This window comes from Erpetoichthys calabaricus, chromosome 9 (assembly GCF_900747795.2).
Source record: "Erpetoichthys calabaricus chromosome 9, fErpCal1.3, whole genome shotgun sequence".
Classification (NCBI taxonomy): domain Eukaryota; kingdom Metazoa; phylum Chordata; class Cladistia; order Polypteriformes; family Polypteridae; genus Erpetoichthys; species Erpetoichthys calabaricus.
Genome location: NC_041402.2, coordinates 22449915 through 22522003, shown reverse-complemented (window position 1 = coordinate 22522003; position 72089 = coordinate 22449915).

Genomic DNA, 72089 nt, shown 5'->3' with positions numbered 1-72089 from the left:
AGGAGAGGAGTGGAGGTGGACCAAAAGAAGGCAGAGTGAAGGAAGGGCTGGACTTTGGGGAAGTACTGGGGTTGTGTGTACACTAATTGTAAATAGAATGTATAATAAACGTGTGTTGGGTGAACTATCGGTGTCTGCCTGTCTGTGTCCGGGCCATGCTCCACAAGACAAACTGAAGACCAAATCAAAATCAGTTGAAATCCTTACAACACCATGAAAAAGACTACACAAACAGAATTTAATATTCAACCATAATGCATGGATGAAAGCATGGTGTGAACAAAAAGGTTTTACTTTTCTCAGCAACTGGAATGTCTTTTATCATAAACATTACCTTTATAGGCAAGATGGAGTACATCTACAAGAGAAAGGGACAAAAATCTAGGAGCGTGAATCTTCAGGGAAGTAGCAGACATTTAAGCTAAATTATGTGTGGGGGGAAAACAGAAAGACAACAAAAAAAAGTAAACCCACCCTAAACAAAACAGCTGAAAGCACAAACAGTAACTTTCCTCATTTAAAATGTTTACTCCTTAATGCGAGAAGCATTAAAAATAAAATTATGAACTAGAGGCAACATTTGTGACTTGTAACTATGATATTGTAGGAACTACAAAGGCTAAATGAGGGAGATGGAGAAAGTGGCTACACATGTTTGAGGAGAGACAGGCAAGGAAGGAATGGAGGGGATGTGTGTGCTATATGTGAAAAAGAATCTTCAGACCCCCATCTTCATGATCAAAGGAGGAAACAGGTCAGAATCACTGGGGTTTAAGCTAGTAACAAAGAAAGGCAGAGATCTGGCTATTGGAGTTTGCTACAATACTCAAATTCTGATATGTTAAATAATATATTATTTATTTAAAGAAAACAGATGAGCATCAAAGAGGATGTAGTGGTCATGGTCGGATTTTAACTTTGCACACATTGATTGGGATAACCCATACTGGTTAAACAAAAGAGGAAACTGAAATGGTGCAGATGGCAAATGATTGCTTTTTCACCCAGTATTGTCTGAAGCCCAATGTATGGTACCACCTGACTAGATCTCATATTTTCAAACAATAAAGACAGAGTGTTCTGCCCCACATTCTGTTAACTAGTCCTATTATTTATTGAACTGTGCTCACCGTTGTCTTGTCATTTACTAACACACCTGTCAGTCACGTCCCACACTCAGAGGGCACCCCTTTATCTCTTGTTTTGGTCACATTCGAAACATATCTCTAAGGTATATAAACCCCTGGGTCTGGTTAGTTGTGGTACACAGCAATTTGGACCTCTGTCTACACACTTCTCTTTGGCTCGTTCCGACCGTGGAAATCACTCGCCTTGTAAGTGTCTTTTAAAGCTTAATTGTTTATTGTATACTGTCTGTTATGTATTGCTTTGTAAATCATTATTTAATGTCTTACCTGTATGTTTCTTTTGTATATATTTCAGTTAACAATGAGGTATGCCCAGTAAAAGCCTTCAAGAAAGCTCACCCTTTTAGTTTTTATGTGAATGTGCTGAGTTGTTTAAGCCTTCTGTGGCCGCATTGCACAGAGAGCGCGGAGTGAGGCAGAAAACAAAGTAACAAGAACACTGATACTTTAAGCAACAGTGATCACAACATGGTAAAATTTGAGATAAGCTTTGAAAACCCACAGATGTACACAGGGCCGGATTTTCCTATAGGCTAACTAGGCTTCAGCCTAGGGCCTACATTCAAATTGTTAGCAAAATTAAAATTACACTATTCTAAAAACAGTGAACACTAAAACACTGAACCGAAAATAAGGAGAAATTCTACGCATATGACTAATAAACAAACATAAAAATGTATTGGTTAAGATCAACGCGTATTACGTATTTTATTATCTCTCATGTAATTGACAAACTTAAAAATGGAAGGTGAAAGGGCCTCATAAGTGGAATAGCCTAGGGCCTCTTTTCATATAAATCCGGCCCTGGATGTACACCAAAACGAAGACTGATAACCTGAGGAAACCAGCCATTATGGGGATGAGGAAGTATCTTCAAAACAACAAATGGGAAAGCAAAAACTCAGCAACTGTAAAAGACAGTTGGTGTCACTTCAGAGGTCTGATCCAGGCTTATAATAAGCTTATTCCAAAAAGCGATAAAACAAAAAGACTAAAAAATTTGCCAAAATGGATAAATACAGGTATTATTAAAAAAGTCAAACTGAAAAAGATCACTGTACAAGATAATTCTCACACAGAGAAGAAATGGAAACTACAGCAAGAGATTAAAAAAAAAAAGTATTCGGTAAGTCAAAAGAGAATCCAAAATAAAAATTGCTAGAGAAGCCAAAATGAACAGCAAGCAGTAGAAAGATGATAAAAGAGAATTTAAGAAACCTTAGGAACACAAATAGAGAAATCACTGAAAACGAGAAGGACATAGCAAATGAAATGAACAAATATTTTACCCAAGTATTTATAAAGGAAGAAACAAGTAGAATGCCTCATGCAGAAGTAAAAACAAACTCGGAGTTCATAGATTTTAAAATAGAAGACTAACAAAACCCCCAGACCGATAAGGATCTTACCAATTGTATTGAAAGAAATGAAAGAGGAGTATTTCAGCAGTCACTCCAGAAAGGAGAAACACCTGAGCATTGGAAAGTTGCCAAAGTAACTCCAGTCTTCAAGAAGGGAAACAAAATGGATCTTAGTCATGATAGACTTACTTCTGTCTTTAGTCTTCCCTCTGTTCCATGCAAAATTATGGAAACTATAATAAGAAAAAAATTTAAAAATTACTAAAACAAAAATAATATGCTAAATAATGGTTAACGTAGGTTAAAGAGAAGAAGGTCCTGCCAAAGGTCCATCTTTTTGACTTTTTTTTGAAGAAGCAAATGGAAAAATTGATCAAACAAAGCATAAGACATAGCTTACCTAGATTTTCAATATGTTTTTGATACACTTAAGCACCAAAGATTAATTCTGAAAAGTGAGACAAAGTTCTGTATAAATGTAAAGAAGTATTATAATGTTATTGACTAGAAGCTGTAGGCACCAGAGGATCTCTAGTTGGTTAAGGGTCAGGAGACAAAGAATAAAGGTAAGAGGAGAACGCTCCACATGGAGCAAGGTAATCAGTGGAGTACCTCAGGGATCTGTCCCTGGATCATTACATTTTCTGATATATATTCATAACGTTGATTCTGGTATAGTTAGTAAACTTGTCAAATTCACAGATGACACTAAAATTGGAGGGATAAAGACACTGAGGAGGCAGCAAAAAGAATTCAAAAATGACCTGGACAACCTCCAGAACTGGGCAAACTCTTGGAAAATGCAGTTTAAGGCAGAAAAGTGCTACACATGGGCAAAAGGAACCTCAATTATAAATACAAGATGAGGGACACTGCCATACAGGAAGCAGCCCCTGAAAAGAATAAGGGGTTTATGTTGACAACATGTTCATCGACTAGGCAATGCACAGAAGTGATTAAAAAGGTAAATAAATGTTAGGATATATCATAAAAACTGTTGAATTTAAGCCAATGAATGTTATGCTCAAACTATATAATGCACTGGTAAGACCACCTCTGGAGTATTGTGTGCAGTTCTGGTCACCACAGTACAAGAAAGACATAGCAGCACTTGAAGCTGTGCAGAGGACAGCAACCAAGTGCATCCTGGGACTTAAGGACCTGTCCAACTGTGACAGACTCAGAGAGTTAAACCTGTTTAGTCTCAAGCAGAGTAGACAGCGTGGGAAACTAATCCAGGCATTTAAAATCCTCAAAAGCATTAATAAAAAAGATTCAGCAACAAAGATCTAAGGGAGAATCAACTACTCAAGGACATCAGTGGAAATTAACAGAAAGTACATTTAGGACTGAAGCCAGGAAACACTTCTGTACACAAAGATTTGGAGGATTCTGGAACAAACTACCAAGACATGGAGTTGAAGCAGAAGACTTGACAACCTTTAAGAAGAATCTGAATGAGATATTGGGACAGCTTAGCTATTAGCTAAACAAACAGGCTTTATGGACTGAATGGCCTTCTCTAGTTTGTCAAATTCTTTATGTTTGAATTTAACAAGTATAACTTATTTTTTGCTGCTTTTAAAATGTATTGGTTATTAAAGTGATTGCTTGCTAATGATAATATGAGCAACAATAGCAGGAAAGTGGCTGTTCCTGTCATTTGTACCTGTGGTTGCTCGTTGTTAATTGACACCAGTTGAATGCGATTAATGATTGCGGCTTCTAATTAAACTCCTTTTGTAATTAGCTGGCCTTTTCTTCCTTTCATTCCACAGTCTGGAAGACAATGCAAAGTGAAATATGCATTTTGTCACAGATTTCAATGGACAGGCGTCTCTTTTTCATTTTCTTCTATTTGCTTTTATTTGCAGCCCATAATTACATCCAAATAATGGCATACCAAAGTAAAGACACAGGCTGTACATGCTAAAGGGAAGAAGCTATTTTAGTAACATTTCCATCAGTGAAATCATCAAAAGGCAACGGCATAAATAGCCATGAGAGTTCAATATAAATAAAACAGAAAAATCTCTAGATATGGAAAATGTAACCATACATAAAACCTTTTTGGTGATTCTGCAGTGACACCATAAAGCTTTAAATTAGTAAAAAAAAAATAGCATCCTTAAAATAGAACTTTTTAGTTAAAAGCAAGTCTTGAATAAAAACACAGCATCCACTGCAAGTCGTTGATTGATCTGAGTAGCCAGGCTTTAAACACATTTAGTCTTTAAACACATTTATCTCTTTGTGCAATGTTTTTGTCATTTTCTGTCCATTATATTTAGAGGCCATCTGTATTTTATCTGCTGCCATTCTTTATTGATAAAGTCATATAGAAAAGCAATTTTTAACAATGAGACATCAGATGAGTAGGTTTATACTTTATTTGTTACTATGCACTAGCTGAAGGACCTGACGTTGCCCGGGTCTATTTGTAAAACTGATTAAGGAAAGAAAGCAAAGGTTTATGTGCTTTTAAAATGGTGACCTTGTTGTTATTGGTAGCTGTCCCATCTGTCATCCACATGGCCTCTCTATCAATGTCTCTGTTCTCATGAGTTGAAAATCTGTTCTTTTTGGGTCCAATTATATTCCAGAATCGTGGTAACTACTTACTGGGCTGTAACCATGAATGCTGTACATTTCTGACCAATCTCCTTAGTTCAAGGTGGGTAGTTCATACTATTTAAATTATGAAGAAAAGCTGAAAAAGCAGGAGTTAAACAGTAACCCTTTGAGGTGCTGCACTTCCACTTTCAATTAGGCCTCATCCTACACAAACTGGTGAGGCCTTGTGTTGTAGCGGGTCCGTGGCTCGAAATGAATGGTGGTTTTTAAATAATGCATTTGGCCGTGTCAGTCTCCATGAGCGCCCATCGTGCAGCCGCAGAGATTTGATGAGGTAATCGGGGTGAGACGCACCTGCACGTGAGGGTGTGATCTTTCTCAATTTCTTCAATGGCTTCCTGCGGTGTGTGATTGAGCCGCTGTGCCCACAGAGCCGTATAAGTATGAGCCGGCACAAGAGGAAGAAAATGAAAGGAGGAAAAAAAAAGGATGAAAGGCTTGGAGAGTGAGAGTGGACAAGCAAGTCAGCCAGCTTAAAAACAGAGGTTAGCGTGGTGTGGATCCTCTGATCCCGTATGGAGAGAAGATTTGGCACTCGAGGGATGGATCACGCCCACTGAATGGGAGGAGTGGGTTCGATCGAGGTGGAGTCCTCCGTAGGGATCTGAGGGACGACTACGAGTGCGAGAAAGAAGAAGGGAAGACAACCGACCCCGAGCGGTCTGGTAGACGCTGGTGGAGGCAGCCAAGACGGGGATGGGGATCTGTAGTGTGAGGACCGCGGTGGCTAAAGTTTCACCAGCTGAGCAAGCCTTGGGTGAGCTGGAGAGACTGGGAAGGAGCTGTGATTGGCTGGTGTGGCCCCAATGACTGCTGAAGGTTTTTAATTCTCGTGTTTTTAGCCTTGTTTGAGGCTAAGGATCTGCACTGGCAATTGGAAGGTTGCCGGTTCGAATCCCGTAAATGCCAAAAGTGACTCTACTTCATTAGGCCCTTGAGTAAGGCCCTTAACCTGCAATTTCTCTGTCCTGGATATGACGTCAATCTGCATCCAGCCCTGCATGTAGGCCCTCCAACCTGCAGGGAAAAACCTGAGGGCTGGTGGCAGAATTGGCACTCCAGCCACCGTAAAAAAACCTTACACTGTTCCATTCCATCTGAACTAGTCTGGTGCTGGGGTGTCACCTGCTGCATGGCACTCTTTAAACATTTTGATTTTTTTTACCTATTTATGGATTATTTAATTCAAACACTTTGGAGATCTGCAATATGGACACTGTTTTGATTTTGTTTTGGTTTATTGTCTTTAATAAAACCACTTGCACCTTTTGCACCTTGCTCTTAGTGTAAATTGTTTTCATTTGCCAGTTCATCCAGTTACATTACCAACAGTGTTGGGTTGGAGAGGCTCCCAAAAGGGAAGTGGGAGCATCAAGCAGGACCCGCACTGTCACAGGCCTCATGTGGAGTACTATGTGCAGCTTTTGTCTTCATCTATAGAAAGGACATAGCAGTGCTGGAAGCATTCCACAGAAGAGTGGCTAGGCTGATTCCATGGCTAAAGGAGATGAATTATGAGGAAAGATTTAAAGACCTGAGCCTTTTCAGTTTAAGGAAAAGATGATTAACAGGAAACAAAATTATGAAGGGAATTAGTTCAGTTGATTGACATTGTTATTTTAAAATGAGTTAATCAAGAACACTGGGACATAGTTGGAAATTTATTAACTCGGTGTTATGATGCATGATACTGAAAATGCAGTACAGGCAAGATCGAAAAAAAACATGTTCAAATGACAACTCATGTTCAAATGGCATAGCGTTTTCAAATAGTGTCATTTTCACGTGTGTGTGTGTGCGAAAGAGGCAGAGACAGATTCAAACTCAGTCAAGTGGTTACCAGAATATAAAATAAACACTTTTGCAAAAGTATAACGAAACAAGTGTGCTTTTATTCAAGAATAAAACTGAATAAGATAGATAGATAGATAGATAGATAGATAGATACTTTATTAATCCCCAAGGGGAAATTCACATACTCCAGCAGCAGCATACTGATAAAGAACAATATTAAATTAAAGAGTGATAAAAATGCAGGTATAACAAAAAATTCAAGTGACAACAAGATACCAAGAAGTCATGATTCACCAGTGTTTGTGTGTCTGCTGATATGCCTTCAGCGATATCTTTTACAAGTAGCAAAACTTTACACCGGCTGTTACAGACTGAAATCAAAGGCTTCTTCTCTTTGGGCGCATACACCATTAGCATGGCACTGCCGGATCTAAACACTAACGTGATGAATTGCTCACATACTAAAGTGACTTTAGCTGCAGGTGGAAGTCCCATTTTACTTCTGGGTGCCAAGCAGTTTTGCGTTGCGTTGCGGTGCAGCAGTCTATTAGCCAGAGAAAGCGCTGTGAAGAAGCTGTCTGTTGTTACGATTCTGCCTTCGTTCAGAAACGGCTCCATAAGCTTTATGATCACAGATTTGGAAAGTCTTTGCCCTGAGTTGTAACTCAAAACATAGTTCTCAAAAAAACTTTGCCAGATGTCCGTTGTTTTTTCCCATGTTCTGCATGGGTGTCTTTGTTGTCAAAGCGCAAATGCCACATGGTATTCTGATAGCAGTCACAGGATTTTGATTGCCGGTACAAATAGTTTTGAGCAGGCGTCAGCTACAGCACCAACTGTGTTCATCACTGCTCTTGTGAAAAGAATGGCGATAAATGCCATCAACTGCAGAGGTGGAAGCTCCTGTCACACCCTATGCAACTGTGTTTGATCTTATTCAGAAAAAGATCCCAGTCACCCCACGGGAGAAAGACTTTCCGAGACTAAGGTCATAAAGCTTATGAAACAATTTCTAGATAAAGGCAGAACCGTAACAACCGTTGTGTGGAGCTTCCACCTGCAGCTGAACTCACTTCAGTACACATGTACTGTGTCAGCATGCCCGTGTCGATCAAACAGAGGAAGCTCTACAGTTTACTTGTGAATTTATGCTGTAGGAAGATACATAAATAAATCAAGGTAAATAACATTCGATCTGCCTTTTATATAAGTAACATATAAATGATTTTATATAAAGACCATCACAAAACATAATCACAAACTGGGCTTTGCATGATACCTTGGCGAGCTCTGTAAGCCGTGCTGTTTCGTTGAAGGACAGATGTGTGGCAAACTGACTGGCAGGATGACGCCGGACCTCTTGCTGCATCCAAACGGTGCCATATTTTGCCTTTATTCCTGGTGCAGCTGTGTTGTTCTTATATGTGATGTTTCTTGCGGGGAAGGCTTCTGTTCTCTTTCTCCGATGTAGAACCCTCATCCTCATCTGAGTTCACCTCTGTTATAGCACGTCTTTATTTGAAAACAGCAGTGTCAGATCAGGGGGAACATGAACGCAACTGAGAGAAGAAAACTGAATAAAAAAAATGCTAACCTTTACAAGTACCATAAATTTACAGCTGTTACAGATTCAAATTAAATGTATGTTTTTATTGTATAATAGTAACAATAAGAGCAGCTCACTACTCAAAATGTTTTTTTTTTGGATACGGCAAGGCTCGAACCCGCAACCTGTTAATTATGAGTCAGCAGTTCTTATCACTGTACTACCAAAGAAGTCATGACAACGAAGTACACTAACCCGATTTCTTTTTCTTCGGTTATAGTCTTATTCTGTTATATTTGTACCTTTTGTGAAAGTGCTTAGGCTATTTGATATTTGGACTTCAGTCGTCACACATTATACAACTTCATGTCAAAATTTTGTTGTTGTACTAAAACATGAAAACAGTTTGTCTTTTAGGTATGTGTGCAACATTTCTTGCATTTCCTGTCATCCTACACTTACATAGATCTTTGTAGACACGGAACACACATGAAATGCAGCTCCTATACAGCCCCAGGTATCTCACTCCCAGATAAACAAGGCTTGAACTGGGAGAGCTATTTACCCTTCCTGAAGCAGTGGGGGGATGTGATAGCAGGCTGCTTGTGTTGATTGACACATTTACAACACAAAAGATGCTGACAGAGAGGTGCGAGTGGATTTAAGGTGGGCTGGGATTATGAGTTTTTTCGTAGGCTTTGGTAATTCTAGTGTTAAATTCATTTTCCCCTCATCAAGTAACACTCAGTAGTCCAGAATGACAAAGCGAAAACAGAATCTTTGTAAATTTTATTAAAAATGAAAAAAAAAAAAAAAATCACATTGACTCAGATATTTAGACTCTTTGCTCAGAAGCACATTTGGCTGAGATTACAGTCTGGAGTCTTTCTGAGGGTGACGCACAGCATGCAGACCTGGATATGGGCATTTTCTCCCTTTATTCTTTTCATATTTCCTCAAGCTGTATCAGGTTGAGCGGTGACTATTGTGGGAAAACGGGTCTCTCCAGAGACTTTTGAAGCTGAATCAGTCAAGGACATTCCCCATGTTGTCTCTGATCCACTAATGTGTTGTGTTTGCTTGGTGCTTAGGATCATTGTCCTGTTAGAAATTGAACCTCTGGCTTAGTTGGAGGTCCAGTGCACTCTAGGGCAGATTTCCATTAAGGGTACTTCTGTACTTTCCTCTGTTCAGCCTCCATCAACCCAATCTAGTCTTCCAGTCACTGCTACTAAAAAACAACCCCACAGCATGACGCTGTGACCACCATGCTTCACCACTGGAATAGTATTGTACAGGTGATGAGTGCTGCCTCATTTCCTACAGACATGACGCTAATCCTGGTATCATCAGAGCGGAGAATCTTGGTTCTCACAATTTGAGAGTTCATTAGGTCCTTTTTTCATCCTTGTCAGTTATTTTCAAGAATTCAATGAGGTCAGTAAAATCATGGTTGAGGATCTTTGTTGCTGAACAGTGTGTGATAAGGATGAGACAAAGACATCGTAAAGGTTTTGGACAGCCACCCGTATATTGTTTCACGGCTGCAAAATAGGACTGAAGTTGAACAGAGATGTTCACTGATCTGGGTTTAAGACAATACTGATTGTTTGGAGGCAAGATGGCGGCTTTAAAGGCCAGTATAGGAAGTGACATCATCATTGGGGCCGGAACCGGACATGATGTCATTGAAACCAGAAGTGACGTCATCATTGACCCAGAACCGGAAGTGGCGTCATCATTGGGCGCGGAATGGAAAGTGCTGTAATCAGGATCGGAAGTGATGTCATCAGAGGCGCAGGAACCTGGCGGGATTTCCCGAGAATAGTCTTCAAGAAACTGAGACAGCGCACTCTGCCACCCCCTGGTGTGTTGAGGAATTACAATTAATCAGACCCTTTAGCTGCCTCCTACTCATACATATGTGACAAGTGTCATTGGCTCCTATATGAATAACAGTCTTTTAGACAATGAAATATTTAGTCAACAAGTTTGGGAGATCGAACATAATGTCACATACATTACTGCCATGATAACCAACAGTCACACTCCATTTGCATTTAATGTTTCTTACGATTGAGTCGCCAAATACCAGTATACTTGAATGTCATGGAGAAAATCGTAAATGTCAGAGAGAAGGTTGTTGTTGACTCCAAGGTGACCCCATTGGCACCCAGAAGGATGCATTGCACAAGAGGTAGTGAGAATGAAGAGGTAAACTCCTATGGTCTGGGGCAACTTGTTACATATATTGAGGGCCTTGGTCCTCTGTGACTGAGTCACCGGATGAAACTCTAGTTTGTCCAATATAATGAATCTGTTATCAAGACAGATTTCCACTTTTGGAGATGGCATGATGGAAAGCCTTCGCTATCCTATTGCTGTCCGAGGAGTTGAGCTGGCATTTGTTTTATTTTTCACCCTAAATTTAATCCAGGACTGTCTCGGATTGACCGGAACAGGAGACCAGAGAATGGTGGAGACCAGCTGTCCTCCAGTGGAAGCAGAAGAGGCACTTACTACAACTACAATGTAGAGAAATTGCTCTTCATCTCTGATATGGTGGAGTATGAGTATTCTTTCATCCAACTCATCAGTCCTTGAATCATGGCAGAGACAGGCTTAACAAGCTGGAGAGATGAGTGGCGGCATGGTTTGCTAAAGTAACAAACCTCAGCAGCTTTGGAGCCATCTCTGTTATTGCTTAACTGCCTTCTCTGATATTTCTTAGCAGCCTTCTATTATTTCTAGTGCCTTCAACATCAAGGTAACTGAGTCATTTTATCAGCAAGTGGTGATCAGTTCAAAAATTCACAATTACTTGTAATTAATCCTCAGAGTTGTAAAGTAACAAAAGTATTCTGAGCCTTTTGGTTGACTCTCTGTGTCTATTTCTAGTATGGAAAACAATGCGTTTTTTGGCTCAGTCAAAAACACTGAACCCACAGGTCTCTACTTTATACTTCACTATTTTGTCTTAATTTCTCTGTAAATTTTACAAATATCAGTTTTCCATAAAAATATCACTTTACTCACACTGTAGACATGAACTAATACTTATTTTTTTAAATACTATCATTAGAAATGCACCACAGGATTATCTTCCAGGCTCACCTAAAGTAAGTAAAACCACTCTGGGGCAAGGGGGGTGCTGCTGTTAACAGACTTCTCTTGGCTGTGAGGGAAGAAGGGGAGAGGTCACCCCTTGAGGGAACCCAGCCGAAGGAAGCCCCGCCCCTTCCGGTCCACAGCATTTAAAAGCAAAGCGACCACAGAGATGGTCGTCGCATTCTGATGTGGACCCGGCTGAAGTATACTGAGAACTGTTTTGTTTTCCTGCCTTGTGAGAAGAGGACTTTTGTTTCCTTTTGAGCAGCACAAGAAAAGTGCTGATTTTCGTTATTTTTTTCTGTTATTATTTGTGAAATTAAAAGAAGTTGTGTTGCCGGCTAGCACTGCGACCTCCCTGTTGACCTGTGATCATTTTCTCGCACCGCTACAACAGATATTTGAAATGCATATACTCTGAAAAATAATAATCTTAGAAAATATTTAATTGTGGGCATGCTATGTAATTAGCAGTCCTGTTATAAGTGGTAGTTTTGACAGATTATATATTTAGGTGTCTAGCTTAAGTTTGCATTTTGTAAGAGACACATAAATGCATTAGTGAAGGTTTCTGTCAAGGTAACAAACACGTTTAGAAAGAAATGTTGACAGTCACATTCTTAGTCTTCCTGCATTCTGTCACTTTGAATAATGAAGGATACAGTGTGGTCACCCTAGTTCCGTCACAAAATATTGATATGAACCTAAGAATAGAACCAATTAAATGTCAAACAAAATTACCATATATTCAAACTAATTCAAAACAGACAGAAAATGATGAAAACATTGCATTTATACCCTCATTTTATAATGTTTTATTTATATACATATATATATATATATTTTCATATTTTCTGTATGATAAGTTTAATAAGTTGTGGAATCAATGTGAATATGTGGTGAAACTATATCAAAATATATCAATGTTTTTGTGATGGTTGATTAAATATTGCCACCTTATGTAAATATGCTACTTTTTCCTATGCCTGTAACACAAAATTATATCAGACAAAGTAATGTTCACATAGTATTCTATTTTACTCCACTTCAAGGTATAGTATCCATTTATTTTTTACTTTTATACTGCACTGTGAATGCACTGCAATCCAAGATTAATTCATATTTTGGCAATATTTGTTCTGCTGAGTTTGCAAGTTCAAAGCTTTCTCTGTTATATATTAATGCCTGCTTATATGGTTTATTGTTTTTTTGTTGTCTTTGTATTATTTTTCATATTTCTGTGTTACTGCTGATCATTTTGTTTAATATTGGTTAACTGTATACTGTCACTTTAAGTGTATTTATGTTCCTCGTTCAGTTGTGAAGCACCTGGAGGCGGGGCCAACCTGACATCATCAGTCCTGAGCCCTCCCTCTGGCTGTTTAAGTCAGTTGAGAAAGCTCAGGAGTCAGACATCATTACTTTATTGTTAAGTTCTGTGAGTATTGCTATTTCTGTTTGGATATATATATATATATATGGGCTTTGTCTCTGACGCTGATGTCCGAGGTTCAATCCCCGAGAGGGGAGCAGTACGCATGATGAGCCCAAATGGGGGCGAAAGACGTGTCGCATACTCTTTTCATTATTTGACAATAAACTATGCAACATTCCATGATCTGCTTCTTGCAACTGAAGAGGGCACCGTGGCGGATGTTTGCCAAATGGCAGACCAACCACAAGTGTTACCTGGTAGGTAACCACCCACAGAATTCAGGTTGGGACTCAGACTACGAATGCAATGAATGTAATTACTCCAGACCTACAGGCTGTCAAATAAACGAACCACACGCCGTGGCGCAGCGTAAATGGGCTTCGTCTTTGATGCTGACGTCCGAGGTTCGATCCCCGAGAGGGGAGCAATAGAGTGTGTACGCCTGATGAGCCCAAATGAGGTTGAAACACGGGTCACGTACTCTTTGCATTATTTGACAGTAAACTATGCAACATATATACACTGTTTCGATATACTGAATGTATACACAGAATATATAGAATCTTAGAAAGTTAATGTTTGCTTAATCTGAATGGAATGTAATTTTCTTTCATAGCTATAGATTATGATATAGCCTTTCACCCCCTGGGCAGCACGGTGGCACAGTGGTAGCGCTGCTGCCTTGCAATTAGGAGACCTGGGTTCACTTCCTGGGTCCTCCCTGCGTGGAGTTTGCATGTTTTCCCCGTGTCTGCGTGGGTTTCCTCTAAGTTCTCTGGTTTCCTCCCACGGTCCAAAGACAAGCAGGTTAGGTGCATTGGCGATCCTAAATTGTCCCTAGTTGTGCTTGGTGTGTGTGTACGTGTGCCCTGCAGTGGGCTGGCGCACTGCCAGGGGTTTGTTCCTGCCTTGTGCCCTGTGTTGGCTTGGATTGGCTCCAGCAGACCCCGTAACCCTGTGTTAGGATATAGCGGATTAGAAAACAACTGACTTTCACCCCCTGTAAGTTAATATGAGATAGAGCTTTCTTAGCTAAATCTGTAATACAGTGTGTTAATTAAGTCAGTCTGTTTTGGAATAGGCTCATAGCTACCATGGAATTAAACACTTATTTGCAGTTTGTAAATGGGATAGGCATACAGTTTTCTGACTGTTTATAAATACTTCAACTGTATGAGCAAACTTAAAGAATGAAACAAGATTTATAAGCTTTTAACTTTTCTTAAACAAGAACTGTTTTACCTTGAATTTTTACTTAACCTTTTAAAAATGAAGATATTTTGTCTGTGGAATCATTTGAACGTGTTAAGCTATTGCCAGAATCCCATGAATCAAACTAAAGCTACAGAACTTTGGGTAAAAAAACATAGCTACTATATATATATATATGTAAAACCATAACACTACATTGGGGTAAAAGTGTTTAAGAATGTTACACACAATATAGTTTCCAAATATTGGCCAGCCATTGGACTGTAGGGGTCTGCTAAAGCTGGGCTCAAGTACTATATAGAATGTTTGCTGACAACAAAAGCAAGTAAATGAGGCATTTTTATCATTTAAAGGAGGGAGGCAGCACATTATTAAAGAGGTTCATTTATAATAAATCATGACATAAGACTGTATGCAGATTTACAATTTACATAATTATTATTACCATAAAATTGGAGAATTATTCTTGATGATGTCCATGGTACAGAGAAGAAATATAATCTGTAAACAGAGGAAAATCTCTGACAAGGAGGTAACCAAATGAGTGTGCTTAAACTTAGGAGCTTATAGACAAAAATTGTTTGATTGCTGTATAAATCTCTAAAGGGATTTAAATTACTTTAGACAAACTCTGCTCTCTGCATATTATTAAGTAAAAACAAACACAGTATAAACAAATAAATATTTTACCAAAACACATCATTCTAGCCTTTTGGTATAAGAATGGAGTTTCCAAAAGCCTAATATGATGTCCTGTAAAGGGAATCAGAAGAACAAAACCTTATTGTCTTTCGCCAACAGTTAAGGATGGGTTAATTTTGAAATGACTCCTTGATAATTGACAATCAAAACGAGGGGTGTCGTGCAAAGCGATTGTAGTCCTTTTTTTTTTTTTTTTTTGTTTTTTTTGTTTAGGAACTGTTTTACCTCTTAATGGTTTCAGTCCAATGGTAGATTTATGAAATTCTCTTGATATAGTTTTGGATCTGGCTACAAAACTCCATCCAGTGAACATGAGGCATAAGGATGAAACCAACTTTAAAAGGAACTTTAGCCAAGCAAACACAGAGGTTATTTTTCCCACTGGGGCAATTCAGAATTTAGCCAAGGTGGGAAAGCCAAAACTAAAAAAACATCCTCCCAAAACTACAAAAAGGATGAAAATAAACGTTTAATTAATTGCCTTTTAAATCAAATAAAGAATTCAGTGAAAGAGAAACATCAGTTAAATCATGCACTATGAATCAAGAATTCAATTGAAAATAACTACCAAAAGAAAACTCAATTAATCCATATTCAATAATTAAGAAAATGTCAAAATACCATGAATTTGGGAAACACTAATAAATAAATTAATGATTAATAATATATAAGAAATATAAATGAGCAATGTTGAGAAAAAATCATAAAGTCAAGAACAATCCAAAATTTTAATTCAAAATATTGACTGGTAAGTCATAATCCTGCAACACTATCAGCAAAGTTTCAAAAGGAATGCTATAAGAGCAAAGGGGCTGAAAACACAACGGTAAAAGATTGTGAGCTAATGCCACTGCAACAATGTTGTGGCCACTGCTGTCTTTTATAACAGCTCTGTCATATTACTGCTGCACCTGACAAGGACAGTTTTTGGTAGATGTTTCATTCTTGAAAAATCATTGTAATGAGGGGCTTGTGGAATCTGGGGGGATATTACAATATAAAACAAAACATAAATAGGACAATAGTAAGGGAATGGGGGAAATGAAGAATACAAAAAATAACGTGGCAATCCTAACACTAACATTCACATCTTTCACATGCAATACTTTCAGAAAACATTCAGACCCCTTTACTTTTTACATTTTTTTTTTTATTTTTCAGCCTTGTGCTAAAATTGTTTAAATTATTTTTTTCCTCATCAAATATCACTCAATACTACAAAATGACAAGGAAAAATGGATTTTGGGAAGTTTTGCTAATTTATTAAAAATTAAAAACTGAAATATCACATTGACAGAAGTGCCCAGATCCTTTGCTATGACACATGAAATTTGACTCAGGTGTATCCCATTCAATTGATCAACACTGAGATGTTTATACGTGTTGTATGGAGTCAACCTGTGGTCAATACACTTGATTGGACATTAGATTAGATCAGAATAGTTTATACTTTATTTGTCCCAAAGGGGAGAAGTTCTAACAATAGAGACAAAGAGAGTAGGTGGGAATAAGATGAGGTCCGATCTGCTAAGATTGTCCTGCAGGTTTATATTTAACAGTAGAATTACCAAAGCCTATGAAAAAACTCGCAATCCCGACTCACCTTAAATTCCTTCGCACCTCTCCATCAGGTTTTTGTCTTGTAAATGTGTCGATCAACACAAGCAGCCTGCTATACCATTTGCCCCCCCCCCCAACCATCATAGAAAGGGCAAAAAGTTCTCCTATCTCAAGTCTTGATTATCTGGGAGTGTGGTACCTGGAGTTGTAGAGGGTAATATATCGTTATTTGTAACTTGGAAATTTACATCAGCTGTTACAGGCACAAATCAAATGTATGTCTTTATTGTATAATATTAACAATACGAGAAGCTCACTACACAAAACAGTACATTTGTGAGGCAGTGTTTATTTGATATTTGGACTTAATCTTTCACACATTATACAGCTCATGTCTACATTTTGTGAAGTATTACTAAAACATGAAAAACGTTTCTGTTTTAGTGATGTGTTTCCATAGATTGTTGTAGACACAGAACGCACATGAAATGCATGTGTTCCAAATAACGATATATTATTTACCCTATACAACTCACTCCCAGATAATCAAAGCTTGAACTGGGAGAACTTTTTGCCCTTTCTGCAATGGTTTGGGGGGCTGGGGGTTGGTATAGCTGGCTGCTTGTGTTGATGGACACATTTACAAGACAAAAGACGCTGATGGAGAGGTGCAAACGGATTTACGGTGGGCCGGAATTACGGGTTTTTCAAAGGCTTTGGTAATTCTAGTATTAAATTCATTAACGTCTGAATAGAGGAGTTTTGGCTTGTAGTATCCATGAATGGAACATACTGCTTGACGCATGTTTCCTTGTTTGAACTCAAAAGAATTCAGAATGTTTCATCTTAAAGGTACTGGTACAGAGTGAATCATTTCTGTTGCTGAGTCAGCCAGGATGTCATGATATGACTAGGAAATCATAGAAAGTCCCACAATTGCCAATGTGTATCAGAGCAAATACTAAGAAGTCTAAGGAACTGCCTGCAGAGCTTAGAGACAGGATTGTGTCAAGGTACAGATCTGGGGATGGCTATAAAAAGTTTCTGCAACACTGAAGGTTCCCAAGAACCCAGTGGCCAGCATAATTCTTAAACGTAAGATGTTTGGAACAATCACGACTTTTCCTAGAGCTGCATGTCTGGTCTAAATGAGAAATCAGTGGAGAAAAGCTTTTGTAAAAGAAGTGACCAAGAACCCAATGGTCGCTTCTTCCAGAAGAACAACCACCACTGCAAAACTCCACTAACCTTTGCCAGACAATACATGGAAACCCACTTGGAGTTTGCAAAACGTCACCCAAAGAACTCTCAGTTTATGAGAAAGAATCTCTGGTCTGATAAAATCAAAGTTGGCCTCAATTCTAAGTATCACATCTGGAGGAAACCAGGGACCGCTCACCACCTACACAATACCATTCCAGCATTGAAGCATGGTGGTGGCAACATCACACTGTGGGGTTGTTTTCAATAGCAGGGATTGGGAGAGTAGTCAGGATCAAGGGAAAACTGAATGGAAAAATATACAGAAATATTCTTAATGAAACTGTGCACTGTCCAGAGCACTGTGGACCTCACACTCAGTTAAAGGGTTTACTTTTGAACAAGACAATGAGTCTAAGAATGCAGCAAAGGCAACATAGGCGTGGCTTAGGGACAACTATGGGAATGTTCTTGAGTGGCCCACGCAGAACCCAGACTTGAATGCAAATGAACATCTTTTGAGAGACCTGAAAATAGCTGTCCACTGATGGTCTCCAACCAACTTTACAAAGCTTGAGAGGATCTGGAGAGAACAGAGAGAGAGGTTGGGAGCATGTGCTAATAGCATGTTGCCACACCCACCTCACGACAAACCACCTGGAATGGTACCCAAGTGTAGCGTTGGAAGAATGGCACAAAATTCCCAAGTCCAGATGTGCAGGTTGTGCGCCATACTAATCAGACTCCAGGCTGTAATCATTGCCAAAAGTGCTTTAATGAAGGGCTTAGTAAATGATCTGAATACTAATGTCATGTCATTTTCAAACCCACTTAAACTAGATCAGGGTCGGTTTTGATATATGAGCCTATGTCAGCTAATGTAAGGCACAAGGCAGGAACAAACCTTGGACAGGGCACCAGTCCATTGCAGGACACACATACACACGCACATTCACACAGACGGGCCAATCTCCAATACATCTAACATGCATCTCTTTGGACAGTGAAATGAAAGCAGAGTACCTGGAGGAAACCCATGTAGACATGGAGAGAACATGCAGACTCCATGAAGGGAGGACCCGGAATGTGAACCTTGGTCTCTTTATTGTGAGGCACTGCACCAACCAATTTTTCATGTATAATACATTTATAAAAATTCTGAAAATCCTGTTTTCACTTTGTCATTCAGAGGTATTGTGTGTTGTTTAATGAGGGAAAAAATGAATTTAAAAGATTTTAGTACAAGCCTATAACATATAAAAAAATTGTAGACATGAGGAGAACATGCAAACTCCTCTCAAAACCTCTCTTGTCAATATGGATGGTGTGGGAGGAGGAGCAAAGGTGATGTGTGATTTTGGCTTTAAACTCAAGAGCACTAGGATGTTCTTCCCAAAGTGTTTCAAAGTCTTCAGATCCAAGTTTGCCTCTGCCAAAAGTGAGATGTTCTACTTTAATTTTAAAAATCAGATTAGAATATGCAGCAATTATCACAGTCTGTATAAAATTATCATATGAAATTTCATCTCACTTTGCTGCTCCTTGACACCTTTATGCTTTGCCAGAATAATGCCACAAAAACAAAATTCTGCACCCTGTGAAGAGATAAAATTTTATTCACTTTTAAACTGAATTGGTTAGCATGCTTGTCACATAACAGTGCCTCAGAATAAAGTCATCTCTGTAAACCTAACCGAACTGTTGACTAATGTAGCTGTGCTGAGATGATTTTGCTTTATAATAGTCAATAAAGGTTGACAAGGAAGAAAACAGAATAAGACATTAAAGCAGTATGCGATAAAAAGGAGAGAACTGCATTACAGTGGGGCCTGAAAATATACGTCTAAAAATATTTATGAATACACACAGTGAGAAGAAAAAAAGAAGGTAGGAAAGATGTTTCAGTCATCATCAGGTTTCAATAAAAAAGAGGGAAAAAGCAGCAATGGCAGAAAATTAAATAGAACAGGTACATGGTAATAGTAAATGGCTGTTTCATATGACTTTTCTCTGATTTTTATCATTGAAATGTTATAACTTTGCATTGTGTTTATGTTGCCCTTCTCTCTCCTTGTGTTTATGTCACATATTTCTGCTGACGGCATTTATTTTTTTCTCTTCTGACCATGCATCAGATTTTAATACATAAACCTTAAACTCTACTTTCATTTTCCAGTAAGAGTCATTTTCTGTGATCAGTTACTACGTGGAAGGTTTATTTCAAAAACATGTAACAATACTGTGAATACTATTCTTGGCTTTAGCAAAGCCTGTAATTGAGAATAAAGTAGACATAACAACAATACTATAAAGGAAAGTGAGTGTATTGTTTACTGTTCCACGGCAAATTTACTACTGCAACATTAATCAATAATGTTATAAAGATTATTACAATAAGACAAATATTTCTATAAATTGATATGGTTACAATAACAAGGGGTGGGGAATCATCCTTATAAAGAATTTACTACAACAATGTACTGTATACATCTGAACAACATCATTCATTTATGCACACTAGCTGTTTTACACAGCTTTGCATGGAAAAGTTATAAAATGTACATTACATGTATAAAATAAATAAATAAAAAGCAGATAAAATAAATAGCAGATCTGACACTTACGAGCTCCATAATGCAGCAAAAAGATGTGAATTTTTTTGTATTATTTAGCATCTAGTGATTCTGAGCTCATTAGACCTTTGCATAGTTTTACTGTGAAATTAAGTGTAAGATTTAAAGAAACGGAAGTCATTCTTTAACAAAGAATCATTCGTAGAGCAGTAGTCATAATTATCTCAGTAGTTCAGCAGTCATATTGAAATGTTATAGAACATGTAGAACGCACCAAAGTCATAACGTACAACTTAATCGCTGTGAAGCAAATGAAGGTCGAGTGGCACACACCTACTCCCTGAGCAACACTGCTGGCGGACTCTCATGAAATGTCCACAAATTCCCTCTCACTCCCAACATTTCAAAACACATTTGTTAATATGGCTCAACAATGGATCTTGTCACAAATGGGTCATTATTGCTTGCCATACACAAAAATTGAATAAGGTCTTTCCTATTCATCATAAAATAAGCATTCAGGAAAGAGGGAACAGAGTTTTGATACTATTGACCATTAAAATGTTATTGATGGGCAAAGGTAAAACTCTTGCTACAATACTACAAAATGACAAGGAAAAATGGATTTTGGGAAGTTTTGCTAATTTATTAAAAATAAAAAACTGAAATATCACATTGACAGAAGTGCCCAGATCCTTTGCTATGTCCTATGTAATGAAAAAAAGTGCTTGAAACGGCCTGCTTGTTAAGCGTGGACATCCTGACGTTATTTGTACCAGCAGATTTTGGATTAGAAAATGAGATTATATATAACATTTAACTTTGTGTTTTGTTCTGTGATAACAGTTTATATACGAGAGGTCTTATTTCCCGTGACCTAACTGATAAAGAAAGCTTTTTTGTTAGAGTTATTTAGTCTGCCATGATGCTTTGAAGAAGGTACATGTGTAATCCACCTATAGGTATAAATAAAGGATAGCTATTTTGCGATTTCATGTACAACGATGGCTCAAGACTCTTCTTTATTTAGTATTTTCCCCAACAGCTAGTAATTAAGGAAGAAAGAAACAAATAATGGGGTTAAGCCTTAAACCAGAGTTGAAGAACCCTGAATTAAGAACTGTGAAGGGCTGAAGCTTATTTCAGCAGTATCCAACACAGGACACACTCAACTTCATGTTTTCATTTCCCTATCAACTAAACACAGATATGCCTGGTAGGTGTGATAAATGTGGGATATCTGGTGACAAAGTGCAAATTTCATACAGACAGCAACCATGTTGAAAACTGAACCTGGGTCACTGGACCAGTGAGGCAACACCACTAACAAATGTCCCACCATGTTAATCTGGTTCACTAAATAAAAAACTAGATTGCTATTCTATAGTAAAAAAAAATATTCAATACTGTAATAACACTAACTTTAGTTCAGTAAGGAGTGGAATATAGTTGTGGCAAGCAAAATAAATAGACATTTTAAATGTTATGTAAACATCAAATAATTTCACATACATTTGTAAAACTAATTATTGCAATAAGACTCAAAAAGGTAAGAGAAAGGCTTCATCCTCCAGCTATTCCAAACTTTCAATGTGGTGCTTTGACCTGTCAAACTCACACATAAAAGTGGAGGTCTAACAGATTTATTTTTTTATTCCCTGCACTCTCTAGCTCTCCAGTGATCCTGCATTTATTGAACTGAGGATTTGCTGCCAGGCTGCTTTCTTCTTCTCACGTCAACCTGCTGATCATTGAACCAAGCAGTTTTTCCCTTCTTAACTTCAGACGGTATTATTTCTTTTTTCTTAAATGGTGCATGTTTCTATTTAATTATTTATTTTGTTTTTGCACTAGTATTAATGTCATCTTGGTCAGTCATTTTATCAATTTTAAGTTTTGTTAAATAAACAAATTACCTGACCCTTACTTTATGTATTTAAATTCCTTGTTCTGAAATTACAGCTATAAAGCCAAAACACACAAGCAAACAAACAGCTCTTGCTTTTTTTCCATCTGAGAAAAAAAATTGCTTATATCATTAAGGAGACATACAATTAAGTAAAGCTGCAGGAAAAGAACTTTTTAAAGTTTATCTCTTTATTTACTTCATGTGGTGGCACAGTGGTTAGCACTTCTGCTTCACGGACTGAGTTCCTAGCCAGTCAGTCTGGTAGAATTTGCATGTTTGCCTTGGGTACACTCATTTTCTTACAATTCCAGAAAATGTACAGTGGGTTCAGAAAGTATTTGGATCCCTTCACTTTTGGCATATTTCATTGTGTTGTAGGTTTAATTTTATATGGGCAAATTTACCACTTTTGCCCATCAATCTACACCTTTGATGACAAAATAAAAACGTTCTCAGAAAGAGTTGTAAATTTAGTAAAAACTCAAAAACTGCAATTTCTTGTTCACAGACATATTCAGACATTTAATTCAGTACTTCTGGAAGTCCCATTTGAAGCTCTGTTAGATTGGATGGGAAGCATCTGTAAAGTGCCATCTTCATGTCTCTTCACAGATGTTCTGTGGGGTTTAAGTCTGTGCTTTGGTTGGGCTTCTCAAGGACAGTCACAGACTTGATTCACAGCCGGTTTAGCATTGTCTTGGCTGTATACTTTGTGTCATTGTCACCCCGGTCAAGTCATATGCACTCTGGAGCAGGTTTTCTTCAAGCAACTCTGTGTATTTGACTGCATTCATCCATCCATCCATTATCCAACCCGCTGAATCTGAACACAGGGTCACGGGGGTCTGCTGGAGCCAATCCCAGCCAACACAGGGCACAAAGCAGGTGCCAACCCACCGCAGGACACACACAAACACACCCACACACCAAGCACACACTAGGGCCAATTTAGAATCACCAATCCACCTAACCTGCATGTCTTTGGACTGTGGGAGGAAACCGGAGCGCCTGGAGGAAACCCACGCAGACACGGGGAGAACATGCAAACTCCACGCAGGGAGGACCCGGGAAGCGAACCCAGGTCCCCAGGTTTCCCAGCTGCGAGGCAGCAGCGCTACCCACTGAGCCACCGTGTCGCCCGACTGCATTCATCCTACCCTCAATTCTGACCAGTCTCCCTGTCCCTGTTGCTGAGAAGCTCCCTCATAGCATGAAGCTGTCACCACCATGCGTCACTGGAGGAATGGTAATAGACAGGTGATAAGCTGTGCCAATTTGGTCTTCACTAGACATATTGCTTGGAGTTCTGCATAAAGATTTAAATTTTTGTTTTATCAGACCACAGAATCTTTTTTCCCCATGCTCCTTTAGGGTCCTTTAAAACTCTAAGTGTCTGTTATATGCCTTTTATTCAAGAGTGGTTTCTGATATTGTCATCCCTCCGACAATTTCTCTCATCTTAGCAGAGGACATCAACCATTAGGTTCTTGTTCACTATCCTAACCAAGACCCTTCTTACTGGGTTACTCAGTTTGGCTGGATGGCCAACTCTAGGAAGAGTCCTGTTGCTCCCAAACATCTTCCATTTCACAGTTATTGAGGCATTGTACTTTTGGGGACACAGAAAGCTTTACAAATGGTTTTATACCCTTACTCTAATCTATGCCTCACCACAGGTTGCAGTAGTGAGGGAAAGGAGTGTGGGAGGTTGTGAAGGATCAGAAGTAGCCTCAGTGGATTTATGTTTAGGTTGTGAAAAGTAGAATGAATAAACTGTGGGGAGGTAACGACCAATGATTTTAGAAGAAGTGTGCCCTATTTACTTAATGTCCTTCCTGCTCTCAGAATATTAGAACAAGCTAGATGAGAACAGGCCATTGAGCCCAACTAAGCTCACCAGTCCTATCCACTTAATTCTTCAAAAATAACATCAAGTCGAGTTTTGAAAGTCACTAAACTCCTATTGTCTACCATACTATACGGCAACTTATTCCACGTGTCTGTGGTTCTCTGTGTGAAGAAAAACCTCCTAATGTGTGTACAAAATGTTCCTCAATCTACTGTACTCATTCCCTTTATAATATTAAACAATCAATCATGTCTCCTCCTAATCTTCTTTTGGTTAAACTAAAAAGGCTCATCTTATTTAGTCTTTCCTTATAAATTATCCCTTGTTGAATATATTGAACTCTGATGGAAGAGGTCAAATAATGAGGTCAATAATGGACCTGTGAAAAATGGTGTTTGCTTCCTGTAAATTTTAGAACCCTTGAAATATTTTGACAGGAACAGGCCATTCAGCCCAACAAAGCTTGCCAATCCAATCCTCCTAATTTCTCCAAAATAACATCAGGTTGAGTTTTGAAAGTCCCTACTGTCTACCACACTATTTGGTAGCTTCTTCCATGTCTCTGTGTAAAGAAAATCTTCCTAAAGTTTGTGTGAAATTTACCCTTAACAAGTTTTCAACCATATCCCTGTGTTCTTAATGAACTCATTTTAAACAGTCTAGATCTTCTGTACTAATTCCTTTTATAATTTTAAACACTTCAATCATATCACCTCTCGGTCTCTGTTTGTTTAAATTGAAAATATTCAGCTTCTTCAATCTCCCCTCATAGCTCGTTCCTGTCATAGAACACATTGTTTTCTGTATATTTTATTGTTTTGTATTCGTTTGAGAGGAACTACTGTTTATTTTATTTCTCCTGTTCATTATTTAAGCAATTTGATGATTGCAATCATCGTGCTTGTAACATCACCAGAACCATAGGTATAAATTAAGCTGCAGTGTGAGTTGAGAGTATCCTTCAGTTTGATAAAAAATCAACAAATGTTTATCATTATTTAGTTTCTACTCTGAGTTGTAAACTGCTGTTTGTCTGGTTTTGATCTATTTTTTTAAATTTTGGTTTACGCCTGATTTGATCTGCATCTTTGTTAGGTGTTTGTCCTGCATTGGTCTAGGGGTCTTTAAAGTAGAAGGATTACCATTTTCTCTTTGGTTATTGGTTTTTGTATAAATTGAGAAGGTTCAGGATTTTGTCCTGTTATGCCCCCAAAATTATCTTTGTTTCTTATAGAACCGTTGTTTCGGTGTGTTTGGCATCTTCCACAGTGATGGCATTCTCTCAGTATTCTGTGGATTGTGTGCCACCTATGATGTCATCGGAGTGATGGCTTCAAACATTTCCGAAGTATCCAAGTTTTAAATGGATAGTACTTACACTCAGACTTTCAAAACCTTTTGTTCCTTTTGACTACCCCGTTTGCTGACCTCTTGCTTTTGTTTCTAACTACTGGTTTATGTTTCCAGTTTGTCTGAAAGATAGGATTGACAGTTGGTGATGACCTTTTGACTAAGTATATCTCCCAGACCTCTACATTAAAAAAATGTACTGCCTTACCCAGAATCAGTATCACCCCAGTGCTTTGGTTGCCTGATATATTTGTGATCTCCTGGTTTTGACCTCAACTAACACTGACAATGATTTTAGTTTGTTATAGTCACTCACGAAAAATCCACAGACTCTGTCTCATGGCAATATCTCTCAATCCGAATATCAGCCTAGTTTCTGGTCTCTGGACTGTTTCTAGTGCTGCTATATCTCTTTTGTAGCCTGGACACTAGTGTGTTATATGTCTTAAGAATAAGCTCCATTGCCTTGTACTCTACACATTGGTCTATATAACCTAACATCCCATTAGACTTATTAATGGCTTCTGTGCATTGTCTGCATTAACTCTTTTAATTTGTGTCAACAAGGAAAGCCCTCTGGTGAGCATTCTTCACTATAAAAGATGACTTGACCTTGCATGTTAGGGCGGTGAAATCAGTAGGCCGCTGAATTTTGAAATTCCCCACTAATTCTACAACCTGGTCTTTGATGTGAGCTGGTGAGGATAGTCTTTTATCTAACTTGACATGCATTACCAATTTTTTTAATCCAAGATTACAAAGGCTTGACTTTTATTACAGAATAATATAAGATTATTTGAATTCACACAGGTTATTTTAAATTATACATTCATTAAAGCTGAGTGTATAGAAGTATTGGGTTGTTATCATTTGGATCAATTCAGCCTGAACCTTAATAATGCTAATTAGAAACTGTTCAAAGGAGCTAATACATTAGAATAGGAATCACAAATTATTTTAATTGCTCGAGGCCGGCTTGCTCCTATTTTCAGACATGTTTCCAGGAATATGCTGGTGGGAAAACCTTTCTGCATAGGCCAGAAGTCATTTATAAAGCTGTCACATGCTGCAAAGAATATAAACAACAACTTGCCCATTAGTTGTTTTTTTAAGAATTCTGTAATTCTCACAGATAACTCTCTTGTTAGAGGCTGACTAAGTTAAAGATCTCATATATGCTAAGTGTTATTAATATCCTAGATAATGGACTACAGTATCTGTGGGACTCATTGACTATGTCTCTGGTACAGATGTCTCCTTTTCTGTTCACTCTGTCCACCTATAAATATAATAGCAGGTCATGTCACTTGCAGAAATTATCAGATGATTCTGCACTTATGGAGTGTATTGATCAAGTGGGTGAGATAGACGAGAGGAGTCAGGTGGAGAACTTTGTTTCTTAGTGCAAAGAGAATTGTCTACATCTTAAAGCAGGAAAACCAAGAAAATGGTTATTGACTTTCCCTGCACCAAAGAGCCTCTATGTCCCGTGGATGTTGAGGTGGTGCACTCCTACAAGTACTTCAGGGTTTACATCAATGACAGGTTAGACTGGTCTCATAGCACGGAGGAAGTATATATTTTTTTTCTTAGGAGATGGCGTTCCTATAATGTCAGTTGTGACATCCTTCATATCTTCTACAGCTCTCTAATGGCCAGTGTGATTTTTTTTACTGTGTGTTGTGGTGAGCTGGTAACATCAATTCAACAGAGGCCTACTGAATTAACAGGTTAATTGCAAGGGCAGGCTTAGTTATGGGACACCCTCTGGACTCCCTGGAGGTCGTAGCAAAGGAGAGATTAAAACAAAACTAGGTGCCAATATGAACAATGTTGCACATCCTCTCTCTGACACACCGACACAGAGGACTTTCAGCCAATAAATCATTCAGCGGAAATGTGTCAAGGAACGATATGGGTACTCTTTTATACCAACAGAAATATGCCCGCATAGTGGAACACTGGGACAGAAACTGCTGAGTCACAAATTTTCTTTCTTTTTATTATTACCCTGTTCGGATTCAGCGGGTTGGAAAATGGATGGATGGATGGATATTATTATATTATTAATTCTAGTGTGTATTTGAGAGGGATTAGTTGTTTGTCCTAATTATATTAATAATAACAGCAATAAACTGGAAATGTAATTCAACATTTGTGCCAGTTATAAGATGAGCATTAGGTACTTTGAAGAGAGGATTTGATCAGAACCTAAAGATGCTCCCGTGCCATCCATCACCCAATGAAGTGCAGAAGATCACATTTATGGGCACAGCACACATCTTTCATAAGGGCCTTGGGTAAATTGCTTCTTTTGAGATATAGTCTTACCATCAAACAGTCACAGGCGAGAACAATCAAAAGTTCAACATAATAATAATAATAGCAATATTTTTTTATTGATTGAGCTTCATTTAAAAAGCTAAATTTCCCCCAGGGTATAAACAAAGTACTATCTATCTATCTATCTATCTATCTATCTATCTATCTATCTATCTATCTATCTATCTATCTATCTATCTATCTATCTATCTATGTCTATTATATAGTACATTTCATATCTATCTATCTATCTATGCTGCATTAAATGTTGTCATTAAATATTGTACACTATAGAGTTCAGTAATGAAAGATTGAAAAATACCTTCTGACTTTTACAAGTATATGGTAGTCTTTGTTCATATTACACTGACAAACCACAGCATAAACGTCCTCTTGTCAGATCATTTTTATCAGCTCTAAAATTATACTTAGTCATATGCCACAGGACATATTTTCTTACATTCAGAATAGTTTTGCATCTGTCTAAATTCTGTAAGGTGTCAGAGGAAAGCATTTTATAGTAAGGCTTCAGCTGCGTATTACTGCTTCATGATAACAAATCAGCTGCCATTAGTACTGAAAAAGGCAACAGTTGTCACAATCTGTCACTGTGCAAAGGAATGTGATATTTCACAGTTGTGGAAGATGGGATCTCTTTTAATCAGTTTCCAGCACCTCATGCTCAGGTAGACTAAGATTAGCATTTAATATGTATACTGCCATTCATGCATTTGCACCAAAATCGTGTAAAAGGAGAAATATTATTAGCAGTTAAACTAAAGAGTACACATCTTTATATTCTGGTGAAAATTAGAAACACTTGTAGAAAACGAGCTGAGTGAATTGCTTCATGTAGAAGGAGCTGAACTGAGCTCACGGCAATACCGCAGATGATTTTTTTTAAAAAACAGACAGCATGGTATTTCATTTTCAAGGCTGCCAAATAACTAACCTAGGTGGCTGGATGGGAAAATGAGGGTCTACACTTAAAAATAATTTCAAGGATTCTTAGTAGGATTGTGTTCTCCTGGCAGACCTCAGGAGTGAATCGAAGACCTTTCACAAAAAATCTTGAGGCTTTTTTTCTGCCATCTCATTAAATTGCCATGCTGTTTGTCTCTGCTTCTCTCCCTTCAGCCTTTCCTCGCAGCCTCCTTTTGTAAATTCCTCTCTATGTCTTTTAACTGCTTTATATTTCAGTGTGAATTTTTAACTATGGCATGCCCTTTGTTTTCACTTCATCTCTCTAGAAGCTCAGTTACACAAATACGGCTGCTAAAACTTAATTTTTGATAATTGTAATAGTAACAAGATAAAGTGGGTTCAGGAAGTATTCAGATCCCTTTACTTCTACACACGTTTTTGTATTGTAGATTTAATTTTCAATGGATAAATTTGCCATTTTTACCCATCTGTCTACATTCAATAACCCATAATGACAAAGTGAAAGCATGCTTTCAGAATGGTTTAAAAATTTATTTAAAATGAAAACTGCAATCTCTCATTTCATTTTTAAGTATTAAGTCCCTTTTTTGCAGCACTCCAAATTGTGGTCTGGAACATCATGTTTGCTTCAGTTATCCTTGAGTTGCGTCTAGAACTTGTTTGTAGTCCACCTATGGCAAAATGAATTGACTGGATATAATTTAGAAAGGTACACACCTGTGTATATCAGGACAAAAACCAAGGCATGAACTTCTAAGGAACTCTCTGCAGACCTCCATGATAAAATTGTGGTGAGGCATAGATCAGGGCAAGGGCATAAAATAATTTCTAAAGCTTTGTGTGTTCTCATGAACACAGTGACTTCAATTATTGTGAAATGGAAGATGTTTGGAGCCACCAGGACTCTTCCTAGAGTTGGTCATCCAACCACACTGAGTAACCCGGGCACAAAAGGGACTTGGTCAGGGAGGTGAGCAAGGACGCAATGGTCTCTCTGACAGAACTTCAGTAGTCCTCTACTGAGGTGGAAGAAACCTGTTGGAAAGATGAGCATCTCAGTAGCACTCCATCACTCAGTCCTTTATGGCAGAGATGCTAGATGGAAGCCACTCTTGAGTAAAAGGAACATGGCAGCCCACTTCTAGTTTGCCAAATGACATTTCACAGACTCTGACCTGATGAGACAAACATTGACCTACTCTGTAGAACTCCAAGCACTATGTCTGGTCAAATAGGTACTGCTCTTCATCTGCGTAATACCATCCCTATGGTGAAGCATGGTGGTGGCAGCATCATGCTATGGGAGTTCTTTTCATGGTCAGGAAGAGGGAAACTAGTCTGAACTGAGAGACGGATGAATGCAGCCATTAAATCAAGGTTCTTGAAGAAAACTTACTCCAGAGTGCATACAACCTCAGAGTGGAGTGACGTTCACCTTTCAGCACAACAATGACACAAAATATACAGCCAACAGATCCCTGCAGTAGCTTTAGAACGAGTCAGACATTCCTTGAGTGGCTCAATCAAAGCCCAGACCTAAACCATATAGAACCTGAAGATGGCAGTTTACAGACACTTCCCATTGAATCTAATGGAGCTTGAGAGGGTCTGCCAGGGAGAATGGGATAAACTGCCCAAATCCGGGTGTGGCACTGCAAGAAAGCTCAAAGCTGTAATTGCTGCCAAAGGGGATTCTACAAAATACTTGATTGAGGTTGTGAAAATCTATATGAATGACAGATTTCAGTTTTTGACTTTTAATACAGTTGCAAACCTTACTGAGAGCATGTTTTTACTTAGTCATTATGGGTTATTGAATGTAGATTGATGGGCTAAAATAAATTTATCCTTTAGCTGTATTTCTCAAGAAGAGGCCTGCTGAAATCAGTTTGCATTTAGTAGTGAATGTACTGTACAGTATCATATTGTAATTAACATAAGTAAAATATCTTTACTGTATGTAAGAGTGGAATGTTAGTGATAAAAAGTGCATATATATGATGAAGCCTAACATATACCAAAACTGGTGACTGACTCCTTTCCATTTGCTTCTGGGGTCCCTGCAGACTTGGACCTTCAGTTGTATTAACTGGTTCAGGTTTCTCTGGCAGCTTTTATACTCCCAAACCATTTCTTTAGAGGCACAGTGCCATCTGTTCCTACTTAAGATGGCATGGTTTCTTGCTGTTTGAAGTGGACCACTCCAGTAAGGAGACATCTTCAACCCTCAGTTTAAAAGAATCGTTTCTTGCCACAAAGCCACCACAAAGTCTTGGAAACTCCTGTCAACCACCCTTGGTCCCAATATAAATATAAATGGAGGACAGGCATCTCCTGTCACATTCATGTCTGTGTACCCTCTTGTTGCTTGAAGAAATGTGACGTGTCTTGATCTTGTTCATTGTTATTTTGAGGCACAATGCAGAACAGTACCCATTCCTACACATTCATTCTGACACATTCAGGACTTCACTTTGTTATTATGCTTCTCTGTCTGTCTCTCTATTTTTGGAGTGTTTCTATGTGCCTGTACTGCACCCTGCACTATCCTTATGGTGCTCCTGTCTCTACATTAAAAATATATAGAAATTGTCATAGATGCCTCTTCACTGAATGGACCGGGGAAGCAAGCGTGGGCAGAACCTTACCTCCCCCGGGACGCTAGATGGCAGCCCCCATGGGTGGCAGTGGTGCCTCAGACTCCTGCAGGGCTTCATGGGAGATGGAGTTATCTACAGCCCTGTTGGGATCCGGGGGTGTTGCCATTGGGCGCTGCAGCTGCTCCAGAGCCCATGTGGATGGTTCTTCCGCCACACCTGGAAAGGCAGCTGAAAAAGGGGCAATGACTCATATAAAAGGAGCTAGCAGACACCTCTTGGGGAGCCAGAGTCGGGAGGAGGGAGATGAAGCTTACTGAGGAGAAGCGGAGAAGAGAGAAAGGAGAAGACAAAGTAAAGTATTGCGTTTGGTGCTTGGAATGTGTTTTGGGCTCCTGGGAATGGGGCAGTCATTCCACACGAGCAAAGAATAAATAAAGAACATTTGTTCTTTATTTGACGCCTGCTGCGTCTGTCTGTGTCGGGTTAAGCACTAGTATAACGCCATCTATTGTCACAATATATATATGTATGCATACTGTGTATATATATATACACACATATATAATGTATTTATTTATCAATCCCAGGGCCTCAACACAACACTATCAGGAATTCTGTACCGCTTCCTTTGTTAAACTAAAAGATGTGCTCAGATCACAGTGAAAAACATGGACTTCAATCAGATGTGACAAAAATGCAGCTGCAGTTCCAGGTGTAACTTCTTCAAGATAAACAAACAATGTGCAAGTTCAAATCAAGTTAATTATTTTAATGAAGTAAAATTCTTTGGTAATTAAGAATGCATTCTGAACACAAAAAAAACATGAAGTGAAAAAATGCACTGCAAACTACATTACATTTATTCATTTAGCAGATGCTTTTGTCTAAAGTGATTAACAGATTATAAATATATTCATATTCATCAACATGTATGGTTTCCTGGTATCATGCCTTGAAATTCTTACTGTTTTAATTTAGTCACTTTGTGAAGGGTTATCTTAGCTCTTCTGCCTCACAGATCCAAAGCCCTGGATTTCTACCTGGTGCTTGGACATTAACTATGTGATATCTACCTGTTCCCCGTGCGCTTATATGGCTGTTCCTCTGTGTCCTTTGCTTTTCTTTTCATATTTCAAAGCTTTCTGTTTTAGGTCAATTGGTGAATCTGAACTGGCTCCATTTGGCTGTGTAAATGCTTATGCCATTCTATGAATTGCAATAGTCGGCGACTTTAACTTTCACATCAATAATCAGTGTGACCCGAAAGTAAAAGAGTTCATGAACCTCGTGGACTCCTTTGATTTGAGCCAGCGCATTAGTCAGCCTACACACAAAGCAGGTCATATGTTAGACTTAGTAATTACAAAAGGACTAAAAGTTGATGTGAAGCAGATCATTGATATTGGTTTATCAGACCATTTTCTTTTACTATTTAATATAGAAATAATGATAGAAAACATTCACGAGAAGCATATTGTTAAAAAGCGCTTCTTTGATTCATCATCAGCTTCAAAATTTACACACATTCTAAGCAACCATTCCATTTGTAGTGCTTACTACAATAGTGAGAATAATGTAAATAGTAAGGTGGAAAATTTTAATACTAAGGTGAGAGCGGCTGCTGACATAGTCGCACCTGAAAAGATAGTTAGGAAATATTCTAGCATTGTTATACCATGGAAGACCCAAAAAGTGTCTGATCTGAAGAGAACATGCCGGAGAGCTGAGCATAAATGGAGAATAACTAAACTGATTATCCACTATGAGATACTGAAAGTTAAAATAACAGAATACAACATAGTCCGTCTTGAGAGGCGCTGCTATTTCTCTAGAATTATAAATAACAATGCTAGTAATCCCAGAGTCTTATTCTCTATGATTGATCATCTGCTAAACCCAGGTCACTCAATGGAATTCCTCCAAAATACTTCCAGTGAAACTTGTGAGGCTTTTGCTGTATTTTTTTAATCAAAAAATTAACGATATTAGAAATAATATAGTACATCTCCTCAATACTGATTCTTTTAAACCCCACTACTCCATTATACACAAATTAAATTATTTCACCAGGATAGATTTATCTGATTTATATAAAATAATTTCTCAACTGAGACCCTCCACCTGTGTCCTTGACCCAATACCAACAAGTTTTTTCAAAAAAGTATCGGCCGTGCTAATTGATAGTATTCTTGACATAGTAAACTCGTCACTAGATACAGACTGTCTTAAGACTGCTGTAGTTAAATCCCTGCTCAAGAAAAATAATCTTGACTCCTCCGCTTTTGAAAATTTTACACCTATTTCTAACCTGCCTTTCTTAAGTAAAATTCTAGAGAACACAGTCACTATGCAGCTAAATGACCACCTCAATAAACATGCAATTCTTGAAAAGTTTCAGTCGGGTTTTAGAACAAATCACAGTACAGAAACTGCACTCGTTAAAGTAGTAAATGACTTGCAGGTAAATGCAGGCAGAGGCCATTTATCTGTTCTCATCCTCTTAGATCTGAGTGCCACATTTGATACCATTGATCATAATATTCTTAGAAATCGCCTTAGTCAATGGGTGGGCCTCTCTGGCAGTGTTTTAAATTAGTTTGAATCCTACCTGGCAGGTAGAAAATTCTTTGTTAGTTGTGGTACTTATACTTCAAAGACACATGACATTCTATATGGTGTTCCACAAGGCTCTATCCTGGGTCTGCTGCTCTTTTCGATTTACATGCTTCCATTAGGTCAGATTATCTCGGGGCATAACATGAGCTACCACAGCTATGCTGATGACACACAGCTGTATTTATCAATAGCACCTGACGACCCCGACACTCATGATTCACTGACACAATGTCTCACTTGTGTTTCCGAATGAATGAGTAGTAATTTTCTCAAAGTAAATAAAGAGAAAACAGAAATTTTAGTGATTGGCAATAATGGATATAATGAGTTTATTAGAAATAAACTTGATGCATTAGGATTAAAAGTCAAGACGGAGGTAAAGAATTTAGGGGTAATTATTGACTCTGACCTGAATTTTAAATCACATATTAATCAGATTACTAGGACAGCATTTTTTCACTTAAGAAATATAGCAAAAGTTAGACCTCTTATAACATTGCAAGATGCTGAAAAATTAGTTCACGGTTTTGTTTTCAGTCGGCTAGATTACTGTAATGCACTCCTCTCAGGACTACCCAAAAAAGACATCAATCGATTGCAACTAGTACAGAATGCAGCTGCTAGAATCTTAACTCGGAAAAGAAAATCCGAACACATCACCCCAGTTTTGATGTCACTACACTGGTTATCTGTGTCATTTAGAGTTTACTTTAAAATACTGCTTATGGTTTACAAATCCTTAAATAATCTCACTCCATTTTATATTTTGGAATGTCTTACACCTTACACTCCAAATCGTAACCTTAGATCTTCAAATGAGTGTCTACTTAGAATTCCAAGAGCTAAACTTAAAAGAAGTGGTGAAGCGGCCTTCTGCTGTTATGCACCTAAAATCTGGAATAGCTTGCCAATAGGAATTCGCCAGGCTAGTACAGTGGAGCACTTTAAAAACTGCTGAAAACACATTACTTTAACATGGCTTTCTCAAAGTGTCATTTTAGTTTAATCCTGATGCTCTGTATATTCAATTAGTTATCATTATTATTCATGGTGGCTCCATAATCCGTACTAACTCCTACTTTCTCTTCTGTTCTTTTTCTGGTTTTCTGTGGTGGCGATCTGCGCCACCACCACCTAATCAAAGCACCGTGATGTTCCTACATTGATGGATTAAAGGCCAGAAGTCCACATGACCGTCATCATCAAATTCTTCCATGAGAACCCTGAATACAATGAGGACTGATTGAGGTCATTTATGTTAGGTAGAATGCCTAGAGGGGCCTGGGCAGTCTCGTGGCCTAGGAACCCCTGCAGATTTTAATTTTTTCTCCAGCCGGCTGGAGTTTCTTTTTTTGTTTTTTCTGTCCTCTCTGGCCATCTGTGAAAAGACAATTGCAAAAGCACGGGGGAAAATAGTACAATTTCAGCGAATACCAAGTGAAGGCAAGGAAAAATGTACTATCTGTTGGTTAAATCAGTGGTATAAACAACAAAAAGAAGTTGATCGAGTGACATACCTCAAGTTCACAAAGTCGCACAGTGCCCGAAATATAAAAGAAGTTGTCAGATATCAAAGTCGCCGTGAAAAGGCGAGTTGTAGCCCACTGTCTGAGTGTCATATGGAAGCTTATTAGGGTATAGAGAAAAGAAAAAAAAATAAGGACACAGTGGGAAAGCTCGAAATATCAAATTTAATCTCGAAATTTCCACTTTAATTGTGTAATTTATTTTGTCATTAAAGTAGAACGTCATAAACTTCATCTTAAAATCGCTTAATTTACTAGTTTCTCAAATCCCATTGTAACTAAAGTAGCACGTTAAATGCTTTGTTTTGTATTTGTTCTTCTATGTGTGTGAATCACTACGTGCTTCTTAAATGGGCTTTTTCTTTCTCTGACAGGACACAGAGTACATTACATTTATGATATTACAGCTTGCTGAACAATTTAAATACTAAGATGTATAATTGATATAATTTTCAAGATAATAGGAGTTAAAGCATGTATTAAACATTGGAACACGGTGGCGCAGTGATAGTGATGAACTGGCGCCCCATCCAGAGATTGTTCCAGCCTCCTGCAAGATGCTTGCTGCGTCGTGTGTGACCTTTGATGAAATAATTTATTGCAGTAGTACTGTCTCTTTCAAACATGCTAACCCCCAATTCCTGTCCTTACTTTTCTTTCTCCAAGTAACTAATCACCACACGATCAGCTCTGTAATAGATGTAAAACCATCTGTAAGCTGAGAACACAGATTCTTCAAAACTTTTAAGTATCTTCATAGTACATGTTTAATTATTCTATCCATCCGGGGTTGCGCCAATCCCAGCAAGCATATAGCGCGAGGCAGGAACATTCCATGAATGAGGCGTCACCTCATCGCTAGCGCTGCGACACCGTGTCATCATATGTTTAATTATTAACAATATAGATTATTTAATTGATGTTAAAATTTTATCTGTATAATGTAATAATCATACATCTTAAAAATGATATCAAGAGCTCCAAGAAGATAGCACTGGAAGTTGGAAGTTTGCAAAACTGATGCAGAGAACATGTGCGTGGTTTTATGGCAAGTTTAGTTTTTGTACATCGTGGAAACAGGCATACACAACATTTTTATGTTTACGCAACGTTTATACATGAGGCCTCCGACCTTTTTCTCTTTGAAGGGATGACAGTTTCTCATAACACACAGACTGTTATTAAGTCATTATCATATAAGCTCAAGGTCAGTTTCCAGATGAATTAAAAAGCTGAATGGCCATACATAACATTCTGCTTCACTTCCTACCTACGTAAAATACTTTGAATCCTACTCTGCCTTTAAGCTTTCCCAGAATACACTGCACTTCTGCTCATCATAACAAGACTTTCAGGCTTGGGTCTTTTGCCTGAAATCTGTCAATTGCAAAAGTTCTAGCATCTTTACTTGCTACAATTTATCAAAGAAAGAAAGCAACAGCTTTTTTTGTTGCTTAGGACACAATACTGAAGCATTGGTAAGTGAACAAGACACTCCATGGATAGTTAGAGCAGGGTTTCTGAAACTTTTTTTTGTTGTGACCAAATCTTGCCCTTGTTTGTGTGTTTGAAATTCATTCCTTGATTAATGCCCTGATGATCATCAGAGTAGATACTCTGAAAATCATCACCAGTTTGATCCCATGGAAAATTATTTAATGTCCAAGCCAGTCATACTGGCAGGCAGGAGCTGAAGATGGCTGCATTAGAGGCTTGGCAGAGCATCACCAGAGAAGATCCTCAGCACCTGGTGATGTCTGTGAGTCACAGACTTCAAGCAGTCATTGCATGTAAGGGATATGCAACAAGGCACTAAATACGACAGCTTTAACAGAGCTGCCATTGCTGTGTTCCAGACATTATGGTGCCCTGAAATTCGGGGACCGTGTAAAAAAAAAAGTGTTGTCTTTTCTACACGGTGAGATGAAATGTATGCAAATACCTTTAAATAAAATCTGCAATCGGTACTTTAATCATGTCTGAATTGTTTGATTTGTAATTTTAAACTGTTGAGCAGAGAGGTAAATTGAGGAAAAATGTGCCTTTATCCCAAACATCTTGGAGAGCACTGTAAGTGTCAAATCAACTTTTTATTTATTTCATATACGTAATGTACTTTTTACAACTCTTCTGAGTGAAGCTGGGTAGTCCAGTTGGTTTAATAATAAATATTTGTTGATACTTTGACCTCCTTAACATTATTCTAAGTTTGAGGACAGCTCAATAGTGTCACTTATGATCAATAATAGTTTTCTTGTAAAAATACTATTAAAGACGTGTCCCATCAAAGCTGACATTTTAGAAGTCAGAACAGCACACCACTAAAGGTGAAATACGAACCTCAAGTTTGACTTACTGCATGTTTCTAATTTTATAATTAACTTAGGCCATTGATGACAAACACCTTATGTCATATCTAATTGTTATATCTAATTATATATCTAGTTGGTTAGGTTTAGACACAAGCTTGGTGAAACCTCTTTGCGGAGTCAGTATCTGTTAAGAGCATCATAATATAAAAAGCTTTATTACGTTTTGAGATTTCTAAAATACAACTTTTACATATCTGATGTTGATTGACTCCGTTTGATTGTTCTTTTGTATATTTTTGACTATTTTAATTAAGGGATTTAGGGATTATGCTTTAAAGTTCAAAATTTAACAGACATACAGCATGATGGTAAAGATTACAGCTTGGCCAAAAAAAAGTAGGTATTACAATATAAAATTCCAAATCATAAAAAAAATCTCATTAAATGTTTTATTGTTGTTAAGGGAAAAAGGACACTTAGGTATTTATAGTCACTATAATTAATTATATTATAAAGTTTGATGACAAGTAGAATATAAGGGTGTACCATTGGGAGCAATATTCTGTTATGATGTTGGGGGAAGGGAGCATAGGGGAGTATATTATTAAAGTATATTTGTTGCCTCAGGCTTCCAAACTAATATTGAATTTGTTTTTTTACTGTTTCTTTTATATTTCTTGCCAATAAATGTTCATTTCTTCAGCTGTAACAATCTCTAATTGCTTTTCAATTAAAAATAATTGATTTAATTTAAGAAGATATATTATTCTTTAATTTTCTGTACTGACCTTTCTGCTAACTGTTCATTATAAATAAAAAGTCCGCCATCTTGCATTATATGAAATAGTTAAATGTAATTAATATTCATATACAATATTTTAATAATTGTGAAAATTAGGTTGCAGATAGTTGGTATGAGTAATCCTTAATAAAAATTGTTAATACAGTAAAACCTTGGATTGCGAGTAACTTAATCTGCAAGTGTTTTGCAAGACGAGCTAAAATTTTTAATAAATTTTAACTTGATACGTAGTACGTACGTATACGCTTTGTCTTCTGAGCGTCACATGATTACAGCTGAGCCAATGGTTCTTCTCTCTCCATGGGATTGTGGGTAATCATCTCCCATGCTTGTTCTCAGTCGGCGTGCCTCACTCATATAGTCAACATCCGTACGAGCGTATACTGTTTACTATAGCATTGTGACTACGTGTGTGTGCTGTAACGTGTGAGTCCCTGTCTTGCACCCCAAAACACGAAGCTGAGTTTCAGTATTTTAGCAAAACCAACTTTTATTCAGCTTGAAACAGGGACAGCATGGTTATTTATTGTAGCAGGATCTGCCACTCTCCTATACACAGAAACAGCAATCAGGCAGGGTCATGGCCAAGTAATACTGTGCCATTACACTTATAATGTTCCTTGTATCACCCATCGAACAGAGGAGCTTATAGTATGACCACAATCTTTTCGAATTAGCTTTTGCGGCGAACTGCTACAACGCTGGGAGCCTGTGGTTGCTTCGGGACGCACTTCCGCATGTTGTCCTATTGGGGGGAAATCCCAAAAGAGTTTAGAAACTTTACAGTGCGTAAAGCATTTTTTACATCTTATGTCCAAGTGTAGTGACTCTTCAGGCAAAAGCAACTGTCATTGGAGAGGTTTCCTTGTTAAAGTCGCAAAAAAAGAAAAAAATTCCAGTGAGCCAACAGATAGCAGGGATTCCGTTAGTTATAGTAAAAGTTGTCCTACACAATACAGTAACTGTCCTCCACCTCTCCACTCTTGTCTCCCTCACACCAGCCACGATTCCTTTCAAAGGTAAAGTGCAGGTTAATTTGTTTAATGTATTTTTACTTTATATTTTGTATTAATCATTTTTATATGAATATTTTTGGCTTGTACAACGAATCACCTGAGTTTCCATTATTTCTTATGGGGAAATTTACTTTGATATACGAGTGCTTTTGATTACAAGCACATTTCCAGAACGAATTATGCTCGCAAACCAAGGCACCACTGCATACACTCACCAAGGAAATTATTAGGAGCACCTACACACCTGCATTCCATACAATTTTCTAATCGGCCAATCATGTGGAAGCAGCAGAATGCATAAAATCCAACAGACAAGTCAGGAGTTTCAGTTTATGTTCACATCAAACATGAGAAAGTGGAAAAAAGTGATTTTGACTGTGGTGCAATTGTTGGTGCCAGACAGGCTGGTTTGAGTATTTCTGCAACTGCCGATCTCCTGGGAGTTTCATGCAGAACACTGACTAGAGTTTACACAGAATGGCACTGAAAATGAAAAACATCCAGCGAGTGGCAGTAAGCTGAGGCTGAGGTGCCCACAGGCTCACCAAAACTGGACAGCTGAGGACTGGGAAAACAGCCTGGATAAACGAATCTCGATTTCTGCTGAGGCACACAGATGTTAGAGTCAGGATTTGGTGCCAACAGCATGAATCCATGCATCCAGCTTGGATCCAGGCTGGTGGTGGTGGCCACAGAGGCATAATGGTGTGGGAAATGCCTTCTGGACACACCTTGGGCTTAGTAATACCAATCAATCGTCGCTTAAATGCCATGGCCAATTTGAATATTTTTGCTGACCATCTGCATCTCTTCATAATTTGCTCTTGTTTAAATTCCAGCATGATAATGCACCATGTCACATGGCAAGAGTCATCTCAAACTGATTTCATGAACAAGACAATGAAATGAAAAGAAATCTGATTTTATTTGTTACATACAAATTATACATAAAGTACAATATGCAGTCATTCAACTCCATTGACTGTGCCTTTAAGAAGAAGAATGAAAGGACAATAACAAAATACATGACTTAATACTTGTAATACTTGTAAATGTAATTCATCGAATTTTAAATATGTGATAAGGAAGTTAACAATAGGGAATCATGTAGTCAAGATAGATAGATAGATAGATAGATAGATAGATAGATAGATAGATAGATAGATAGATAGATAGATACTTTATTAATCCCAAAGGGAAACCAGACTTGCTCATCCATTTCTTTATAGACCTTGCTTTGTGCAATTGGGGCACAGTCATGCTGGAACAGGAAGGGGGCATCCCCAAACTGTTCCCACAAAGTTGGGAGCATGAAAATATCCAAAATGGCTTAGTATGCTGAAGCATTAAGAGATCCTTTCACTGGAAATAAGGGGCCAAACCCAACCCCTGAAAAATAACCCCACACCATAATCCACCCTTCACCAAACTTTACACTTGGCACAGTCCAGTCAGGCAAGTATCGTTCTTCTGGCAACTGCCAAACCCAGACTCATCCATCGGATTGCCAGACAGAGAAGCATGATTCATCACTCCAGAAAACATATCTCCACTGCTCTGGCGGTGTGCTTTACAACAATTCATCTGATGCTTTGCATTGCACTTGGTGATGTAAGGCTTGGATGCAGCTACTCGGTGATGGAAACCCATTCCATGAGGCTCTCTGCGTATTGTTCTTCAGCTAATCTGGAGTTCTATAGCTATTGACTTTGCAGAAAGTTGGTGACATCTGCACACTGAGTAGCTCAGCATGCGCTGTCCCCGCTCTGTGATTTTACATGGCCTACCACTTCATGGCTGAGTTGCTGTTGTTTCCAGTTGCTTCCACTTTCTTATAATACACTAACAGTTGACTGTGGAATATTTAGTGCGAATCAACTTATTGCACAGGTGGCATCCTATCATGGCACCACGCTTGAATTCACTGAGCTCCTGAGAACGACCCATTCTTTCACAAATGCTTGTAGAAGCCGTCTGCATGCCTAGGGTCTTGATTTTGAACACCTGTGGCCATGGAAGTGATTGGAACAACTGAATTCAATGATTTGGAGGGGTGTCCCAATACTTTTGGTAATATAGTATATATTGTATATATACACTAGGGGGTTCGCCCTCTGCTCGCTTCACTCACCAACCCCCCCGGCCTGCACTACACACCAGCCACTTCATGTCTCTGCCACTCATGTTGTGAAGAGGGTGGCTGAGTGCACCCCAAGGAGATGCAGTTGCTCCTCCGAAACCCCCTCTTAAATGGTGATACAATGGGAAACAAATTCAGTTTTTTTTTACCTCCTCTTTGCTTGATCAGCTGCTGGCTTGCTGCTGCTGCCGTGCCACGTGATCTGCATCTCGCTCGGCGCTTTGAACATTTAAAAGCCTGTACAGCAGCTGTTTTTGTCATCTAATCTTTGTCTTTTATTTCTGGCCCAGGGCATGGTTAAATGTCTTGGCACAAAGTCTTGTCTCACTGGATGTGAGTTCTTGATATGTTAGTTTATAATTTAAAAACAGAATAAGAATCTAACAACATCACATTAAAGTTCGATATATTTTGAAAAGAATGATACCAAACATATACAGTATATGTAGGTTTTAAAATAAGCCCAATTTAAAGCATGACAAAAAAGTGACATAAAAACGTCACATAAAATCGTTGCACTTTTAGGTTTAGGATTTTATACATAGAGAGTATATCTATATCTATATAAATCTGTATCTATATCTATCTATATATCTAGAAAGAGAAAAAGAGAGTACTTATCCACTATTTAATAAAACATTGAGGCAAAGGTCTGTGTGTCCAGTCCCTAGGAACAATCTGATTGGTCAGTTTGGCTTTAGTGATGCGATGAAAGAAGGGCCAGTGTTAGAAACATGAGAAGCAGCAAAGGTATATGAAGCACTTTGGTGGCTGGATATATGTTACTTCCGATGTCTTAACAGGCCTGTGCAATTTAAGCCGAGCAGAATGGCCAGTGCCCACTTTGTCCTACAATGGTATTTGATAGGTATATGTAAAGGTGATTTGTATGATAAGCCAGATAAAATCCATAAGATACACTCAAAACTGTCCAGGACAAAAAAAAAACAAGTTGCATATGTAAGTTTTACACTAATAAGATAATATTTTGGGTAAAGTGTCCCACAAGGTGTAAATTATTGTATTTTTCAGTTCACCACTTATCTGGCATGAAAAGTGCTAAAAATGTGAACAACCTTAACAAAAATACAATGAAAAGCATTAGAAACCAATTTTAAAATAGCCATCTGTGTTTATTCACAATTAGACAACCATAATTATTAAATCTCTGTTGGCTTATGAGGCTCACACACAAACAGATATTCAGTGAAAAACAGATAACTGCAAAAAAAAAATTAAAACCGTTGGGGAGCTCAATTTATTTTCACAATCCATCAAGTTAACTGGCGCTGACAAAATATTGCAGCAATTTAATTCTGTTTGTTTGAATTTGTATTTTCACTCTGTAAGAAACTGATGAAGCATCTTGTGTACTGTAAAACTTAGACCTTTTACTGTTAATAACATGAAATGTTATTGCATCGCTTAGTGGAAACAAGAACTTAGACGATTTGCACAATTAGGAAATATGAAATTATTCACAACCCACTAAAACTAATAGGACAGAGAAATATTAAAAGTAAGTGGAATACCCCATCAGCCTTCAGCTTTAACCACTGTAGCAGCCGTGCTTTGTTCTTCAATTCCAAGACTTTTGATGAGCAGATAGCACTTAAAACTATCACTTGAGAAGGTCATGCTCCAGTGCAGTGGAAACCCTGGCAATCTTGGAAAACCAGAGGCGTGAAAAGACTTATGATGGTCTTGTCTTCAACAAGCATAAGCCTGTCAGGAAATGTGTCTTTTTATAATGGCAAATTTTTATTCATGTCATAAGGAAGCAGCAAGGGGCATATCATCTTTGAGTGACACATGGATTTAGTCGTGGATTACTGGTTTCATGGTAAGAAATAAGTATATTCTGTAGGGGTGAAAAGGTGGTTCAATGATGGAAACTTATAGTGTCGTACAGAAAGAAGGAAAGACTTTGTGAAATTTGAAACTTAATTTTGTTGTGGTTATTATGCTTGTTTAGGAATACTTTATTAAGGAAACAGAAATAAAAATAATCAAAACGTAATGCACGGTGAACATTAAACACATGATTTTTGAAATGTTAAGTGCCAGGAGACCACCAGACTTGTTGAAATAAGGATAATTTGGGCATACTTATGAGCCCCTGATATTAAAGAAAATGCACATTTTAGCAGAAAATTCCAATAAAATGTAAGAAACTGTAACATATTTAGAGAAGGTGATCTGCAGGTAACTACTCCAGGTGTTAAAAAAAAGAGGACAACAAGTAAATAAGTAGAATTCCCCATGTCACCAAAAGGCACCAAGGAGGTACAGTTTGTAATATGTGAACCTCTACTGCATATTAAAGAGAAGTGGACCCGTTTGGTTAGCTGGGGTTAGAAGGTGTAGGAATGACAGAGGAAGCTCTAAGTGATCCGACCCTGTAATAATTTTTGACTGGAAAACAATTCCTTCTTTCAACATTTACATTTACTTGCTTACCAGATGATTTTATCTAAAGCAACTTACAAAAGAGGTCAACATAAGCAAGTAAAAATCAGTCTGTGGGACTGTTTGGGAACAAGCATTTCAGGACAAGGTTACAAAATTGATCATCACAAGTGCAGAGGTCAGAACAGAAAACAAGCAGGTTACACTTCCTCAGTTACAAAACCTAACATCTAACATCAGTCAGACACAATTTTACCAAAAAAGAGTGTCTTCAAACACTTCTTAAACACATTGAGGAAGTCAGAGTTTGAAATGGAGGTGGGCAGCTCATCCCACCATCCAGGATCTACACAAGAAAAGAGTCTGGACTGAGATTTGATACCACGCAGAGGTGGCATCACCAGACGCAGTTCCTCAGCAGACCTGAGTAGTTGAGAGCGAGCAGAGGACTTCACAAGTGTCTCCATATACTGTATATAGGTGCTGACCCATTGACTATTCTGTGGGCAAGCATCGAGGATTTGAACTTAATATGTTCTTAATTCATTGATATAAAGAGGAGTGATACGCGCCCACCTCAGCTGCTTGAACACCAAATCTGCCGCTGCATTTTGGATCATCTGTAGCAGTTTGGTGATACATTCAAGTACTTTTGCCAGCAGAGAGTCGCACTAGTCCAGATGTGACAAGAGCAAAGCCTGGACCAGGAGCTGTGCTGTAAACACTGTTAGGTAGGATCTAATCCTTTGGATGTTATACAGACGGGATTAGTCTGTCAGGAGGTGATTCAGGATAAGGCTTAAACTGGGAGAAGAAAGAAGAAAATAAACAAGTCCACAGAGGGGAAATGGGAGATGAGAACAACGAGTAGGAAGTGGAATACTGAGGTGAAAAGTGGTTCTGTGAAGTAGACAGGATGACCAACATGTAGAACAAGGGTGTCCAACTCTGATCCTGAAAGGCCTTTATGGCTGTAGCCTTTCATTCTAACCTTTTTCTTAATTATTGACCTGTTTCTGCTGCTAATTAACTTCTTTTGCCTTATTTGTAACTGACTTGCTATTTAAGATGCAGATCCCTTAATTGCTTCTTTTTTTCTTAATTAGCAGTCAAACAATAATAAGACACAAAGTGAGCCAAGACCTGACTAGCTAACCTGCGTCAATCATACGATATGTGAAAATAACAGACAGTTGAAAGTCTCAGTAATGCTGATCTGTTCAGGTCCATTAAACATTTTGATGGTTCTCTTAGAAAAAGGAAAATCAACTGTTTTGGAAATGTCTGCCGGGACAGAATGAGAGCACCAACAAGCCATGGAGGTAAATAACAGGTTTAATTAATAACAAGAATCATCTTCTGATTAGGAAACTGGTTGGAGAGAAATAGGTTGGAGTTAGCTGGTCATCTGTTGGTTCACTTCTTATCTCAATTTTGTCTGGTTGCCATTTAAGGAGAAAAAAAATCAATTCGTAGGATGCAGTCTTTAGAAACACTGCAATTGAAATGAATGGAATAAAACTCAATTAACAGAAGAAACTGGTTGCTGATGAAGAAAGTAGCAGGAAGGAAAACCAGTAGCCACTGCAGCCCTCCAAGATAGGAGTTGGACACTCCTGATGTAGAAAGTCCATCCAAACAGTTAAGGCCATTCATACCTACGGCCAATGCTTTTTTTTTTTTTGAGTAGCACCAAAAGTGAATGACTACCGGATATATTCGCATATAATCAAGTCTTGAAACCCTGAAAAATCAATCATGAAATCAGACCCCGACTTATACGGCCGCTCAAAAATACGACACTTAAATTTATTTATTTTTTGCTTCCTCCAATCTTGCACCAGTTTCTCAGACACATCAAATGTTGTTGCAGCAGCACAGCTACCAATTTATTTCACAACTTCAACAACTTTTAATTTAAAATCAGCCTCATATTTTCTTCTGATCGAACACTCCATTATAGGTAAGGGATAATCTTACGATAAAGGTGTATGAGGGTGTGAGATACAAAAAACACATAACAGTGCAAACGTCGCTTTGGAATAGTTTGGGTATTACTGCGTGGTGACGTATGCACAATACATAGAAAAAAGACAGTGTGCTCCATGGTTACTCTCTCGTGAGTGTTAGAATATCATAATCTCTTGGACCAATAGCGTGAGTTTTCCGCATTCGAATTATACGGCCGACATTATAAAATAACCGTAAAGTCCCGACTTATCCGCGGGAGAACTTGAACACGAGTATATACGGTAGTTTTCCCAATGACATAATGAAGGCCGCAAAGCACCAACAAATGAACTGCAAGCTGTTTCCCAGGAATGTGGCACTTCCACACTGTGGTACGAGAGGGAGAGTGAGTGGCGTGATAACATTTGAGGGGCAGTTTAAAAGTGAAAAACTGAAAAAAGGGCCATCGAGACTCCAATATTGGTTTGTGCTACTCTATACTGTTAGTGAAATTGCAGTGACCTGTACACTTTGTGACCAACATATGGCCAATTTCACATACAGCCAAATGGTCAGCTCCAGATAGAACTGTAGTCATGTACGTGCATGACTGTTGTTGAAATAATTACAAGGAAAAATATAAAGGTTTGGGGTGACCACGCCATATATTTGAAAAAAAGGCAAAAATTAAGCAATATTATGATCTTTACAAAGAGTAAGTTCAAAACAAAAATAAAGTATATTGAGCAAGATGGCATTTACATATTGATAGGACAGGAAGGGGTGTGTCTCTGAAGTGACAAATCGGAAGTGAGGTCAGGATGGAGGGAACTGAAAGTTAGAACAGGACAGTCAGGCAGGATTTCCCTCCATGTGTCTGCAGAGGAGCAAAGAGAAAGGCATTAGTGGATAGTGCCACCCCCTAGTGCGGTGTACCATTATACTTATTTAAGCCCATTGGCTGCCTTCCATGCGCACGTGTGTGACTCTGTATTTTAAATACAGTTATCCCCCACTTTTCGAAAGTTCACTTTATGCCTCTTCCCTATTATAAAAGACTACATTAAGTAAGTAAGTGAGGAGGATTTTCACCTTTATGAAAAAAGTCAGCCATTATAGAGAGTGCAGTGAGAGTGGAGCTTGGTGTTTTGGTGTGCCAAGCTCCTTTCCTAGAAGTCCATCCGCATCCCAGCATCAATCCACCATGGCGTTAAGCTAAGTTTGTGAGCATCTGTGATCTTCAGTATCTCGATTTATTTTGTGGAACTTGACAAAGATGATGTTAAAGAGGTTTTGGCACACCATGACCAAGAACTGAGAGATGAAGATCTAATGCAGATGAAAGAGGAAAGGATATGAATCCATGAGCTGAACGTGAAGCACATGTATGAGGTTTTTGCTATGACTGACAATGCTGCAATGATTCTAGAAAAGTTTAATTCTGAAAGCGCATGTAGGCTTAGTGCAGGTTTGCAGTATGTTTTGAGTACCTACAAAGAACTGTATGATAGAAAAATGTGTGAGGCTAAGCAGTCAACCATGCTGTCGTACTCAAGCATTGCACATAAGCCACATCAACCACAGCAGATGGTGAAACTACAATTTCGACATTGAGGCAGCAGACATAGAAGAATGTGTAGATGTTAATGGACAACTCACTTCCTCTCTCTCCTACACCCCAGTCAAATGTACCTTATGACCACCTCAACCTCTGATGACTCAGCTTGACACACCATCATCTTCAACACCACCTCTAAGCTTTAGAATGTGTTCTCGTTGTCTTCCTGATTCGGGTAAGTGATACTACAGTATATTGTGCAAACATTATTTATGCTCTGTGTAGGCTGTGTATTTATCTCATCATACCTGTTTTTACTATATATTAGTGCTATTTTAAATTTTATGTATTATTAGGTGGGTTATTTTTTGGGTCTGAGAATGCTCAAAACTTTTTTCCCATACAAAGTAATGGTAATTGCTTCTTTGCTTTGTGACCTTTTGGCTCTGGACCATAGTGCTCTGCGTTTGGATAGTGGGGAAGCCTGTGTATATATTGTTTTACCTTCAAAGCTCAAGTTTTTATTCATGGCTTCTTACATAAGGAAGCTAATTGCACTAACACTCACTTGTGAAAAGAATTTACATTTTGAAGAAGGAATTATTTTATTTTTTTCTGGGTATACAGCCAAATATAAAATTGGATGCAATAAGTGAATAAAGGCCTAGCTGTCGCAAATTATTTGGAATGGAAGATGTTATATTTTATTCAGTCTTTTTCATAGAGTAAAATGGGTCTCTAATTTTATTGTAAAGCAAAATAGACTTAAGTAACACATTTTTAATATTTTCAGTAATCATTATTTATCTTTTTAGTTAATAACTTGTTCATTAACAGAACAAGATGCAAAGGACAGGAAGATATGGAAAAAGATGATCTGCTGTGGAAACCCCTAACGGGACCAGCAAAAAGAAGAAGAAGAAGTTGATAACTTTTTCATGCAAAATAATACAAGAGGGAGTGTATGAGGGTGCAGTGGTTAGTGTTGCTGCCTCATGAATCCAGCATCCTGGGTTCAAATTCCCATTATTTGGGTGAATTTTGCACATCACATTCCTCCCACAAGTCTTTCCCCAAAGATGTGAAAATGTTATTTGGTAACATGTAAGTATGAGTGTAGGTGTGTATTTGCGCAGGCCCTGCATTGAACCAAAGGTGTTTTCCATGTTGCACCAAGGCATTCCTGTGACTGTAAATTAAATTAAGAAGGTGTGAGAATAAGTGTAAGTTATTATGTCTGTGAAATAATACAAATGACTAAAAATAAAGAAATGTATTTAACTGCCTACTGGTATACACAAGTCAGAGTCCATTAGATCAAAGTAATCTGAACAGAAAAGAAAATCACAGAGGTTTTGTTATAATGGAATTGGAACATAGCATAGTCTTTCAGCACAGCTGTCAAAGTTGACTGCGAAAAGATCTTTTTTATTCTTTCAAGCATCAATGGCAATGAGAATTTTCAGCTTGTTCTGTAACTTAAGTTACTGGCATTTGTTCTGTTGTGAGTTACTGTATTTTTTTTAAACCTGGAAAATGTCCCACTGAGGTCCAGGCCCAGAGCTCATTACACTGCCTCCTCCTGCAAAAAACCTCGACCTCGAGGTTTATCACCACTCCATCCTCTGTGACATTATGGTGGAGTGAGGTGCCCGGTCAGCCTTGTGTGAAGAGAACCATATTTAGCAAGACTGAGGGGTCTACCAGTGTTGGTGCTAAACCAGTCCTCTGTCTCTGGGTCGTTGGTCCTCTAAACCTGCATTCTAGGGTCAGAATGATTCATTCATTAGAATATTAGTACAGAGTGAATCATTTCTGCTCCTGAGTTAATAAACATTAACCAGGATGCTGTACCTTATCTCCCTAAGCAGTAACATGAACAAGTTCAGTCAATATTTCAATGACTGCTTTTAATATTGCTAAATAATAATATATGATAATAATTATATACAGTGAAAATTTGATAGCTTATATCTTTAACATTGAAAAAGTAATTAATGAGCATATCTTTTTTGATTTGATATACAGTCCTTTGTTAATCCCCGAGGGGAAATTATCTTTTCGCTTGACCTTTGGGTCAGAGTGCAAGGTCAGCCACTATATAGCACCCCTAGAGCAATTTTCAGGTTCTGGGCACAAGTCTGCCACAGACAAGAGCTTTTATTCTATTTCATGGGAAACTCTTCCCTGGCAAGTGTTTCCTACTCCACAAGCACAAGTACAAATCACAATCAGCACACAGCAACTCTCTTTGCTTTTGTCTTCCCTCTGTCTTTCTTTCCCAGCCTCCTCCCAACTCTGGCTACCAGAGAAGTGGCAGACAGCTCCTTTTATACAAAACCTGAGAACACTTCAGGGTTGGGCTGGGGCCTGACAAGGTAGGGCTCGTTAGTCTGCACAGCGCCCCCTGGCAGTGCCCATGGAACCCAACAGGGCTGAGCTAAAGAACTCCAGTTCCCATGAGGCCCTGTGGGAATTTGTGGCATCTCTGTAACCCCGGTAGGCTCCCATCTAGAGATCCAGGGGAGACAATGTCCTGTGCACACTATCTCCCCCGTTCCTTCCTTTTTGAGTGTGTCCTGACTAGGCAAGGGTCCTGGCTGTCCCTCACAATTGACACCATTTTTGTTGGTGGAGAATCACCCAATCTGTATGGATATTAAACAGTGTTGAACAGTGCCATAACAAAGGGTCAGCAGACACCACCTGAGCCTACCAGTAGGTTCATTAGTGTTATTATAAACAACCTGATGAATTATAATAATTCTGAAAAGCTTTGATTGCTGCAATACGCATATGCTGAAGCACTCTTCACTTAGTGTAACTGTGCAAGTATGAATGAATGTACTTTTATAAATGACAGTAATTAATGCTTTTAATGGTATGTCCTACAACAGAAATCTCTTTAAATCTTTTTACATTTACTTAATGATAATCTAAGAGGAGTAAAATACAACAGTGAGGACTCTTGTACTATTTATATTTGTGTTCATTTGTTGACTTTGTTAATCATAGATCACTAAGAAAATTACACCAAGGGCAATGATCAAAATTAGAGTGTTGTCTTATATACAGAACTTCTGCAAACATATTGTGATTCTTAATGTGCACGAGCTTTCTTATCAATCATGAAAGCTAATAATCACATTCTATGAGCCGTTGTTGTGCTTGAATGAATTCGGCCACAAATTGTAATATGATTTGATAATTTAATTGTTTTTGTGGTAACAAAATGAGAACTAATGGTTACATAGACAGGTAAATGTCGAAAACCAGTAAGGCAAATGAACATGGTTGAAAGGGATAGTGTGCAAAGTATAGTGTGCTGTGCTGATGCTTCATTCGTTCAGTGACTATGCTTTTGACTTTACTTTGGTGGAGCGTCAAGGAAGTAAGACCACACAGAGTTGACAACACCTAAAAATTGTAACAATATGGCAGATAGTAACAGTATGAGCTAATCAGAGTAAGGAAAACAAATGGAACTAAAAATAAGCTGAAAAGTCCAACTCAAAAAAAGCTTACCCATGGATGACCTGACAGATTGCATGCAACTATAAATGTCATGGACCAGAACTGCCCTGTCTAAGCAAGCATGGGTGATAACTTCAGACTGTCATGTCACTGGCCATGGACGTTCCTCAGCTGCAGATTGCTAGATTTAATTACCATTCTCAATAAAGATGCATCATCTCAGAATCTTTTCACTGCTATGGAGATGGTGTAGGGGCCTGAGACAACAGAAATTGCAAGATTAGGATGTGAGCTTCCCACGGACAATATACATTATATGGTCCAAAGTATGTGGACACCCCTCGAAATTATTGAAGTCAGAGGTTTCGGCCTTACCCATTGTTAACAAGTGTATAAAATCAAGCACATAGCCAATCAATCTCCATTGACATACAGAATGGAATATACTATAAGTGACTTTAAATGCAATACTGTCATAGGATGCAACCTTTGCCAGAAATCATTATGTGATCTGCCGTGGTAAATTGTAAGTGCAGTTTTTGTGAAGTGGCAGCGTCTGGAGCAAGAAAAGCTAAGCCACAAACTGTTAGACCACACAAAGTCACAGAGTGAGGCTGCCGAGTGCTGAAGTGCATAGTGTGTGTTGCATCCCACACAAAGGAGTTCCAAATTTCCTCCAGAAGCAACATTAGCACACATACTGTGCATCAGGAGCTTCATGAAATGGGTTTCCATGGCCGAGCAGCTGCACACACGCTTAAAATCACTATGTGCGATGCCAAGTGTCAGCTGGAGTGGTGTAAAGGACGTCTGGAAAAGTGCAAATGTGCACTCTGGAGTGCTGAATCACGCATCATCAGTATTACGCAGTATGATGGATGAATCTGGGTTTGGTGGATGCCGGGAGAATCTATATTGAAATGAATGAATAAAATTCTTGATAATTATTTTAAGCATACTGATCATTTAAATACATACATATATACAGCTCAAAAAAATTAAAGGAACGCTTTTTAATCCGAGTATAGCATCAAGGCAATGAGACTTCTGGGCTATTGATCTGGTCAATTAAGTAGCAGAGGGGCTTGTTGATCAGTTTCAATTGCTTTGGTGTTAATGAAATTAACAACAGGTGCATTAGAGGGGCAACAAAGAGACGACCCCCAAAACAGGAATGGGTTAACAGGCGGAGGCCACTGACATTTTTCCCTCCTCATCTTTTCTGACTCACTAGTTTTGCATTTGGCTATGGTCAGTGTCACTATTGGTAGCATGAGGTGATACCTGGACCCTACAGAGGTTGCACAGGTAGTCCAACTTCTCCAGGATGGCACATCAATACGTGCCATTGCCAGAAGGTTTGCTGCGTCTCCAAGCACAGTCTCAAGGGCATGGAGGAGATTCCAGGAGACAGGTAGTTTACTCTGGGAGAGCTGGACAGGGCTGTGGAAGGTCCTAAACCCATCAGCAGGACTGACCGCTATCTGCTCCTTTGGGCAAGGAGGAACAGGTGAGCGCTGCCAGAGCCTACAAAATGACCTCCAGCAGGCCACTGGTGTGAATGTCTCTGAGCAAACAATCAGAAACAGACTTCATTAGGTTGGCCTGAGGACCCAACGTCCTTTAGTGGGCCCTGTGCTCACTGCCCGGCACCATGGATCTCGATTGGCATTTACCATAGAATGCCAGAATTGGCAGATCAACCACTGGTTCACCCTGAGCACATGTGACAGAAGTGAAAGGGTTTGGAGAAGCCGTGGAGCACGTTATGCTGCCTGTAATATCGTTCAGCATGACTGGTTTGGTGGTGGGTCAGTAATGGTCTGGGGAGGTATATCCATGGAGGGACACACAGACCTCTACCAGCTAGACAATGGCACAGTGACTGCCATTAGGTATCAGGATGAAATCCTTGGACCCATTGTCAGACCCTATGCTGGTGCAGTGGTTCCTGGGGGTTCCTCCTGGTGCATGACATTGCCCGGCCTCATGTGGCGAGAGTATGAAGGCAGTTCCTGGAGGATGAAGGAACTGATACCATTGACTGGCCCCCATGGTCGTCTGACCTAAATCCAATAGAACACCTCTGGGTGGGACATGATGTTTTGGTCCATCTGACTCTGCCAGGTTGCACCTCAGACTGTCCAGGAGCTCAGTGATGCCCTGGTCCAGCTCTGGCAGGAGATCCCCAGGACACCATCCGTCGTTTCATTAGGTGCATGCCCCCAGCCCCCAACATTGTCAGGCATGCATAGAAGCACGTGGGGCCATACAAACTACTGAGTACGATTTGGAGTTGCTGCAATGAAATTTCAGCAAAATGGACTCGCCTGCTGCATCATTTTTTCAGTTTGATTTTCGGAGTGTCTTTGAATTCAGCCCTCTGTAGGTTGAGAATTTTCATTTCCATCAAGTGATGTGGCATCTTTTCATTTTTAACACATTACCCAGCTCAATTTTTCTGAGTAGTTTATATTTGTACAGTGGAAAGTAAAAATAAATATGAAAAGTAAAAAGTGAAAACAAAAAAGAGATAAAAATAAAAAATTAAAAGAGAAATTACCACATTAAGGAAAATTGGAGAAGTGGGTTGATCAGCAGGAAGAAAACAAAATTTTCAAGATGGCCCTTTTACTGAACATGATAACTCTCTAAAAAAAGATTTTCCCCAACATTTCAAATTTTTTACCTTTACCAGTTAAATCGGCACTGTTCCCTTTTTAGAGGCAGCCATTTGTACATGTCTGGGTTCAGCAGTGCTGCACTTTCTAAGCTACTTTAGGTGTACAGGCGAAACTTCTCTCTGACTCAGTCACACCCAAAAGCCGAATGTTCATCTTCTGCACCCAAGCTTATCAAACGTTCCGCTTCTGAAATGGGAAAAGTGTTCCGTTTAAAAGGTCACATTGCTGTTGCACTCTCTATGTACAGTATCTTTTTATGAGAATATCTCAGATTTAAAATATGGGTTAACATTCTTCATTGATGTTTTGAAGTGTAAAATGCTTAAAAGAATATCGTACAAGCAATCCAGTTTATGGTCCTTGCAGGTAATCACTGCAATGTTAGATTGATTTCAATGTACAGCTGGTCAGAACTTGGGTTATTTTGACCTAAAAAGCTAATTTAATTGTTTAGAGTCAATTGAAAGTTTAGAGAAGTGATGCTATGTTCTTGGAGGCTCATTCACAGTTGCAGAATTCTGGGTACAAATCCTGATATGAGCACTGCCTGTGCGCAGTTTGAACATTCTCCACACATCTGACTGGGTTTTCCTTTGGGGACTTAGACCTTCCTCTTACACCTCAGAAATGTGCACCTTAGGTTAAGTGTCGACTCGAACTCAGCCTAGTATGAATTTGGTTTGCTGTGTGTGAGTGTACCCTGCAAATGATTGGTGCTCCTTGTAAGGCTGGTTCTTACCTTGTATCCATTGCTACCACCATAGGAACCAGGGGCCTCATGTAAAAAAAAAAAACTCGCTTACACTCAGAAATATGGGTAAGCCATTTTTATGTAAAAGTCGTGATATACAGAATAAACACCAACTTGGTGGAGTTTGAACATTGTTACAAGCATCACACTGAGATATCATGAAGGCTTGGGGCTGCAAAAAGGGATGAAGAACAACAACAGATCTTTACATATCAGAGTCCACAATTGAACTGATGATTTGGAGGTAAGATGGCGCCTTTAAAGGGCAGTGGAGGAAGTGAGATCATCGGGGCCAGAGCTGTAAGTAATGTCGTCGGAACCAGAAGTGATGTCATCGGCCGCACCAGAATTGGAAGTAGATAGATAGATAGATAGACAGATAGATAGATAGATAGATAGATAGATAGATAGATAGATAGATAGATAGATAGATAGATACTTTATTAATCCCAAGGGGAAATTCACATCATCATCAATAAATAAAGTGACATCATCAATAGCACTGGAAACGGAAGTGACATCGTTAGAGGCGCCGGAACTGGACAGGATTTCCCGAGAAAGGTCCGCAAGGGATTGAGAAAGACAGTTAGTGTAAGTTGCTGCCCCCTGGTCTGGCATGGAATTACTATTATTCAGGCCCTTTAACTGTCTCCTATTCGCACGTGTGTGACATCATCCAGACTTTTCTTATTGTTGGTGTTTTAGTGGATCCAGGCAGAAGGACAAGGAAGTGAAAAAAGAATCTCTTTTCATTGTGTATTGCGACGGCATGTCAGTCACACTCTAATGTCAGTTTATCCATTTTCTACACCCGGTTGTTCTAACCCTTTAACGGAACAGGGATTGCATGATTTCAGTATGATGTATAACATTGCAAGATGTTGAGAAATTACTCACGCTTCATGCTTTTATTTTCAGTCGGCTAGATTACTGTAATGCACTCCTCTCAGGACAACCCAATAAAGACATCAATTGATTACAATGAGTGCAGAATGCAGCTGCTAGAATCTTAACTAGGAAAAGAAAATCCGAGCACATCTCTCCAGTTTTGATGTCACTACATTGGTTACCCGTGCCATTTAGAATTGACTTTAAAATACAGTAATCCCTCGCTATATCACGCTTCGACTTTCGCGGCTTCACTCTATCGCGGATTTTATATGTAAGCATATCTAAATATATAACGTGGATTTTTCGCTGCTTCGCGGGTTTCTGCAGACAATGGGTCTTTTTACTTCTGGTACTTGCTTCCTCAGTTGGTTTGCCCAGTTGATTTCATACAAGGGACGCTATTGGTGGATGACTGAGAAGCTACCTAATCAGAGCACACGGTTAAGTTCCTGTGTGCTGATTGGCTCAGCAACGGAGTGCTGCATTAACCAGGAAGTCTCATCTCACTCATTCAGCATTAACATGCTCCTGCTACTGCTTCAGGGGCCGTGTCCAAGCGCCAACAGAAGATGCAAATGATTGCAGAAAAGGTAAAAGTTTTGGATATGTAAAAGGAAGGGAACAGCTACACCGCTGCAGGACACCATTACGGCATCAATGAATCCACGATTGTTTTTATTTAAAAAGGAGGAAAAGCATATAAGATCTACGGCCGCAGTGTCCTTTAACCAGGGTGCAAAACGAGTTGCAAGTGGACGTTGTAAGGCAGTAGTCTGGATGGAATCTGCTTTAGGGATTTGGATTGAAGAGTGCTGGAAGAAGAACAACGGCAGTGCTACACAGTAACCTGAAGATGCTCCTTTAGAAGAGCTGTAACGCTATCCTTTGTTGTGCAGTAAAATTAAACTCATCGTTATCGGACAAGTCGTTGTGTCATTGTTGGTGAGTAACCATAATTAATTTTCTACGTACAGTACTTATTAAATGTACATAGTTTAGTGTCATTGTACACACATTTTACTGTATACAACTTTTCTTGCATTGTACGTATTTATTGCTGGTGGCCTGTCTGTCGTAATGGCTGTAACATATGTGATATCGGAGACGCTTGATATCTTTAAAATAATATTTAGGTTTTACTGTACAGTATATAAACTGTGTTTACATACATAATTTCAACGAATCTTACCTAATATCTAAGAGAATACAAAGGGTTTTAGCTGTATAATTGTGCGGGAAATGTTTATAATAGTGTGGGAGAGTTTATAAGGGCTTAAAATATATAAAAAGAACCATATGAACATATGGTTTCTACTTTGCGGATTTTCACCTTTTGCAGGGGGTTCTGGAACTCAACCCCCGCGATGGAGGAGGGATTACTGTATTGCTTACGGTTTTCAAAGCCTTAAATAATCTTGCTCCATCCTATATTTCAGAATACCTTTCACCTTACACTCCAAAAGTGTAACTGTAGATCTTCAAATGAGTGTCTGCTTATAATTCCAAGAGCTAAACTTAAAAGAAGTGGTGAGGCTGCCTTCTGCTGTTATGTACCTAAAATCTGGAATAGCTGACCGATAGAAAATCGCCAGGCTAATATGGTGGAGCACTTTAAAAAACTGCTAAAAACCCATTAGTTTAACATGGCTTTCTCATAGCTTCATTTTAGTTTAATCCTCATATTTTATATATGCATTTAATTATCATTTTTATCATGGCTCCACAATTTGTACTAATCTCCACTATTCTCTGCTGTTCTTCTTCCAGTTTTCTGTGTTGGCAATCTGCGCCACCCCCACCTGATCAGGGCACTGTGCAGTCCTAACATTGGTGGATTGAAGGCCAGAGGTCCACATGACCATCATCATCAAGTTCTTTCATGTGAGGCCTGAAAACCATGAGGACAGATTGAGATCATTTATGTTAGGCAGCATGCCCAGTCGAGGCTGGGTGGCCTCATAGCCTCGGAACCCCTGCACATTTTCTTTTTTTTTTTTTTTTCACCAACTGTGGAGTTTTTTTTGTCCTCTTGGCCATTGAACCTTACTTAGTATTGCCTAATTTTTTACAAACTTTTCTTTCTTCATCTTGTAAAGTACTTTGAGCTATATCATTTGCATGAAAATCTGCTATATAAATAAATGTTGTTGTTGTTGTAGTATTCATTGATCCATCCATCCTCTAAACCTGCATATTCAGTCCAAGGTGAACAGACACACATCAGGGCACATTTAGCTTGGCCAATTGACCTAACCTGCATGTCGTTGGACTGTTGGGGAAAACAGGAGCAAACCCTCCTGCAATCTCGACACTGGGAGCACCCACATGTGACCTTCCTATGAGACAGCAGCGCTACCAGTGCATCACAGTGGATCTAATTCATCCATCCATCCATCCATCCATTTTCCAACCCGCTGAATCCGAACACAGGGTCACGGGGGTCTGCTGGAGCCAATCCCAGCCAACACAGGGCACAAGGCAGGAACCAATCCTGGGCAGGGTGCCAACCCACCGCAGGATATAATTCATTGAATAATATATTAATATTAACTGTGGCCTCAGAAGTTGCAGAAAAAATAGCCTTTATTTGAGACTTATTTTGGTAACATAGTGCATCCATGGTAAGGGGAGTATCCCCCCAGAAATCTCTTAAATGCTGCCAAATGTCTGTAATACCTCAAGTTCACATTCATTGAGTTTTCTGTGCTCTACCAGGAACATGGCTATATTTCTATGGTGATTTGGTAATGAATGGGCATTTTCTTATGCCATATATGGTTACTAGTGGGAGGAGACGGGGTGTGATTAAAAGTGTGTGCATAAGAACATAATTTTATATTAATTTGAGATCTACAAAGGAACTTGGCCTGGGACCTGGCATACGTTTGGTTTTATATATCTGATTATTTTTGTTTGTACTCATATGTTGTTTTGATTTTCTAACAGAAAGCAACATTTCAGTGTAGAATCAAAGCCAAGTTTTATACATGAGGCCCCAGGTCTCTGCAACCTTGAACTGAATACACAAATTTGAAAAATGGATGGATGACTGGGTGTGGAAAATCAAATAAAAGTAGCAAGGCCTGGAAGTGCTTAAGAATTCCCCAGGAGAAGGTGAGAGCTATTTCTGGACACACTTTGTTCACCCCAAGCATCACAAGGACAAGTAGTCAAAAAGCCAGTGAATGCGTGCGTTTAAGATAATAATGAAAAAGAGGACACATAAAAAGAAATCTGGCTTTTGTGAGAAGTGATGATTCCTCAGGGAATATGGCTATAAAACAGAAGATTAGTCCACAGTACTGATTGATTACATTTTTATGGCATATTCAGATAATACTGTGGGATTAAATTATTTTTTACTTACTTGGACAGTACTTAATTTTATAGCAAATATTAATTTTTAATCACATATAGAAAAAACAGGTATAAAGAAATGGCACTGCCATTTTACTTGCAACCAGTCTTTTTCAAGTCGGCCACAGTGAAAAAAAAATAAGTTTACTGCCCAAGTACTCAATACCATGAAATCTGTCCTTGCATGACTCCTCAGACCAGTTGAGGAAAAATATAAATAAATAAAAAGTATACAGTAGATAACATACAACATATACAGTGTCTTCAGAAAGTAGTCAGACCTTTCACGTTTTTCACATTTTGTCATGTTGCAGCCACGTACCAAAATCATTTCAGTTCATTTCTTTCCCACATCAAACAATACTCAATACCTCGGAACAACAAAGCGAAAACAGGACTTTTAGAATTTTTGCAAATTTTTGTAAAATAATAATTTAAAATATCTCATTGACATAAGTATCAAACCCTTTGCTGTTACAATTGAAATTTGGCTCATGGGCTTACCATATTATTGATCATCATTGAGATATTTCTATACCTTATTTGGAGTTCTCCTGTGGTCAATTCAGTTGATTGGACAGGAACACAGCTATCTGTAGAAGGTCCCACAGATGACAATGTGTATCAGAACAAAAACCAAGCCATGAGGTCAAAGGAATTGCCTGCAGAGTTTAGAGACAGGATTGTGCTGTGGCACAGATCTGGGGAAAGCTACACAAAGTTCCGAGGCTTTGAAAGTTCCCAAGAACGCAGTGGCCTACTGTACATTATTCTTAAATGGAAGATGTTTGAAACAACCACAACTCTTCCTAAAGACGGCTGTCCGGCCAAACCCAGCAACTGGGTTAGATGGGCCTTGGTAAGAAAGGTGACCAAGAACTCGTTGGTCACTATGGATGAACTGCACAGAACTTGTGTGGAGATTGAAGAAGCTGCAAGAAGAACTCATTTAGACTTTACGGTAGACCAGCCAGACTAACAATGATAGCCTGCTTGAAGTTTGCAAAAAAGGCATCTAATGTACTCTTAGACTGCACAAAATAAGATTTTCTGGTCTGATGAAACCAAGTTTGAAGTGTTTGTCATCAGTTCTAAGTGTCACTTGTTGAGGAAACCAGGCACTGTTCATATCTTGCCTGATACCATTCCAGTGGTGAAGCATGGCGATGGAAGATTCATGCTGTGGGGTTATGTTTCAGTGGCATGGACTGGGAGACAAGTCAGGGTTGAGGGGAAGTTGAACGGAGTAAATTGCAAAGATATCCTTAATGGAAACCTGCTCCAGAGTGCTGTGGACCTCAGAATGGGTCGAAGGTTCATCTTTCAACACAACAAAGACTCTTAACCACAAAGCAACATCAGCACAGGAGTGACTTAGGAACAACTATGAGAATGTCTTTGAGTGGCCCCATTTGGAATCAAGAGAGCATCTCATGACACACTTGAAAACAGTTGTCCCACTCACAGTCTCCATCCAAACAAAGCTTGGAAAAGATTTCTAAAATCCTGTTTTTGCTTTATTATTCTAGGGTATTGAGTGCTGTTTGATGAGGGAAAATTCATTTATATGATTTTAGCACAAGGCTGTAACAAAAATGTGAAAAAGTGAAGGGTTCTGAATACTTTGTGAAGGCACTGTAAGCGAACTATAAGAAGTCTGACCCTCTAGACATTATCAATTATACTGATCTATCGATGCATTATCAGAAGTAAGTTGCATCACTCTTTTAATATCTACAGTAGATACAATATATTGTACATGGATGGATATTTGTTACTCATTAGACTTCCAAAGGTTCAGTTCCTTTACACTTATACTCCATTGAAAAATTAATTAAAACCTTAAACGAAAAATAGGCTTATCTTAAATCCTAGTTCTGCACACATTTTAAAGCTGCATACAGGCAGACAATATCATTAGAAATGAGATTGATATCCAATGACAACTGTAAAATCCGACTTAATTGTGTCTAAAGGTTATGACAGTCTGTCAGTGTGTGGGAGTTATAGAATAAATTCAAGCCATGCCGATATGTTTAAGGTCAGGTCTGCATTAAAAATTAATATTAAACTAGTTAAAATTCTGAGCCAGCAAAAAGTCACGACCCCAACGATTCTGCATGAAATTGAGCAGACCATCAATGTTCAATAAAGCTACTGCTACAAGACCGAAAAATTAACATAGGACTGTGTGACTTGCATGAAGAATTACCACTACATGCCTTGTTAGACATGCACAAGGTGTAAATACAGTGAGCTGGCAGGACATTTTGTATGCAGGTGTTGGAGGCAAAATGACTTTACATTTCAGGAGAACCGATTTCAAGAGTTTGATCCTTTCATTCAAATGACATAAATAGAGTATTTTAGATGATTTTCTTACTGTAAAGTAAGAATTCATTCAGTCATTCATTCATTCTATGGAGATGCCTTTTGTAGTAAATAATATGGGGAGCCAAATCATCAGGTACAGGGCAGAAATCAACACTTGACGTGGCAGAAAACCACAGGCGGGCATTTCGCCACACACAGCTACACTTGTACTTGGACAATTTATTAATAAAAATATAGTAACTTGGACCATGACTGGAAATGTGCATAATATGTTAAAACTCATGTAAACACAGGAAGATCATACAAAGCCAGGTATCAGATTGTACAGTCAGTTGAATAAATTGTTCTTAACCTTTCATAATTTAAAAACGGAATAAGAATCTGAAAATCTAAGAACATTACATTAAAGTTAATGATACCAAACATATATATGTAGGTTTTAAAATTAGCCCGATTTAAAGCATGACAAAAAATGTGACATAAAAACATCACATAAAATCGTTGCACGAAATCGTTGCACTTTTTTAGGATTTTATATATAGAGAGTAGATTATTATAAAAGTAAAGTTCTCCTCTTTGGTCTCTCTAATAAAATCTCTCCACAAGTTTCAGCTGGTCCAGAATTCTGCTGCTCTCATCATTGCTTAAACCCCATCTTTTCACCATATTACTCCGGTGTTGGAGCAGCTTCTTTGGCTCCCGATTAAGTTTTGAATTAATTTTAAAATTCTGCTGTTAACATTTAAGGCCATTCATAATCTAGCCACTCCATATTTGCCTGACCTTCTTCATGTTGCCATTCCCTCCCGTAACCTTAGATCCTCCTCCTCCTCCATCCACCTGACTCGTCTAACCACCATTGGGAGCGGAGCATTCAGCCATTCAGCTTTGGAACTCACTACCTACTGAGCTTAGAAATATGGAATCATTCTCAACTTTCAAATGTAAACTTAAAACCCATCTGTTTAAAATGGCTTTTTCTTTATGATTACAGTGGCTTTGTTTGGTTTTAACTTTTATATTTTCTGTATTTTCTGATGTTTTAAGTTCTGTCAATAATGTGCTTTTTTATTTATTGTTTGTTCAGTGTCCTTGAGTGCTTAGAAAGGCGCCTTGTATAAATAAAACGTATTCTTATTTTTTTTATTATGTTAAGGTTACAATAAAAGCAAAGACAAAGTAAGCAGAAACTAAGGTAAATTTACCATTAGCATTAATTTACTATTAATTTACTACCTCCTTGTAAGTATTTATGTTTTATTGCTATATAAAATGAATCCCAATGGACTTAATTTGGCTTTTTTTTTTAACATTAATCAGCAGAAAAAGCCAGAGTTGTCTAAATGAATTACAAATATAAAACACAAAATTTTCCCCCCGTCTTCTTCATGTAACCGCTCAAGTTCTATCAGTTTTCATGGTGATTGTGAGTGAACAGCCTTTTTCAGGTCCAGCCACAAATACTCAGCTGGATTGCGATCGCTGACTCAGGCCACTCCAGGACATTATCATGGTTATTTTTTAAGCCATTCTTGTGTAGCTTTGGCTTTATGATTGGGGTTGTTGTCCTGCTGAGAAACAAATCTCCCAAGGTTCAGGCTCCTTGCAGATTGCATCTGATTTCCCTCCATGACTTCCCTGTATTGTGATTCATTCACAAGTCTTTCAGGGCCTGCTGCAGAAAAGCATTCCCACAGCTTAATTCTGCCACCACAATGCTTCACGATGGAAATGGTGTGCTTTTGACACACAAAACATGGGATTTAGTTTAATGGCCAAAAAGCTCAATTTTGGTCTCATCCAACTATAAAATCTTCTCCCAGATGACTTCCAATTTTCCCATGTGCTCAGTTATCACAACATTTTTTTACAGTGTTTTTCTCTTTGACACTCACTAATCTATATTACTAACCGAGAATGGTAAACCGGATATGGACGCAGGTACATGCCCGTGGACGCAGGAGACATAGTGTGCAGGCGCCACACAAAGCCCCCCTTCCCAGAGTGAAACAGGAGAGACTACGAACGTGCGCAGGCGCCACACAAAGCTCCCCCCCCCTCACCAACCCCAGTGAAACGGGAGAGAAGTAATATGGAAGGAGGTACATACCCATGGACACAGGAGATATAGTAAAACAAGAGGAGTCAACGCCCCGCCCCAGAGTGAAACGGGACACACTACGGAGTCCACAAAGGTTCATACATCAAACCCGAGATGGTACGGACACGCGTCTGAAACCGCAGAAGCAAAACTGTCTCGGCTCCAAAACCAAACAGCTCGAGTGACCGAGATACAAAAATGCGCCTGCCTGGATATGATTAATGAACGCAGGCCCCTACAATGTGTGTCTGAAATGCCGCAAACCAGGCAGGCATGGCTCCAAAAAGAAAGAGCTCGACTAATCGAGATACAAAGTGAAACGGGAAACACTACGGAGTTCGCAGTGGTCCACAATGCACCGCATAATAGTACGGAAGCAGCTCCGTATTAACAGTGGGGGGCCCCAGAGTGACACGGGCGAACGCTCCGTATTAAACATACGCCATCCTCACACGTCCAAACTATACAGCATAGGTGAATCACATTACAGTCATGCATTATTAACAGTACGGTAAAGATCACAGTATCACAAACAAATGGAAATTGTTACTCGAAAAAGACAAAATAGAATCACCACGGACCAGGTGTCATTGAAACAAAAGCAGGATAAAGCGAGGTCAGAAATGAAAGAGGTTAAAAAAGGGGGTCAAATACATGGAGAGCAGGTTACAGATAATGAAAACCGGAATTCAAAAGCTTCAAAAACAAACGTAGGCACGAAACACATGCAGAGCAAGATACAGAATATGAAAGCGGAAAAAAACGACAGTGTCAAGACATACAAAGTAAACATTGCATTAGCGCAAAGAAAGAGAAATTATTACTCGGAGAGATAACGACAAGTCGAATAGAGATCAAATATATGGACACAGGTGATATGTTAAAAGTATGTAAATATTGTAAGGCTTTGAAGTTTAAGTCAAGAGAATTTCAAAAACGGACTTTACCACACATGCATTTATTGGTTACTTTGCAAAAGAAATTATTGCCTGCTGATGATGTGGATTGTTTGGTCTGTGCTGAAATGCTACACAGAGAAACCGATCCAGAATGATTGGTACAAAGTCATTAAACACATCAAACGGACCTCATTTAAAAGATTCAGCACATTGGGACTCGCAAGATTCCAAATATTGTTTTTACAGAAGTTCAGAAATAAAAGTGAAACTAATGAAATACCAACAATTCAAAGAAAAAAAAAATCAAACGGGGATGGCGAGCGAAGCGAGCAGGGGGCGAAGCCCCCTAGTAAACTTATGACCAGTAAAGCACATGGGTAACAGTTATTGTATACACAGTTCTTCAGTTACTGTAGTTACTGTAGAGTTCTCATAGGTCTCTTGATGGCCTCCTTCAGTGGTCTTCTTCTTGCGTGATCACTCAGTTTTACTTCAGGCAGATTTACAGCTCTGCCATAATCCTTACATTTCTTAGTAATTGATTTAACTCAACTCCAAGGGATACTCAGAAACTTTTTATGGAGTTGTTTGGAGTGTCCTTTGTCTTCACTGTGTATGGTAGTCCACCACAAGCTGGATCTTTCACATACATTCCACATAATTTTTATTACAATTGTTTACATCAGGAGTTCCTAACCTGGGGCCTAGCCCCCCAAATCACCCCCCACCCCCTCCAAGGGTGCAAAATAGCATTTTTAGGGGGTGTGAAAAATATAATGGCTGTATCATGATTCCCCATAATCGAGTGAGATGCATTGTCAGACTTTATCAACAATAACTACAACAATCTTTATTTATATAGCACATTTTCATACAAATAATGTAGCTCAACGTGCTTTACATGATGAAGAAAGAGAATAAAGTCAAAGTAAGAATTACAATAAGAGAACACTAATTAATAATAATAATAAAAATTCATTACATTTATATAGCGCTTTTCTCAATACTCAAAGCGCTATCCACACAGGGAGGAACCGGGAAGCGAACCCACAATCTTCCACAACATACAGTAAGAGTAAGGTCTGATGGCCAGGAAGGACAGAAAAAAAAAAAACTCCAGATGACTGGAGAAAAAATAAAATCTGCAGGGGTTCCAGGCCATAAGACCGCGCAGCCCCCTCTAGGCATTCTACCTAACATACTGTAAATGACCTCAATCAGTCCTCATTGTATTCAGGGTTCTCATGGAAGGACTTGATGATGACGGTCACGTTTTTTGAAAGACACATAAAATTATGTTATATGCTTTGCTTTTGCCAACTAGTCTAGTAACCTGCTCAAAAATGTAAAACATTGGTTTGGCAAGATCTTCCTCCCATAAACCAAAGCTGGCTGTTATTTTGTAATTTCTCTGATATATTTCTTATCAAGTTTCCATAAATGTGTATGGTACAGATGTAAGACCTAGTGGCCTATAATTACCAGGACTCAGTTTGTCTCCCTTCTTGAAGACTGGTGTCACATTCCAACAAAATCTGAAGGGTTCCAATGCCACGAAGACCAGCCAGCCCCCTCTAGGTATTCTAACTAACACAAATGATCTCAATCAGTCCTCATGGTTCTCAGGCTTCACATGGAAGAACTTGATGATGATGGTCATGTGGACCTCTGGCCTTTAATCTATCAATGTAGGGACATCATGGTGCTTTGATTAGGTGGTGGTGGTGCAGATCACCACCACAGAAAACCGTAAAAAGAACAGAAGAGAGAGTAGGAGTTAGTATGGATTTTGGAACCACCATGAATAGTAATGATAATTAATTGAATATACAGAGCATCAGGATTAAACTAAAATGAAGTTATGGGAATGCCATGTTAAAGTAATGTGTTTTTAGCAGTTTTTTAAAGTGCTCCACTGTATTAGCCTGGCGGATTCCTTATCGTGGTGCAGTGTCATTTGTAGATCACTTATTAATTAGTGCTCCTGTTCTATGATATGAAAAGAATAAAGTACTGCGCGTGCATTTGTTATCTGTGAATATATATTCTTGTTCTTTCCTTGATGTGAATGGAGTGTTCATAAAGACGAATAACTTTTTTTGAGAGAATGGAATCTGGACCATGCAATGATCCATAGAGTAGGGTGAGGTCTAGTATTGATTTCTGTGCAAGCCCTGATTGTGAAAAGTCACTGATTTCGACATTTGAGTGACATTTATGCCTGGGAGGACAAGGGGGACAGCATTGGGTTCAACACCTGCTGCTTACACTCAGCCCATCTCTCCTGCTAGCGGTCCTGGTAGTAGCACAGCAAATTTAACTGTGAAGCGCATCTGTTTCTGAACTGCTGGCTAAGTACAGCTCCCGCCGGAATGAGACTCCGGTTCCCCTAATGGCCAGGGCGTTCACGCTGGGGCTCAACCTCCCAAGCCTCCCGGTAAGCAGTCCTTACTACCAGTCACTCCTGATCCTCTAAAGTGCTCAGCTGGAGCAACCGCATCTTGGCCAAACACCCATTCCAGGGGCTCTCCTCCCAGGTGCCTGTCATAACCAGTGAGACTGCTCTCTCTCTCTCTCTCTCTTGCTCGCTCGCTCCTTTACCAGCTCTCAGTGCCTCCTGCCTTCTTCTTCCCTTAAACTCTGTCCTTGTCTCTTTTTTTCTGCTCTCCGCACTCAAACTTTTCCTTTTTAAAATAGGGACGTGACACAGGTGTGGGGATTAGCAGCTCCCAGCATCAATTATGGACACGGGTGATCCGTGTGCACTTCAGTGCGGAAACACCCACACCTGTGTCATGCCTGGGAACCACTCCAGCCACACTACCATGCCCCCTCCTTAACACTAGAATTACCAAAGCCTACGAAAAAAAACTCGTAAATCCATCCCACCTTAAATCCCTTCGCACCTCTCTGTCAGCATCTTTTGTTTCGTAAATGTGTCGATCAAGACAAGCAGCCTACTTTTCCATCCCTCCACCACCACAGAATGCACACAAAGTTCTCCCAGTTCCAGCTGTGATTATCTGGAAGTCAGGTACCTAGAGTTGTAGAGGGTAAATAATAGATTGTTATTTGGAACACATGCATTTCATGTGTTTTCTGTTTCTACAACAATCTATGTAAACACATAAAACAGAAATGTTTTTCGTATTTTAGTAATAAATGACAAAATTTAGACATAAACTATATAATGTATGAGGACTGAAGTCCAAAGATCAAATAAACACTTTCACAAAGGGGGCAACGACGGCTTCCGTGGTGCAGCGGTAAGAATTGCTGATTTGTAATCAAGAGTCTCCAAGTTTGATACTGAATGCCTCACAAATTTAACTTTTTCAGTAGTAGTAGCTCTTATTGTTAATATTATACAATAAAAAAATACATTTGATTTGCATCTGTAACTGCCGGTGTAAATTTATAGTACTTGTAATAGTTAACGTTGTTATTTTCACTTTTATTCTCTCAGTCATGATCCCGATACATACTTAAGGCCAACCCCCAGATCTGACGCTGTTAGTTTTTATTCAAATCTGGGAATAACTAAAGATGCGATTGGTGTTTTGAGATAGTGGAACTGGAAATTCACTGATCTGGAGGGATAGCAGCTGACACACATACGCTGGCGAATCTGCCTTCTTTGTATCTCACTGTCACTTAAATTTTTTCCATTCAGTTTTATTGAGTGTTCCTGCTTACACTGAATTAGTATGCACCATATGGTCCATGATGTCAAAGCTGAACTGACAAAAAACAGAGACATAAGTATATATGATATTTGGAATTATTTATTTTATGATCTGTAGAGTACATTTCGGAAAACACTGAGGCACAGATGCAACATTATTCTTATTATTCATATTTCATTCGAATACCATCTTGCAGTTGTAATCAGTGTCCGTGTTTTTTTTGTTTTTTTTCCGATCTTGCCCAGTCTCCACATTTTGGTACATGGTGGTGTTTCTTTTGTACTCCAGGACACGCAGAGCAAAGAATAGTACAGAGAGGTCAGTTCCGCGCTATATACAATCATCAGATTCAAATGTCATTTCTAAATTTACGACATGTGTACCTGTTGCAATGTACACACTTCTCTCTGTGCTCTGTTACTATTACACTGGAGGGGCTGGGGAAGCGGTGGTCTTGGAACAGAAGCTTGTCGACGTTATATCCTCCTTTTCTTTTTCCATCGCCTTTTCTTGTAAGAAGCGACGATGAAGTTCCTCTGCAGGGTGAGCCATGAACACTCTTCTTTTCTCAGTGGCCCCCGTGCATGCCTTGCACAGTACATGTGCGTTGATCACCGACAGGTCAAGCTTGTTATAGCACACAGCAACCAGCCACCTGCGTGCTCCTGCTCGCACTGAATAAGCTCACGCCTTCTGGTGCATGATGTGGTAACCATCACAAAAACTGTTACCAGGCACTAAAAGCAAGAACTTCTAGACACACATAACAAGTTTCTTGAGTTAAACCTGTCTCTGTCTTCCTGATTTCAAACTAATTTTTTGTATATATGGAGGACTCAAAAATTCCCAGAGTTAGTCAATAGCACAGTTAGATGCTCTTTTGGGGGGAGTTGAAAGCAGACCATCTGTTTTTTTTTTTGTTAGCTTAAAACAGACAAGCTTTGGGGTGAGAAGCCAGCCACTCAGCATACAGCAAAAAGCTCACAAACTTTCTTTGTCCTGGAAGCGACTCTCCATAGAGCCTTTGACCTGGCTCTAAGATCCACTCTGGCACGCTCACACTCATTTGCTTTGGAGGAAACTCCCCACTTCATTATACCAAGGAGTTTTTTACATTGCAGCCTTGGATGCTTTACTAGTGTACCAGAAAATTCCTTCCCAGGTTGAAACTGTTACTTTGACTTCTGGTTCCTGCCAACCTACCTGGTCAGTTTCGTTCCCCAGCAGAGCAAAGCAAGTGCTCTTTTGGTAGAAATGGGCAGAAAGAATACTTTTGCTGTTTGTATCAATGAAAGATGCTGTGAAACAATAAACTACAATTCTTGTCAAAATATTAAAACTATTCCTTAAAATAATTTTGCTCAATTTGTTTCAGGACTTCACAATTTTTACTTTTCTATATGATTTTACTGATTTTTAATTTCTTGACCCTTACAATTTGTGACAACTTTTTTGAATGGCCACTCTGATTTGCAACTACTCATCGATGTTATATATATGGAAAGATCAAAGCGGTCACAACACCAGTGCCTTAGCCACCACATCACACGACCTGCCTAAGGCACATGTAAGGCCATTGTAATTAGCCCCGTTTTTTAGATTAGCAAAATGGCCTGTCAGGTCCATTTTACACCACATGCTGTTTCCTTTGTTTGTCTTCTAGTTCCTGATAAAATTTTTGACAACTTAGCAGTATATTTTGTGCTTATCATATTTTCATTTATACATGCCTGCTGGCTGTGCTGCCAGTCAGCAATTATACTGGGATGCAAAGGCTACATTATGGTGCAGCCAAGCCTGCAAGTAACATAAATATTGTTAATATTATTGTTGTAGATTTCTAAGTTTGCCAACAAATATGTAAGTAATATACTGTAGGTTACATGTTAGGTTAATTAGCAAGTGCAAATTGGCTTAGTATGAGAGAATGCATGGATGTGATAAGTGTGCCAGGCCATGAACTGGACAGCTGCTCTGGATTGGTATCTGCCTTATGGCAAGTGCTGCCAGGAAAGGCTGTTGCTTCCCATTACCCCATAATGGAAAAATGAATTCATAAAATGAATGGATGTTAAATCAAAGCACATTATGTAAGACGAGGATGTCCAAAGTGCCTAAAGATACATTTAAATATGTAATAAAACACTGTAATATATGAAAGAATAGGAGGGAGAAGATAAAGGGATGGGGACTAGCTGGGAACCTTTTAATTCTTGCAAAATAAAGTGAAGAAAAGTCCAAAGAATTTTGAAATAATCATCCTTGCATATCTTTTTGGTTTTTAGAATCCCGTCTGGGATTGAATGCTCTCTTCTGGCAGTTTTGGGTTTTTAGTAGCTCCTGGAGCAGAAGAGGTGGGACCTCCAGGGCCGAACTGGATCTGAAATCTGTGGGCTGCAGATGAAAAGAAAGAAGCTGTTAGATAGCTTGGTATCCTCAGATGCCGAGTCGGTATTCCTTACCTTAGCAGAGTCAGCTGGATACTTACACGCATGTGACAACATATATTGTTGTGTATTTCATGTTCGTCTTGTGATCTTTTTTTTTTATTATGCCCAAAGTGAGGTGCCACGTGACTATCACTCTGATTAAATCGCGGAAGTGACAACATATAAGTGTGAAAATCACTGGGCTGTATTCCTTGGTGGATGATTACCGTCAGACTCTTCAATATCATAGTTAGTTTGTTAATTCAAGCAGACCCTAGCATTAGGCTTATTTCCTCTGGTTTTGACTTCATTTTGTTCCTTGTTATTTTAGTGTCCTAGTTTTGACCCCTGGCTTCATTTGACTATGTTCTGTTCTTTGACTGACCATCTTCTGGTCTTCTTTTAATCTCACACATTTTGTACTTCTACAAAATATACTGCGTAAAAAAATTAAAGGAGTATAGCATCAAGACAATGAAACTTGTGGGCTATTGATCTGGTCAGTTAAGTAGCAGAGGAGCTTGTTAATCAGTTTCAACTGCTTTGGTGTTAATGAAATTAACAACAGGTGCACTACAGGGGCAACAATGAGATGACCCCCAAAACAGGAATGGGTTAACAGGTGGAGGCCACTGACATTTTTCCCTCCTCATCTGTTTTTTCACTCGTTTTGCCTTTGGCTATGTTCAGTATCACTACTGGCAGCATGAGGCGATACCTGGACCCTACAGAGGTTGCACAGGTAGTCCAACTTCACCAGGATGGCACATCAATATGTGCCATTGCCAGAAGGTTTGCTGTGTCTCCCAGGACAGTCTCAAGGGCATGGAGGAGATTCCAGGAGACAGGCAGTTACTATAGGAGAGCTGGACAGGGCCCCTCGTAGAAGGTCCTTAACCCATCAGCAGAACCGACTGGTTTCTGCTCCTTTTGTCAAGGAGGAACAGGATCAGCACCGCCAGAGCCTACAAAATGACCCCCAGAAAGCCACTGATGTGAATGTCTCTGACCAAACAATCAGAAGCAGATTTCATGAGGGTGGCCCGAGTGCCTGACGTGCTCTAGTGGGCCCTGTGCTCACTGCATGGTACCATGGAGCTCGATTGGCTTTTGCCATAGAATAGCAGAATTGGCAGGTCCACAACTGGCACCCTGTGCTTTTCACAGATGATATCAGGTTCACCCTGAGCACATGTGACAGATGTGAAAGGGTCTGGAGAAGCCATGGAGAACATTATGCTGCCTATAACATCGGTCAGCATGACTGGTTTGGTGGTGGGTCAGTGATGGTCTGGGGATGCATATCCACGGAGGGACGCACAGACCTCTACAGGCTAGACAATGGCACTTTGACTGTCATTAGGTATCAGGATGAAATCCTTGGACCCATTGTCAGACCCTGTGCTGGTGCAGTGTGTCCAGGTTTCCTCCTGGTGCACGACAATGCCCGGCCTCATGTGGTGAGAGTAATTAGGCAGTTCCTGGAGGATGAAGGAATTGATACCATTGACTGGCCCCCATTGTCGTCTGACCTCAATCCAATAGAACACCTCTGGGTGGGACATGATGTTTCAGTCCATTCGATGCTGCCAGGTTGCACCTCAGACTGTCCAGGAGCTCCGTGATGCCCTGGTCCAGATCTGGGAGGAGATCCCCCAGGAAACCATCAGTCGTCTCATTAGGAGCATAACCCTCCCAACCCATAGATGGATGGATTGTACTTACTAAAGTAATGAGTCAAATTAGCTGTCATAAAATTTGATTCCCGCAATTTACTCGTATTTTAGTGGAGCAGAAGCTATTTGTGACTACCATGAAATATCTTGGCTTCCCCTCTAATTTCCTCCTCATTTGGAGCCTGCCTGTACTTCCTCCTTGTTATCTCTAAACATGGTAACTATGTCTA